At 43.2% G+C, this 72,089-nt stretch overlaps 1 long non-coding RNA gene across 1 annotated transcript; it reads left to right on the top strand.

Annotated features, from left to right (window-relative positions):
- The first annotated feature begins 18,386 nt into the window (after positions 1-18,386).
- On the top strand, positions 18,387-30,101 carry LOC138757059 (uncharacterized). The gene is made up of 2 exons (XR_011353316.1): positions 18,387-18,493; positions 29,592-30,101. It is a non-coding gene; the product is annotated as an uncharacterized lncRNA (long non-coding RNA).
- Positions 30,102-72,089: the final 41,988 nt, after the last annotated feature.

Here is a 72,089-nt window from a genome sequence, read left to right as displayed (position 1 = left end):
GGTTTTTTTCTGGGGATTCCAGTTTCCTCCCACCATTCAAAATGTGTTGGGGATGTAGGTTAATTGGGTTTAAATTGAGTGGCATGGACTCGTGGGCAGAACTGGCCTATTACAATGCTGTATTTATGTCTAAATTTACATTTACAAATTAAAAAAATTGAATTTTAAAAATTTAAATTTATTTGGAGGAGCTGCAGGAAACATAAGGTTATGATAGTAGGAGATTTTAACTTTCCACAGATTGACTGGGATTCCCAAACTGTAAAAGGGCTCGATGGCTTGGAGTTTGTCAAATGTGTTCAGGAAAGTTTTCTAAATCAATATATAGAGGTACTAAGTAGAGAGAGTGCAATACTGGATCTCCTATTAGGGAACAAGATAGGACAGGTGACAAAAGTATGTGCAGGGGAACACTTTGGGTCTCGAGATCATATTGCCTTTAGTTTCAAGTTAATTATGGAGAAGGATAGATCTGGGCTTTGGGTTGAGATTCTAAATTGGAGAAAGGCCAACTTTGAGGAAAAGAGAAAGGATCTAGAATGCATGGACTAGGATAAGTTGTTTCTGGATGAGGATGTGTGAGGTAAGTGAAGGACCTTCAAAGGCGATATTTTGAGAGTACAGAATTTGTACATTTCTGTCAGGATTGAAGGCAAGGTTTGCAGGCATGGGGAACCTTGGTTTTTGAGGGATAGTAGGAAGAAGAGAGAGGTGTTTAACTGGTATTTGTAACATGGAGCAAATGAGGTATTTGAGGAGAATAAAAATTGTAAGGAAAACCTCCAGAAATAAATCAGGAAGGCTAAAAGAAGACGTGACAATATGAAGGAAAATCCTGAGGGTTTCTACAGGTATATTAAGAGCAAAAGGACAGTAAGGTACAAAATAGGTCCCCTTGAAGATCAGAGTGGTCGGCTTTGGTTGGAGCTAAAAGAGATGGGGGAGATCTTAAATTTTTTATCATCAGTATTCACTCAGGAAATGGCAAAGAGTCGTGAGGAGTAAGGGAAACAACTAGTGAGGTCATGGAACCTATAAAGATTGAAGAGGAGGATGTGCTCTCTTGTCTCTTATTTTTCTTTTTCTCAGTTTTGATGAAAGATCTCAGAATTAAAATGTAAACTAGTTTTTCTTCCACAGATACTAACTGGTCTACTGAGTTTTTCAGCACTTTCTTTTGGTCTCATTTGAGATTATTGTATGCTACATACATGTATATATGGGTTTAGAGAAATCACTAAAATGGGCGTGATGTGGTGACAGTCTTTGGAGGTTTATGTTTGTCTTGAACTCAGCCCCCGTGTAGGACACTGTGTACCCTGAACAAGTAAGAGTTACATTTCCTGTTCCTGGGCTGAAACTGCTCTATTTGGGAGGAATGAGCATGAACATCAATGTGAATCCGATGTTACAAGTGAGATAAAATATTGATGCAAGTTCAGGGATGATATTGTAATGTTAGACTATTTGGGAACATTCAAAGGTTACAGGAAATAGCTTCATTGATAATAAAGCAGCTGTGCATATTTGCTGCGTAATCTGCAATGTTATTTTGTTAGCTACTCATTAAAAATGTCAGTAATGCCACACTTGCCCCTGAACTAGATATTGATCAGTGGACTAACAATAAGTTACACATTCTCGTGCAGGATAGTCTGAAGGTAATCTTGCAGATTGAGTCAATGGTGAAGAAGGCAAATGCAAAGGAGTCATTCATTACAAGAGGAATTGATATAAGACCAGGGATGTCGTTGGAGTGGACTGAGTCAGGAATTGGAGCTGGAGTTGGATAAATTCTGGATCATTTGGGAGGCAGAGGGGGTGATAGACAAGAGTTACAGTGAGACCATCCCAACTAGGAGGTAGGAAGAGGGTGGATGGGTGACAGTCAGGAGATGGAAAGGGAACAGATGGGCTTTGACTCAACAGGCTTCAGTGAGAACATGTAAGAGGTGAGGCATGATTGGAGTTGAAGTAAGTAAGGGACATCCTATTCAAAAAAACAAAAATGATTAGTGGGTAGTCACAGGTAAGGGCAGGTTTTAGATATCATTTTCTCTTTCTGATAATTATAAACCATTCCCAGCCAAGGCAGGGAATGTTCCTTTTGCAGAATGAGGGTTGTCGGGGAAGCCAGCAGTATCCTTGACGACTTCATCTGTGAGAAGTGAATCCAGCTGCAGCGCCTGACAAGCCGAGTTAAGGAAATGGAGCTTGAGGTGGATGAACTCTGGATCATTTGGGAAGAAGAGGGGTAGATAGGCAGGAGTTGCAGGGACACTATCACACCTAGGAGGCAGGAGGAGGGTAGATGGATGACAGGAGAGGGAAAGGTAACAGACAGACAGGCAGGCAATGCAGGACACCCCTGTGGCCATACCCTTCAATAACAAGTATACCATTTTAGATACCATTGTGGGGGGAACAACCTTCCAGGGACAAGCCACGGTGATCAGGTCTCTAGCATGGAGTCTGGTTCTGTGGCTAAGAAGGAGAGGAAAAGAGGCAAGCTGTAGTGATAGGGGATTTTATAGTTAAGGGAACAGATAAGAGTCTTTGTGGAAGGCAGTGAGTATCCTGGATGGTATATTGCCACTCTGATGCCAGGGACAGAGATATCTCAGATCATGTTTATGACATTCTCAGGAGGGAGGGTGAGCAGCCAGATATCATGATCCAAGTAGGTACCAATGACATGGGTAGGAAGGGCAAAGAGGTTTTGCAAGGAGAGTTCATGGAGTTAGGTCCAAGGTTGAAGGACAGATCCTCCAAGTTGGTGATCTCAGGATTGCTATCGATGAAACATGCTAGTGAGGTTATAAATAGAAGCTTAAAATGTGGCTAAATATATGGTGCTGGAGGGAGGGCTTCATGTTTCTGGATCTTTGGGCTCTCTTCTAGGGAAGGTGGAGCCTGTTCCAATGGGATAGTTTGCATCTGAACTGGATGTAGCTAATATCCTGGTGGGAAGGTTTTCTGGTGCTGCTCTGGTGGGTTTAAACTAGATTTGTGTGGGGATGGGAATCAGAGTGTCAGAGCAGATGGAGGAGTGGAGGAGGGAAAAGATGATATGAAATTTGCAGGTACCGTTAGAAGTCAGCAGGTTATATGTGGTGGAAATGCTCTCAGATGCATCTTTTTCTTTTTTCATAATTTTTAAAATTTAATACTTCACTGTGAACCATTTCAATAACAATATATGCAAACATTCATCGTTAAAATATACACAGTGACATTTTTCCCCCTCCGCCCCTCACCCTCTCCACCCCCTATAACATAAAGCAAAAATAAAAGAAAGAACTTTTTCAATGCAAGGAGTAGGAAAGCCTGATGAGCTTAGAGTATGGATTGCGTATAAAATTAGAACATTTGGACCATTAGTGAAACTTGGTTTCAGGACTGACAACACAATATTCCAGGTTTCTGTTGCTTTAAACACGATAGAACAGTGGGGAAGGGGAGTGGGGGTGGTGGAATGAAAGGGGGAGGAGTGGCGTTGCTTGTCAGGGAAAATATCACAGCTGTGCTCAGGTTGGACAGACTAGAGGACTTGTTGACCGAGGCTATATGGCTGGAGCTGAGGAATAGGAAAGGTAAGACCACACTCATAGGGTATTATAGACCACCCAATAGCCAATGAGAATTGGAGAAGCAAACATAGAGAGGTAGCAGACAGCTGGAGGAAACATAAGGTCGTGAGAATAGGTGATTTTAATTTTCTACAGATTGACTGGGACTCTCATACTGTAAAAGGGCTAGATGTCTTTGAGTTTGTAAAATTTGATTAGGGAAGTTTTCTATATCAATATATAGAGGTACCAATTAGAGAGGGTGCAATACTGGATCTCCTATTAGGGAGCAAGACAGGACAGGTGACAGAAGTATGTGCAGGGGAACACTTTGGGTCTAGTGATCATATTGCCATTAGTTTTGTTAATTAAGGAGAGGGATAGATTTGGGCCTTGGGTTGAGATTCTAAATTGGAAAAAGATTTGCGTAGATTTGGATAAGTAATTTTCTGGCAAGGATGTATGAGATGAGGGGAGGACCTTCAAAGGTTAAATTTTGAGTACAGAGTTTGTAAGTTCCTGTCAGGGTGAAAGGCAAGGTTAGCAGGTATAGTAAACCTTGTTTTTTGAGGGATATTGGGGATCTGGTTTGGAAGAAGAGAGAGGTGTTTAGCAGGTATAGACAACATGGAGCAAATGGGGTACTTGAGGCATATAAAAAATGCAAAGTCAGGAAGGCTAAAAAACATGAGATGGCTTTGGCAGACAATGTGAAGGAAAATCCTAAGGGTTTCTATAGGTATATTAAGAGCAAAAGGACAGTAAGGGACAAAAAATGGTCCCCTTGTAGATCAGAGTGGTCGGCTTTGTATGGAGCCAAAAGAGATAGGGAGATCTTAATTTTTTTTTCATCAGTACTCAATCAGTAAATGAGCACAAAATCATGAGAAATAAGGAAAACAAGGAATGAGGTCATGGAACATTTTCACATTAAATAGAAGGACTTAAAGCAAATAAGGATGGGAAAAATCTCCAGAGCCTGACAACATATTGCTTTAGACCTAATGAGTGAGGTGAGTGTAGAAATTGCAGGGGCTCTTACAAAAATATTTAAAATATCCTTAGCCATGGGTGTGCTGCTGGAGCATTGAAGGGTGGCTCACGCTGTTCCGTTGCTTAAAAAAGACTTCAAAAATAAGCCTAGAAATTATAGGCCAGTGAACCTGATGTTAGTAGATAAATTATTGGAAGGTGTTCAAAGAGATCAGATATAAAATTATTTGGATAACAAAAAAGTGAATAGGGATAGTCAATATGACATTGTGCATGGTACATCATGTTAAACTAATCTTGTAGAGTTTTTTGAGGTGGTTACCAGGAAGTTTGATGAAGGAAAGGCTGTGGATGTTGTCTAATTGGACTTTAGTAATGTCTTCGACAAAGTCCCACGTGTGATGTTAGTCAGTAAGTATCAGACGTTTGGTATTCATGGTGAAGTAATGAACTGATTTGACAATGGCTGGATGGGAGAAGCCAGATAGTAATGGTGGATGATTGGTTCTCAGACTGGAGGCCTGTGACTAGTGGTGTGTATCGGATCGGTGCTGGGACCATTGTAGTTTGTCATCTATATTTATGATCTGGATGATAATGTGGTGAATTGGATCAGCATGTTTACAGATAACACTAAGATTGGAAGTGTTGTGAACATAGAAGAAGGTTTTCAAAGCTTGCAGAGGGATCTGAACCAGTTGGAAGAATGGGCTGAAAAATATGGCAGATGGAATTTAATGCAGACAAGTGTGAGGTCTTGCATTTTGAAAGTACATGCATGGTAAGTGGAAGGGCACTGAGGAGTGCAGTAGAACAGAGGGGTCTGGGAATACAGATACATAATTCCCTGAAAGTGGTGTCACAGGTGGATAGATTTTGGCATACAGCCTTCAGAAATCAAAGTATTGAGTATAGGAGTTGGGATGTTATAGTGAGGTTGTGAAAGACATTGGTGAAGCCAAATTTGGAGTATTGTGTGCAGTTTTGTTCACTTAACTACAAGAAACATATGAATAAGACAGAAAGTGTGCAGGAAAGAATTATTAGGATGTAGTCTGGACTTCAGGAACTGAGTGACAGAGTGTAGTGAAATGAGATTCACTGGTGATGGGTTGTGCAGATGGCTGGCTCTGCCCACATCTCCCCATATATAACCCAGGTTTCCCGCCTAAACCTAGAGCCCTACTGAAGACCCTTGTAAGACCCTACCCTTTTGTTATAAGCTAATAAAAGCATGTGTTCTCCCTCCAGTCATGAGAGCTTTTATTCATGCTACAATTTTATTAACTTATTAACAAGAGATGGAGGTGCTGCTTAAGCTGAGTTTGCTCTTGATCGACCTTCTGCCCCCAGATGCTGCCGAGGAGTTTGCTTACTGGCTAGACTGCTTCCAGGCCGACCTGAACGTGACCAGGGACATGTTCAACACTGATGAACTCAAGAGGTCGGCCCTTGTTTCCAGGGTATGGACTAAGGGGTATGAAGTCATTCAGGACTGTGCAGCCTATGAAGCTGTCATTGAGGCTTTGAAGGCTCATTTTCTGAAGTCTCAAAACGAGGTCCTAGCAAGGCATCAACTCGCTCTATGTTGGCAGTGGCCTGTAGAGACTACCTACTTGACCTGTGGACTCTTGCCGAGAAGTGCCGGTATGAGACGGCTACCGGCTGGGTTTGTGAGGAAGAGCAGATCCAGGACACCTTAGTCACGGGGGACCGCTCAAGATACGTGAGGCAGTGACTACTTGAGTCGGGTAAGCTATGTTGAACTGGCCAAGTTCCTTGAACAAGCCCAGCTCAAGACCGACAACCTTGAAGCCAGAGACAACGCTCTCCCCGCGAACCCTTCCCAGGACCCCGGCTGTCCCCGCTGCCCCTGCCCTAATGGCAGCTGCCTCCCGTGCTAGAGAGCACTCCCATTTTAGGGAGTGCTTCTTCTACGGTAGAAGCCAGCATCCTCGCGCTCATTGTCCAGCTAAGAACTCTGTCTGCTCCAACTGCGATAAGAGGGGACTCTGGGCAAGGGTCTTCCACCTGGGAAATCCACAGCCTGTACATTTCCTGGCTCCAACTCTAGCCCCAAGCCATCACCTTCAGCCCCGAACTTGCCAGAGCCTACCTGCTGCGCTACTTGCTGAAGGAGGGTGGCAGTGGAAAAACAGCACAAAAAGCCTCGGAGGCCATCTTGCCATGATTAGAGTTTGAATTTAACGCCATCGTCGTCAGAGGAGGAAGAAGGGCGGCCTTCTTGCCGTGCCACAAGGTCGACGCCATGTTGCTTGCTGGTGCATCAGGAAGGAGGGGGCTGCTCGAGCGAGGAGGACTTCAGAGTCTCCAGGGTTCTAGCATCAACCCAGCAACTCTATAAACGGACTCCCATCTAGATCTTTAATTAACACTGGCTATACAGAAAGTTTCATAGACTCTCAGACTGCTTGGGAACACAAACTTAAATGATATCCTTCCAATTACCGTATACTTCTCGTGTCTCATTCGCACTCTACTTGTATCCAAGAACATTATACTGTACATTTGTCTTTTGAAGGAGGGGAATTTTGTAAACTTCAGTTGTATGTGCTTAACGATTTATGTGCTCTAGTACTGTTGGGTCTTGACTTCTTGTGTCACCTTAAAAGTGTGACCTTGGAGTATTCTGGTCCCTTCCCCTCCCATAATGGCTCAGAACACAGGGCCATTAAAATCAGAACCCACATGCAGCCTCTCCCCACACTTAATATCGACACCCCACTCCTCTTCCCAAACCTGTCTCCGGATTGCAAGGTGATCAGGAATTCATAAAATTGGAGACTCAACATTTGTTCAATGAGAAAATCATTGAACCTTGCACTAGCCAGTGGAGAGCGCAAGTGGTGGTAGTAAAATGGGAAAAAGAAGTCCAGGCTAGTCATTGTCTATAGCCAAACAATTAATCATTTCACGGTCCTGGATGCATACCCGCTTCCTCGAATTTCGGACAAGGTGAATGATATTGCGCAGTATCAGGCCTATTTGACCATCAACTGAAGGCTGCATATTACTAGCTGCCAATCCGTTCCGAGGACCTGTCCATATACTGCTTTTGAGGCAAACGGTTGTCTCTATCAATTCTGAAGGGTCCCTTTTGGTATTACCAATGGAATTTCTATCTTACAGAGGCTGATGGTGAATGAGTATGAGTTTTAGGCTATCTTCCCTTACCTTGATAATGTCACCATCTGTGGCCATACCGGGAATTATAATGCCAAGCTTCAGAGCTTTCTCTTTTTTTTTTATTTAATTTTTTATTTTTCACACCATAAATCACGTTAGCCATGATATACACTTTTTCTTTTTCACACATATACAGTGACTTTTTCTCCCCCCCCTCCCTCCTCCCAAGCCACCCCCCCCACCCCCCCCCTCATCCATTTTAGGTATACAATCTAGGTTGCATTAAGCCAGTCAGACAATGTTGTCATTCAACAAAAATACACCAGAAATTCTACTGAGTCCATTCTTTTCTTTTCTCTCCTTCCATCAACTTAGGTAATGTTTGTTCCCGGTAGGTTTTCGCTATTGTATTTAATGTAAGGCTCCCATACTTGTTCGAATATTTCAATATTATTTCTTAAACTATATGTTATTTTTTCTAATGGAATACATTTATTCATTTCTATATACCATTGTTGTATTTTCAAATTATCTTCCAATTTCCAGGTTGACATAATACATTTTTTTGCTACGGCTAGGGCTATCTTAACAAATCTTTTTTGTGCATCCTCCAAGTCAATTCCAAATTCTTTATTTTTTATGTTACTTAGGAGAAAGATCTCTGGATTCTTTGGTATATTGTTTTCTGTTATTTTATTTAATATCTGATTGAGATCATCCCAAAATTTTTCTACTCTCTCACATGTCCAGATTGCATGAATTGTTGTTCCCCTTTCTTTTTTACATCGAAAACATCTATCAGATACTGTTGGGTCCCACTTCAGAGCTTTCTCCATGCGGCGAAAGCCCTGAACCTCACTTATAACTTCAGCAAGTGTGTGTTCAGGACTAAACAACTGGCATTCCTGGGCTACATGGTGGAGAATGGTATTATTGGCCCTGATCCTGATAGGATGCATCCCCTGTTCCAAAGACCATGAAAGCTTTGAGATGCCTGGGGTTTTTCTCATATTATGCCCAGTGGGTCACTCAATACACCAATAAGGTTTGTCCCCTTTTAAAATCCACTACATTTCCCCTCTCGGGTGAAGCCCAAACAGCTTTTACCTATGTCTGAAGCCACATTGCTTTTGGTTTCAGCTTCTGAGGCAATTAAAGCTGTACGAAGTTCAGCTAGGTCTTTTTTGCGACAAACATCTTTGAATTCATCACGAAAAAATTTTAAAAAGTCATTGAAGGTCATCTCACTTAGTTTAACGTCTGGTTGTTTCTTCTCTCGGCCGTCACCTTCTTCTGCCCGGGTTTTAGCTTGTGTAGCTTTTCCTTCAGTCATTTCTTCAAAATTTTCAGACTCAAGTATAAGTAGAGAAATAATAAAGATCTTTCTGACTTCTGTGAAGTTAGCTCAAAGGTGGATACAGGTTAAAAATAGTATATTTTATGGAGCAAAAACCAAAACGTGTTCACTCCATTAGCGCCACCTGGAGACTCCTGAAGCCACATTGCTAAAGCCTCCATTCACACGTTGGATGAGAATGTACCTTTCCAAGTGGAAAGTGAAGATTTGGATGTAGCTCTGGCTGCTAGCCTTAACCAGGCAAGCAGGCCGTTGGCATTTTTCTACTGGACATTGCAAGGTCACGAGCTCCGGATCCCTCTGTGGAGAAAGGCTCAAGCCATTGTGGAGGCCATCAGGCACTGGAGCCACTATCTGGCTGGTAGAAAATTTATGCTCCTTACTGACCAGTTCTCTGTTGCATTTATGCTCAATAATGTCAAGGGGAAAAATTAAAAATGACAAAATTGCTAGGTGGAGGATCAAACTCTCCACCTACAATTATGATATCACCTATCAACCAGGTGCCCTTAATGAGCCTTCAGATACCTCAGCACACACCGGCCAACTGCGGTCTCTACATAATGAGTTCTGTCATCTAGGGCTTACCCACATGACTACTTTGTCAAGGCATGCAATCTGCCCTACTCAATGGCAGATATCAAGGAAATGACCAGGTCCTGCCAGGTCTGTGCGGAGTACAAGCCGCACTTTTACCGCCCCACAAAGGCTCAACTGATTAAGTCTTCCAGGCCCTTTGAATGGCTCAGTGTGGATTTCAAAGGACCTCTCCCTTACATGAATAGGAACATATCATTGAGTACTTTCGTTTCCTGTTTGCTATGTCCAGACACCTCCACCTCCTTTGTTATCAAGGCCCTGGATTCTATTTTTGCCCTGTTCGGGTATCACACCTTTATCATTTATGAGTGAGGAGCTACATCAGTACCCGCTGGCAAGGGGCATTGCATCCAGCAGGACTACTAGCTACATCCCCCGGGAGAACAGGCTGGTTGGAAAAGAAAGCATCACAGTCTGGAAAGCCATCAAATTGGCCCTCAAATCAAGAGCCCTTCGAGGCTCATGCTGGCAGGATGTCCTAACCATGGCACTCCACTTCAATCGGTTGCTACTCTGTACAGCAACCAATGTGACACCTCATGAGCTTTCCCTCAATTTTGAATGGAGATTGGCATCAGGAACTACACTCCCAACCTGGCTCACCACACCAGGCCCGGACCTCCTAACAAAACACGTGAGGACACCCTGGTGGAGAGGGTGAGACTGCTCCATGCCAATCCCAAGAACACCTATGTGGAGTACCTGGATGGCAGGGAAGACACTGTCTCTATCAGGGTCCTGGCACCTGCTGGATCAGAGAGTCCATTGCCTCAGGTGACCTATGAGTTTCAGCACCCTTTCTCACCACCTCCAATTCAGTTCAGGAGGAAGAGACATCCCTCTCTGTCATAGAACCGGAGACCCTATTACCTCCCCTACGAGGGGACCAGGAGACCCAAGGAGCCCAAGACCCCTGGTGCTGAGACACTCCTCCAGGATTTCAAGACCCCTGGATTGTTTAAATCTGTAAATAATTGTATATATTTTGATTTTTTTTTGCTGAGTCTGTGATCTCTATCTTCATCTACAGGCCCTAATTCTGCAGGAAAGGGTGAATGCAGTGAACTGAGATTCATGGTGATGGGTTGTGCAGATGGCTGACTCCTCCGCCAGGATCTGCCTCCATCTACCCATATATAACCCAGATTTCCCGCCTAAACCCAGAGTCCTACTGAAGACCCTTCTAAGACCCTACCCTTTGTTATAAGCTAATAAAAGCGTGTGTTCTCCCTCCGCCGTGAGAGCTTTTTTTTGCGCTACACAAGGAAAGGTTAAACAGGTTATGACTTTATACCCTAGAGCAGTGGTTCCCAACCTTCCCTTCCCACTCACATACCATCTTAAGCAATCACTTACTAATCACAGAGTACTGATGGCACAAGGATTACTTTAAGTAGTCTGTGAATGGAAAGTAAAAGGTTGGGAACCACTGGCCCTAGAGTGTAGAAGAATGAGGGGAGATTTGATAGAGGTATTTAAAATTATGAGGAAGAAATGTAGATAGGCTTTTTTCCACTGAAGGTAGGTGTGATACAAACAAGAGGACATGGGTAAAGGGTGAAAAGGAAAAGTTTAGGGTTAACATGAGAGGAGGAACGTCTTCACACAGAGAGAGGTGGGGGTGTGGAACGGGCTGCCAGCTGAAGTGGTGAATGCAGGTTCAATTTTAACATTTAGGAAGAATTTGGACAGGAACATGAATGGGAGTCATAAGGGTGCATGTCAGTGGGACTAGACAAATAAAAGGTTCAGCACAGACTGGAAGGGCCAAAGGGCCATTTTCTGTGATGTAATGTTCTATGATTCTATGATACTAGGTGATGTTGAGGCTTTATAAGGCATTTTGGAGACCCACATAGTTTTATGAGCAGTTTTGGGCTCCTTATTTAAGAAAGGATGTCATGATGTTGGAGAGGTTTCAGAGAAGCTTCGTAAAGATGATTCTGCAAATGAAAGGTTTATCATATGAGGAACGCTTGACAGCTCTTGGCTTGTACTCATTGGAATTTAGGAGAATGAGGGGAAATTTCGTTAAAACATTTTGAATGTTGAAAGACATGGACAGAGCAGATGTAGAAAGGTTGTTTCCCATGGTGAGAAATTCTAGGACAAGAGGGCATAACTTCAGTCCGCTTAGAACAGAGGTGAAGAGGAATTTCTTTAGCTAGAGAGTGGTAAATCTTCTTGCCACAGGTGGTTGTGAAGGCCAAGGTTTTTGATTAGCCAGGGGATCAAAGGTTATGGGGAAAAGGTCGGGGAGTGGAACTGAGTGGGGAAATTGGATCAGCTCGTGATTGAATGGCAGGACAGACTCGATGAGCTGAATAGTCCATTTCTGCTCCTATGTCAAATGGTCTTTTTTAAAAAAGGCCTGCCATGCTTCTCAAAAATCTTGTTAGTGCTGTAAAACATTTTCTGCAAGCTTCCAAAGTATTGATAAGTGTGTGTATCCATGTGTGGGGTGGCAGGGCAAGGAGATGTATTGGGACTTCCAATGACTCGATGCTTTATCCTGGCATTCTGTCAGGTTGTGCTTGGCTGCTGTTCTTTAATAATATTTTCCCTCTGTTTTTCTTTCCTGGCTGTAAATAGTGATAAAGTTCCAAATACTCCACAGCAGGCCTGTCAGTGAGCTAAATGTAATGTAAGCTCAACATTTGCACTATTTATGGGGCATCAGACTGAAGGAGCACCTGGAAAGAATGACAAGCCAAAATGCCAGGCTAAAAATAAAAGTCCCTTGGAATATAATCTCTGCTTTACTGCTTAAAGTAATGCTCTGTGGCATTGGAACAATACATTAAAGAGGCATTGAAAGAGAAATGATTTAAATCAGAACACACAACTTGTTCTCAGAAACACATTGCAGCCACTTAAATGTATTTTCAGGATAAATATACCACCTTCTGTGCACGGGGAACCTGCTCACTACAATCTTGGATCCATTTTAAACCTAACCTTTGCATTTCCATTCTAATTCTTACCCACTAAAATCTTAGATTTATCCTGCCTTGTCCCCAGGAACCTGACAATAGCTCTTTCCTTCTGACACTCCATTCCTCCCATTATTGCCCTTCAACCCATAACCTCTTAGTTTCTCATAGACACTGGACCATGCTGTAAATGCCAGGATCAGTGCACACTTTAGTTGGAGCTGCCTGACTAACCTTAATCTTTAACAAAATGTTTTCCAGGAATACACTTCTTTGCTAACATGGCAAGTTGGTGTACTGAGGCCAATGAGACATTATCAGGCTGGTGTGGGGAGGACTTTAACTGTCCAGAGTATTGTGGAATCTGTGGGTGGGGAGTTAGGACATTGGGGTCTGTGGGGTATCTCTGGGCCAGGAGTTCTTTTAAATTCCATTCTGACTGAGATCACAGTTTGGCATTCTCTGTCAATATGTCTGCGCAGGACTCCATCATGCAGGCCTTTCCGAACAAGGGTCCAGGTGATGGGCATTCTCTATTAATGGTGCAATTGTGTCATATTCTTGACTGCCCTCCCTGTGACCTTCATCATTGTTGGACATTGTTGTTCATCCACACATGGTTTTTCTGTGATCATCCACACTCTCACTTTTGGGGTTCAAGACATGGCATTCTCTTTCCAAGACAATACGTGAACCTTATTTTCTTTTTAAGGTCATAAGTACATAGCTTTACCACTCCATTGTCCAAATCTATGATTCCATTGTTAGTTTCCCCACTGAGTTATGTTCTGGATGAGCCATGGCTGTACGTAACACCTCCAACACTTTGGCTCCTGCTGGGGCCCCTTGCAGGATGCCTATTCAAACTTGGCATCACACCAACTCTGACTTTCAAAGCCTGTTTCCAGTCCCAAGTTCCTGCCTCACCTTGCCATACACTGAAACTCTGAAATATACCAGGGCAAGGGTCAGGTACAACTTTTTTGGCAGCCTCCTCAGTGGTGCCTCAAACTTCACAAAATAGAAGAAAACTTTGCCACCTGGATCCAGCTTCCAAATTGAGTTAAACAAGAAAGTCGCAGATGCTGGGAGTCTCGTGCTGGGGAAACTCAACAGGACACGCAGCATCCACAGGAAGTAAAGGACAATCAGTATTTAGGGTCTGGGCCTTTTGTCAGGTATAATAAGCAAAAACAGGCAGGTCCCTGAATCAAATTGTGGTGGGTGGGGGAGAGGAAGGAGGAATGGATAGGGAGAAGAGAGCAGGTTCGCAGGTCATTGGGTGTGCTAAAAGGCAGAGATTGATGGGTTCTTGATTAGGCAGGGCATCAAAGGTTAATGGGAAGAAGGCCAGGGAGTGGGGCTGAGTGAGAAAAGGAATCAGCTCATGATTAAATGGCGGGGATGACTCAATGAGCTGAATAGCCTATTTCTGCACCTATGTCTTATGGTGAATACAGGTGTTTCATCTTATATTTGTATGTGTGAGTTCTTAGACAAACACATGGATGAAGGAAAAGGTTTTTACTTTAAAGTTGATGTAAACAGCACCATGAAGCATGCCCTGAGGCTGTAAGTCTCCATTACAGATCTGCCTAATGTGTGTCTCCTTGTCTGTGTCAACCCCTGGTGGCAGCCAAGTATAATCAAACAGTAAGGCATTGCTAGTTGATCTCTATCATTACCACAGGTGAGAGGGCAGAAGAGAAAAAAGGCTGAATAGTGAGTGGGAGAAAGACGCCCTCTGCCCTAGGCTTCATCCTTCCAGCACATTTGGGAATTCTGATGTACATCCTAATGATGGGCCAAGTTTGAAATCCCAATTCTTTTTATCCTTGGACCCCTTAAACCTGCCAGGAGAATGTGCAAACTCCACACAGAATCAGAATTTATAGTCATGAACAAATCATGAAATTTGATGTTTTTGTGGCAGCGTCACAGTGCAAACGTACATATTCTAACTATCTTGCAACATTACTATATATATATATATATATATAAAAATAGAGCACAAAATAGTGCCATTGATTATTCAGGAATCTGATGTCAGTGGGGAGGAAGCTGTCCCTGTGCTGCTGAGTTCTTGTCTTTAGACTCCTGTACCTTTTTCCTGATGGTAACAGAGTGAAGTGGGCATGGCCTGGGTGGTGAGGCTCCTTGAGAATGGAGGCTGCTTTTTAAAGACACCGCCTCATGGCGATGGCCTCAATGCAGTGAAGTCTGGTGCCTGTGATGTCGCAGGCCAAGTTAATAACCCTCTGGGGTTTATTCCTGTCCTTCAAGTTGGCACCTCTATACCAGGCAGTGATGAAACCAGCCAGATCACCTGTAGAAGTTTTCTAGAGACTTAAAGGCCAGCACCTGAGGTCAAGATTAAACCCATGCCTCGAGTGAGGCATCAGTTTTTACAGCATCAAACATCCTTTCCCTTTCAATAATCCACGCTGACATTTTTCTCACACCTCTCTAAAAATGCTTAAACTTCAATTCTCTGTTTGCATTATCTATTGAGTTAAAAAAAAAATCACCTTGGGGTTTGGATTCTTGGTGTTCCCCAATTGCCACTCTTCAGTCCTGTGACACCTTCTACAGTCACTTTAATTCTTGTTTAGTCCCGTGCATAAAAATATGGCTGATTGCAAATTTTAAAGGAGATATATCACTACCTACATGCTCTTCCATTCAAATCAGTTAAATGGATGATGGTATTCCACCTATAAACAAACATGGTAAAAGATGGCTCAGAGTCCAAGGTTAGTTGTGATTCAAATGAAAGGAAGGCCATCTATGTTTCACTCAAGGACAACAAACAAGTGTTGGGTAATCATAGCCTCTTCACAGCACATCATCAGGCGCCAGTGGATCTCGTCTGATTAAAGCGGGTTCTGTTTTATGTGGAGTTGCTGCGTTGAAACATACAGAGCAGAGTGAAAGGCTGCAGAGTTCAGAACAAACTTTAAAACTGAAAGGCTGGAATTGTTTCAGAGTCAACACATTAAAGTTACACCAATAAAGTCTGTTTTGCCAATCACAGACCGAATTCTGGAAATACCTGCTTTCCAGACACTCATTATCTGGAATCCTGATATGCCATTAAGTTATGTAACTTATATTAAACAATTTTTTTTGCAGGCTAACGATGCAGGAAATAATTTACCTTTTAAGCTTCGTGAAAATATAATTATTCTCGCTGAAAACTTGTTTATAAGCTGTGGGAGGTTATGTGACTGAGTAAATCTCTTCACCGAATGGACTCTAATATTGAAATACAGGTCATCAGTGGATGTACCAGTCAACAATGATTAACTATTATTATCAAAGAATGTAGATGATTGATCATGTGGCCTGGGCACTGACATGGACTTGGAAGACTAATAATTATTTCAACAGCTAACCAATCAGTTATCTGTTAACAATCAGGTGATCTATCATTCTCGAGTCTGTTACGTCAAATGCAAACGAGAAATTTGGCAATAAAACAATGATGTACCACAAGCTGCTGAGTGGTTTTGTACAAAATTTTACAAACAATTCTACCCAGTTTCAGATGGAATGTGGGAGGGAATAATATTTTTTTTAGAAATTGGGTTCTTTGCTGTGTTAGCAGATTTCTTGCAGGAATTCAATGGGCATGTTGAAACTTACTCCTGAGTTATGGGTAAGGGGCAAATCAGTCAAGATTTTAATTTCTGAATGATATTCAGAAACATATGAGGAGGTGCCCAGCTCATCTCCTTTCTCATTGTATCATTAACATGGAGCTTCACTCTTTCCTCTGCCTTTTGACACACGTCCCTGCCGATATTATCTCCAGTCGTCAGCATGTACACCAATCAACAATTAGCTTTGTTTATGTTCCACCTCTCCTGTGGTGCTGAGCCCTTGTCCAATACAAAACATTGCATTAACAAAGTTCCTCAACAGGTTCTGATCCCATGTCATTGATATTCCTCTCTTTTCTGCCAGCTGCTTCAAGCCCAACTGTGGAATTGATGTCCATTTGATTCTGGTTTAGTTTCTGACCACAGCAACTGGGTCTGGAACTCCACACTATTGCCAGATTAGTTTACCTTGCATTTCTGCTACTGAAATGTGTACCTTAATCATTGGATAGAGAATCTTTCCATCCTTCTAGCTAGATATTAAGTCGAAAGGCAGCACCAGCCCCATGTCCTTTATCACCACCTTGTTCCAACCCAACATGGTCAAATTCCTCCACACCCTGTATTACACCCAATGACCTCCTTCCCACCCCCTCCTTTCCCACATGTCTAGCTCCCAGACTTGCTTGGTTTCCTTTGTTTTATTAGAATAATGCAGGAAGCAATTAGAAACGGTCAGTTGACATTTCTTATGAGAAAATGTAAGTACTTGAGCAAAATTATCCTGACATTCTGTGCACAGATTTGCTCTCTTTCCTTCAGAAAGGATTTTCCTGGCACAGCGGGGGTGCAAAGAAAGTGAACTGGCTGATTTGCTGTTGGATAAGTTGGGAAGATGAGACCAGTTCTCATATGGATAAAGAAGGTGTGGTGTCGGAAGTTGGAGAATTTGACAGCAAGTCCAGAAGGACGCAACATGTCCAGATGTTCAGGGTGGCCCGGTTGGCGTAGCAGTTGGCGCAATGCCTTTACAGCACCAGTGATCGGGACCGGGGTTCAAATCCCACACTGCTTATAAAGAATTAGTATGTTCTCCCTGAGTGTGTGTGGGTTTTCCTTCAGGTCTCCGGTTTCCTCCCACCATTTGAAATGTACCGGGGGTGTAGGCTAATTGGGTGGCACAGACTCATGGGCTGAAATGGACTGAAGGTCCAAATTAAGAAAAAAAATGCGGGGTACACTTCCTTAAAGATGGATCAGGCCTTCTTATAATGGGGCAGGAGACACCGGCTGAGAGATCAGAATGGGACCACCTCACTTCTGACTCTCATATTCAATTGTTGTAAAAGTCCATCTGACTTGCTAATATTACCAAGGGAGGAAACATGCCATTTCTATCTGGACTGGCCTATATGTCAGACCAGAGTCACTCAATGTGTTTGGCTCCTTAATGTCGTCTGAAATAGTCTTACACACCATAGCTGCATTGGATGACACAATGGCACAGGCAGTAGAATCACTGTCAAACAGCTCCAGTGACATGAGTTCAATCCTAACCATTGCCACTGATATGTGTGGAGTTTACGTGACCTGGGGTTTCTGGCTTCCTCCCACTTTACAAAGATGTGTAGGTTAGGAGGTTAATTGGTCACTGCAACTTACTCCTGGGGTGCAGGTGAGGATCTAGGCCGATGGCAGTGGTAGGGTTAGGAAAATAGGATTCTGAGAAGGGTAGGATTAGTGTAAAAATGATTGCTTCTGGGTTGGTATTGACTCAATGGGCCGAAGGGCCTGTTTCCATGTTGAATCTCTCCATGACTCTATGAAGCAGAAGTGAATACATGCAGAGGTTTAACTAGAGAATAAATATTGATAAAGGCCACTCTAAAATCAATATAGCTCAGACACTCTTGTCAGAGATCTGTGCAGGAATGTATTCTTTAGGCAAACTGCCAAGGAGGGCTAAATCTATGTTCCTTTTGGAAGAACTACAGAGCACTGGAGCTACGAACAATAAACAATGGTGCTCTGAACAGCTTTTCTCAGGAGCCATCCAATGGCAATTCCAGTCACCTTGACCCTGCTTAGTTCCAAAAGTAATTACCAAGCTACCAAACAAAGTGGAACAAAGGTTGCAAGGTTGACAGAGCTAAGGCTTTTCTCTTTTGAGAGACAAAGGGTGAGAGGTGATTTAACAGAGGTTTATAAGATTGAGGGGCATGGAGAGGGTGGACAGCCAGCAGCTTTTTTCCTGGGGCAACAGTAGCAAGTACCAGAGGACATTGGTTTAAGGTGAGTGGAGATAAGTTTTGGGGAGGATGACAGACGTAAGTTTTTTAATCAGAGAGTCGTCATTGTGGTGGCTATTCCTCGAGGATGATGGCATTTATTCTGTTGATCTATTTATGGGCTCTCAGGTGGCTTATGAGCCTAATGATGGCTTTGAAGATTCTTTTGCATTCAGGATAGGTCATTGCAGATGGCAGATTGGGCTTTGGCTGTGGCTGCCTCTCTTTTCTTCTAGTTCTGCACATCTATTGGCTTTGAAAGTAGCTGCTCCTTCTTGGATGATAGTTTGCCAGTTTTCTGTCAAATGTTGATCTTGACATTACATTTCTTGATGTTGGTTTTTAAGACTTCTTTAAATCTTTTCTGTTGTCAACCTCTTTTACATTTGCCGTCTTTAAGTTGGGACTAGAGGATTTGTTTTGGCAGACGTTCGTTTTTCATCTGAAAGACGAACGACTGTCGAAACAAATCAGAGAGTGGTGGGTACCTGGAATGCATTGCTGGAGGCTGATGCAATATTCTTAATATAAAATATTCTTAGATGTACACGTGGATGTACTTAAAATAGAGGGTTGTTGGTGTGAGGTAGGGAGGGATTAGATTGTTGTGGATTAGGTTTGGATGGGGTAATGCTGCAGTCAATCTCACTCGAGAAAGTTAGCAACCTGGTCTGCTCAGTGCAATGTACTCTCGTTTTCTCCCTCCTAGTGCTTGTTTGGTCTCGACAAAAGTATTCCAAGATTCAGGATTAATTTACTGACATGCAATAAAACAGATTGGACCCCGTGAGGGAGTGCTGTGTCTCCACTCCCCGTCCTCCGTGGGTCTGCATCAGTGGCAGCGCTGCCATTGCAGCAGCTCCGGCAGACCCACAGTTTGTGGGGGATATTGACATTCAGTTCAGGACTGGAAAGAAAACCTACTCATCCTGTGATGGCTCTGTTCCCTCACAGCCTTTCTCTCTTGCACAGCCACAAACTCGCATTAATGTTTAACAAGTATCATTAACAAGCTGAAAGCTGGCAATTTTGATGGTGATTTTAAATGGCTTCTTGGAGAAACCCTGCAGTGATTGATTGTTAAAACTTCCAACATATATATATATATAAAAAATGTTCAGAGTGGATCACTCAAATGGAAACTTGAGCACAAAAGCGGGGGAAGATCAAACATTCGGAATTGAAATGTCTGTGGAAATAAGAGAAAAAGGATGACTGGTGCCCAGTTTTTTTTACATGCACATTGCTCATGCCTAGCTGCAATTCCGATTTATTGTCCGAGTACATACATGATCCTTTTATCTGCGTGCAAAGTGGAATCAGCACTTACATGCAGTGCAAAAAATTGACTCAACGTACACATGTAAACAAATAAAGAAATGTAAGCAATCTGACTGTGCAATACAGATTTAAAAAAATCAATAGAGTGAAAAGGTAAGAGACCTTAAATGAGTCCATGATTAAGTTCGTTTTTGAGCAGTCTGATGGTGGACTCCTAGTTCCTGAACCTGGTGGTGCGAGTGGAACCTATACCTCTTTCCTGGTGGTAGCAGCGAGAACAATCTTTAACGGCAGCATTCCCTGTAGATGTTCTTGATGGTGGGGAGGGTTTTACCTGTGATGTCTTGGGCTGTGTCCACTACCTTTTGCAGGGTTTATGCTAGGGGGGCATTGGTGTCTCCATACTAGACCATGGTGCAGCCAGTCAGCATGCTTTCCACCACACATCTGTAGGAATTTGCCAGGGTTTCTGATGTCATGCCAAACCTCTGCAAGCTCTTGAGGAAGTAGAGGCGCTGATGTGCTTTCTTCATGATGCCATGAGTGTGTTGAATCCAGTAAATATACACTCAAGAACTTAAAATTGCTCCCTCTCTCCAGCTCTGATTCCCCCAGTGGTCACTGGATTGTATACCTCTAGTTTTTCCTTCCTGGAGTCAACAATCAGATCCTTGTTTTTGGTGAGATTAAGTGCTGGATTGTTATTGGTGCACCACTCAGCCCAGTTTTCAATCTCCCTCTTGTGTGCTGACTCATCACCCCTTCTTATATAACCACTACCATGGTATCATCTGTGAACCTGTAGGTGGTGTTGCTGTCGGACCGAGCCACACAGTCATAGGTGTAAAGTGAGTAGAAAAGGGGGCTAAGAACACAGCCCTGTGGTGCTCTGGTACTGATGGAGATTGTGGAGATATTCTTATCAATCCTCAGGTTAGGATAGGTGAGGAAATCCATGATCCAATTGCATGGTGGGCTGTTGAGTCCCAGGTTTTGGAGTTTGCTGATCAATTTTGAGGGGATGATGGTGTTAAATCCTAAATTGTAGTTGATAAACAGCATCCTGATGAATGCATGTTTGCTCCGCAGGTATTCCAAGGCTTTGTGTAGAGACAGTGAGATGGCATCTTCTGTAGACTTGGTACTACAATAGGTGAATTAAAACGGATCCATGTTGCTGATCAAACGGGAACTGATATGATTCAACACCAGTCTTTCAAAACACTTCACCACTGTTGATGTGAGTGCCTCTGGCCATTTAGGCAGGTTACCACACTCATTGGTTTGATAGACACCTGTTTGAAACAGGTGGGTACCATGCCCTTCTGGACTGAGATGGTGAAGATATCCATGAATAGATTTAGATTTATTGTCAGAGTACATACATGACATACAACCTTGAGATTCTTTTTCTGCAGGCGAGGCAGAATTATCACTGTAGTGTTTTTAAAAAAAACTGTACCCGAATAAAGAACTGTAAACAGATAATAGATGTAAACAAATTGTCTGTGCAATACATAGAGAATAAAAAAAATCAATAAAGTGCAAAATAAGAGTCCTTAAATGAGTCCCTGATTGAGTTTGTTGTTGAGGGGTCTGATGGTGGAGGGGTAGCAGCTGTTCCTGAACCTGGTAGTGCGAGTCCTGTGGCCCCTATCCCTCTTTCCTGATGGCAGCAGTGAGAACAGAGTGTGTGCTGGGTGGTGTGGATCCTTGATGATTGCTGCTGTTCTCCGATGGCAGCATTCTCTATAGATGTTCTCGATAGTGAAGGGTTTTGCCTGGGCTATATTCATTACTTTTTGCAGGGCTTTACACTCAAGGGTCTAAGTGTCCTCATACATTGCAAGTTGGTCAGCATAGATTTTACAAGGATAAGGGAAGAGATCTCATTGAAACATAGATAAAATTCTGATAGGACCAGACAGGTTAGATGAAGGAAGAATGTTCGTGATGTTGGGCAAGTCCAGAACATGAGTTCACAGTCCAATAATAAGGGGGAGCATTTTAGGACTGAGAGAGTTGAGAGAGTTATGAACTTGTGGAACTCCCCTCTAAAGAAAATAGTTGAGGCCAGTTCATTAGATCTATTCAGAAGGGAGTTGGATATGGGCCTATTGGCCCTGGGGATCAAGGGATAAGAAGAGAAAGCAGTGTGATCAGACATGGTGACTGGTGATGCAGGCACATGGCCTTGAATGGCCCACTCCTGGACCTATTTTCTATGATCTTGCTTAATGTGATAGCAACCATTTTTAGTGAAGGTCCCACGCCTTAGGAAATTGGAATGGGCGCTTCCCAAGGGATTTCCCTAATTTGCAGCTGTTGCTTTCACGCCACTATTTGTGCATGTGAAGAGATCATCACCATTCACCCCTGCCTTACCAACATAAATGAGAGCAATGGTAAGTGTCTGAAACCTTTGTTTTTTTTAAATTTACAGTTAAAGAAAGGAACAAACCGCAGAGCACATGAACGAAGAATCATCAATAGACAGGTCCTCCATGTTTCCATCAATGGGTTTCCCTCTACATCCCACAGCCTCAGTTCACATTTTTTCTGGGTGTCCCATTCCTTCTTTCTGACTTTTTATAGTGTTCACTAGTCTGGCTTTGCCTTGGGGCAGTCTGCCGATGGTGAATTAGATCAGCATTCACAATGGAAGGAGGGTGATCAGTCATGTAGTTTCCCTCTCTGCCAGACCAGAAGACAGCAAATATCATGGCACAATTCAAAAAAGGATGTAGGCAAAAGGTAGGGAACTATAGGCCAGTTGGTTTGACTTCTAGTTGGGGAAAATGCTTAAAATTATAATTAAAGAAGAAATAGTGAGGCATCTGGAACCAAATGGATCCATCAGACACTTGCAGCATGGATTCAGCAAAATAAGGCCCTGTTTGACAAATTTACTGGAGTCCTTTGAGGATATAATGAGCACAGTAGATAGAAGGGAGCAGATGGATGCTATTTTCTTGGATTTCCACAAGGCATTTGATAAGGTACCACATAAAAGACTTGTACATAAGGATTCATAGAGTTGGCATGGATAGAGGATTAGTTGACCAATAGAAAGCAGAGTTGGGATACAGGGGTGTGTTTCTGGTTGGCAATCAGTGGTGAGTGGTGTGCCACAGGGGTCGGTGCTGGGCCTGTAATTGTTCACAATATACATCTTCCAGAGTGTAGTGTACAGGTGGTCTCCAACATGCATCCGAGGTCTGTTCTGACCGATCAGCCGGATCTCAAAATTGACATATTTTAATCTGGGCCTGCACTCACCATGAAGACTGGGTCTGCCACTGCTTTCATGTCCTGAAAATAGAACATGTTCAGCGGCAGATGCATTCATCAGGATGCTGTTCAGCAGAGTCTCAGTGCCCTTCCGGCCTGTGGCCGTCGCCATGTTGGTCCATCTAAATAAACAGCCCCTGGATCCCCGGGACCTGATGCATAATTTTTATATTCACATGTATTTTTTATTTATTTAAAAAAAAATTATACAGTACTTTGTTTTGGTCGTATGTATGAATGGTCGTATATTGCATAGGTTGTAAGTAGGGGACCACCTGTATTTAACTTTGCTGATGACACTAAATTGAGTGGAAAAGCAATTTGTGCAGAGGATATGGAGAGTCTGCAGAGAGATATAGATAGGTTCAGTGCGTGGGCAAGGGTTTGGCAGATGGAGTACAATGTTAGCAAATGTGAGGTTATCCACTTTGGAAAGAGGAATGGAAGATCAGATTATTATTTAAATCGCAAGCGATTTCAGCATGTTGCCATGTAGAAGGACATGGGAGTACTTGTGCATGAATTACAGAAGTTTGGTTTGCAGGTGCAGCAGGCTAAGGAGAAGGCAAATGGAAAGTTGTCCTTCATTGCTAGAGGGATTGAATTGAAGAGCAGGAGATTATGCTGCAACTGAACAAGGTACTGGTGAGGCTGCATCTGGAGTACTGTGCGCAGTTCTGGCCTCCTGTCTGAGGAAGGATGTACTGGCTTTGGAAATGGTCCAGAAGAGGTTCAGCAGGTTGATTTTGGAGATGAGGGGTTTAGTCTATGAGAAGAGATTGAGTCTTCAGGGACTGTACTCACTGGAATTTAGAAGAATAGGAGGGCATCTGATAGAAATGTATAAAATTATGAAGGCATAGATATGATGGACGTAGGTAAGTTGTTCCCATTGGTGGGTGAGGGAACATAGTCTTAAGATTCAGGTTAGTAGGTTAAGGATGGAGATGAGGAGGAACTGCTTTTTACTGAGGGTAATAAATCTATGGAATTTGCTGCTCATTGAAGTAGTGGAAGCTACCTCAGTAAATATTTTAAGACAAGGTTGGATCAATTTTAACATAGTCGGGGAATTAAGGGATATGGGGAAAAGTTAGGTAGGCGAAGATAAGCCTCTCGTCAAATCAGCCATGATTTCATTAAATCTCATTGGGTCAGATGGCCTACTTCTGCTCCTATTTCTTGTATTCTTTTGATCAAATAAAGTCAAATCCAGTTTCTAGCCAAAAACAAACTCATGGAGTAATGAAGCTGTACAGCACAAAAACAGCCCCATGGCCCACCATGTATTGACCTCTGTGTTTATCTGTACCAATCCCATTTACCTGCATTAGGTCCATAACTGTGCATGATGGCTGAAAAGAGTAGGTGAGGTGACCCAGGCACTCCATCATATTGTTCAACTGTTCATTGAAGCAGTGTAGAAATATCTACCTTCCCAGCCAGGTCTTCAGGCATTGAAGGCCCTGCTCAGGAGGGAGGGTTGGGAAGGGACGCATTCTCTAACAAAATCAGACAATTCTTTACTCCAGACAATAGGGTATAATTTATAATTTATATTGGTGATCATTGATGCCACTGTAGGCATTGCACCATTAACTGTTCTATGGAGGCTAACAGGGGCTTGGCTACTAATCACCTTATCCACTGAGCCTAATAGTCAAATTAGTTATTTGCCATGGAAGCTTAACTAAAGGAGTTCAGGCATTTAGTAGTGGAAGAATTACCTGGGTGGGGCAGGCGGCTCAACTCATTTCTTCCTGTTTTGCAATGTTAATGAGTTTGAACTACAGATGGTCCCCTACTTATCACATATGCGACTTATGACCAACTTATCTGTACATATGTCCAAAAAAAAGTGTATAAATTAAAAAAAATAAAAATTGCATGTAAATTAAAAAAAATTATGTGTCAGGTCCAAGGGATCCAGGGGCTGTTTATTTTGACAGACCAACATGGTGACGACGGCAGTGGCACACCCAGTGTTTGAGGTGGGGGAGGTGAGCGCAGGCCCGAAGAAACATGTGACCAACTTGCATCCATTTCAAGATCCGACCGACCGGTCAGAATGGAACACAGACATAAGTCAGTGACCACCCGTACTTCATGCCTACTACAAGAGTTTGAATGTGGGAGTTGACTATTGGATCTCAGGATCAATCAGGATGTGAGAGCTGTCACTTGTAACATGTGTATCCAAACCCACCCTGTCGCTAGACACACAGCGTTCAAAGTAAACAAAACAACTAAAACAGGGATTGTGTATTTATGCCACAGGGCAAAGCAACTCTCTCCTGACCATGGAGAGGGAAACCCCAAGTGAAGAGCAGAGGGCAAGAAGGTAAGTAAATAAACCACTGAGGTCAGCTGTACAAGAATGTAAAGGGTTAGATGCTGCCCCTGCTCAGACCCTGGCCCCTGGGAGGTTTCAGTTACAGACAGACTGTAATGCACTGTGGCTTGAAACATGCTGACATCAGTGGTGAGGATCAGGGTCTTAGTGGAAAAAGAAAGCAAGTTTGTATCCAGAGGTCCCTTTTATTGAATGGCACTCATAATCTAACCAGCCGGTCATTACTCCTAGTGTCTTCTGTCGTCAGAAACCTCATGGCCAGAATCTGGTTGTTAACCACCCTTGAAAATTTTTAAGTACCTGTATGTTTTTCAACCATGTAATGATTTTTTTTGGGTTCCCCCAATCTGGCATTGGTAATACATGGAGCGCATGCTTATTTCACCAAATCAAGGTCAGATCCAATTGCAAAGCAAAAGGAGAAATCAAAATTGGAAGCAGAGTCCAATTTAATTGGTGAAGAAATAAAAAAAAAAGAACATTCTGGAAACACTCAGATGATCAGATGAAATTTGTAGGAAGAAAAATAGATACAGTCAGTTTCGGGTTATTGTTTCTGTTCTTATTTTACATTTTCAAAACTTCATTTAAAAAAAGGTCTCGATGTGATAAGGACCAATTACAGGTCGAGTTCCCCCTTATCTGAAATGCATTAAAAAAAAATTATAATTTGAGTATAACAAGGTCTCGATGCGATACGGACCAATTACAGGTCGAGTGCCCCCTTATCCGAAATACATGGGACCAGAAGTGTTTCAGGATTTAGATTTTTTGGGGATTTTGGAATAACAGATTCACTAAGCAGTGAAGTATCATCAGTAAAATCCCTGTATCAGCTATTAAACAATGACAATAAACAACAGCAGGCTTTCAGTCTCCGCCTACGATGCTGTGTTTCGATCAAAAGGTTACAGTACATGGCATTTTATTTCAACACAATAATGTTCCTGGTCATATTACCCCCAAACATGGCATTTTAGGCAGAGATGACTTTCAGATTTCACATGAAAATAATATTTTGTACTTAACTTGATTCAAAACCATTCCGGCTAATTCACCATCGGTTATTAACAACAATATCTTTGTAGCACAGAGCCGAGAATAAGCAAAGAGCACAGTGAATAATGCACATAGGTCTGGCACGGATAAAGGTTGGTAACTAGTGCCAACAGAGGGTCATAGCTCCTCATGGGCAAATTAGGTCTGGTGTGGAATTTTCAAATTGTGGTGTCTTGTAAGCGCTCAAAAAGCTTTGGATTTTGGATTTTCGGATAAGAGGTACTCAACCTGTAATTGGTTTTTGTAATGTTGGTTAATGTGTGAATGGTGACCAGGAGTCTGAGCATAAGGCCCAACTCACACTCATGTCACCCATGTGAGAGTACAGACAAATTTGGTTGAAGATCTCATCTGCATCTAACTTGTTGAGTTAATCCAGCAGCCTTTTTTTCTTGATCAGGGATCCAGCAGCTGCCGTTGTTATGTTTCTGGGAAATGTGTACCTGTTGGTTGCAGCAAGCCAAAAACATGATATTTTCAGTGCCAGAAAACATCTCCATCAGGTCCAAAGTCATGTTTCACTTGCTTCTGTCTATTTTAAAATAAAAACATTTTCCAGTGTTTCCAGGAACAAAATATTGAATGTACCATAATTTACTTCAGTCAGGAAGGAAACACATTAAATTATGAGGTAGTGAAGGTGTGTTTTGACACCCGATCTAATAGATTGTGGCCAGGTATGGAAAAAAAATAGTCAACTAAATAATAAAAATTTGAGAATATTGCATTATCAAAGAAAAGCCACTGGATCTCTGAAAGCCTCACTGATACACTTAGTTACATCTCCTGCCCTTTCCCACACCTTAATATTTGGTTTTACACATTTAGGTCGTTGTGCATTTTAATGCTGATTTTGGTAAGGCATTCAAGGCTTCTATCCTACCATTTAGCTCTATTGGTGATGATGACAGACTGGGATTTCCATGGATCCTGACCAGATAATTAGTTCAAGATTTCCAACTGCAATGACCAGAAGATTTGATAGAGGTATTTAAAATTATGATGGGGAGAGACAGAGTAAATGTGGATAGGCTTTTTCCACTGAGGGTAGGTGAGATACAAATCGGAGGACATTGGTTAAGGATTAAAGGGGAAAAGTTTAGGGGGAACATTTGGGAGAACTTCATGCAAAGTGTGGTAGGAGTGTGGAACGAGTTGCCAGCTGAAGTAGTGAATGCGGGCTCAATTTTCACATTTAAAAAGAATTTGGATAGGTACATGGTTGCAGGCCTAGATTAACCATTAAGCAAAATAAGCACGTGATTAGGTCACCAAGGGAAGGGGAACCACAGAGTTTTTTCCAGTGCTGGATTTACCATGGTGCAGCTGAACTAGGGCCACACAAAAAGGGCCTCCCACAATAAACGAAAAAGAAACCTGTATGTATATATATAAATAGAGAGATAAATAGAGAGATATTTTCCATTCTCCTTTGAGGAAGTCTGGACTATGACTAAAAACTCTCAGGTTTGTGGCGAATGCAAACTCCAATTCTACCAACTGGACAAAACGCATTTGAACAAGTTTACCTGCCCCTTTGAGTGCCTCAGCATTGATTTCGAGGGACCCCTCCCTTCCCCCACCTGGGTTCATCCACAGTGACCATAGTATATCATTCATGAGGGATGAGCTGCAGCAGTGCATGCTGGCCAGGGGCAGCATCATGAGCAAGACCACCAGCTACAATCCAAGGGGAAATGGGCAAGTGGAAAGGGAGAATGCCACAGAATGGCACGTGAGGTCACAGGGTCTCCCTGTCTCCCAATGGCAAGAGGTCCTCCCAGCGCACTCCGCTCCACTGTTATGTACGGCCACCACCAACACTCCTTAAGAACGAATGTTTGCATTCCCTACGAAGTCTGCATCAGGGACTATGCTGCCCACCTGACTTACCTCCCCGGACTAATCCTGCTCCAGGAGCACGTCAGGGAATCTAAGACTGATCCACTGGTCAAGATGGTCCGTCTTTTCTATGCAAACTCCCAGTATCCCTACATTGCCTTCCCTGATGGGCGCCAAGTCTTGGTCTCTATCCAGGATCGTGCTCCATCGGGGGCCTCCCCAACCACCACTGACTTTCAGCAGACACTTGCTCCCACTTCAGCCTTAGAGGTCCCGGAACCTGCAGTTGAAAATTCCCTACCCCTGGCCACAGTTATTGCCAATGATGTACCAGCTCCACACTCCCCCATCCCCCCCACCTGTTTCCACCCCTTGATAAACTGTTAACAGGCCAACCTCACAAGTTGCTCAGGATGCTACTGCAGTGCCCCAACCATTGCCATGTTGTTTTCTATGCAGAGGAAATCCCCTGATAGACTTAACCTGTAAATTATGTATATGTACAGTTGTTTCACCTTTTTTTTCTCGCCCCCACAGGACTCTTCTTAGAAATAAAGGGCGAATGTGGTAAACCACTCTTGTGCCATGGTTGGCTGCTGCCGGCTGGACACAACTCCAAAAACCAATCCTACCTATAGCTCCTTGCACATTCCCCTTTCTCTTTGTTTCATTTAGTCAATGAGGTTGATGGTCGTTCCAGTCTTTAGTTAATAAAAGCCTGACAGATTTTTGTGATTATTGATGGGACATCAGACATCAATTGGCCTTAATCCGGCCTTGCATGGATGGGAGGGGTATGAAGGGCTATGGAATGGTTGTAAGTCAATAGACTAGGCAGAAAAATAGTTTGGCATAGACTAGAAGGGCCAAGGACCTGTTTCTGTGCTGTAATGTTCTATGGTTCTGTGAAGCTAGGACTTAGATATGACTTTACTGCTTTCCATTAAGCCTGCATTCCCCTTTCTCCTTTTCCTGTCCTTCCAGTTCTTTCACCCATCCAGGTCTACAATCCCCCCACCTCCCCCTCTTTGGTGCTGACCCCTCCCTCCTTTCTCCACCTATCATCTCCTGCCTTTGCCACTCCCCCTTCCTCCCTCCTACTCTTTTGTTCAGACGCTTGCCGGCATTTTCTCATACTTCGATGAAAGGCTCAAGCCCGAAATGTCAGTTCTGTATCTTTATCTTTGCTACATAAAGGACTGTTTGACCTGCTGAGCTTCTCCAGCATTTTGTGTTTTAACTTCTACAGAATTTTGCGATTTACTTCTACCCACAGGACGGTGACCTCGGTGGTGGACCAGTGAGGGGGCTCTGCAGCTGAAAGACCTACGTATGCGGTGGGCTGCTGACAACTTGAGGCAAGGAACCCATGGATGCTGTGGGCTGCTGGAGACTCCTTTCGGGAGACTTGTGCCAGGCTGCGGAGTGTTGGAGATTGGCTCAAAACTGGTTGGAGGGGTACCAGATATCGGAACCGGGATGCAAGGAGGTAACGAAGGTGAAAACACTGAAGATTTCCTGACCACATCGGAGGTTTGGATCTGGAGCTTGCGTCACCAATGGTTTGCCTGGACTCTGTGAGGTTGTGGGGGTTGCAGAAGCATTGGAGGAGAATCTACGGACTCTGGGGGGGACTTTCTTTTGCTTCTCTTTCTCTGACTGTAAGAAGGCACTTCAGGCAGTTTGTGCCGATGGCAAATCTGTTGGCGAAACGGAAGACTAAAGCAAATTCTTTGCGATAGTGCATTATTTTTATTACATGACAATAAAGGAACCTAGAACTTGATGCTTTGCTCCTTATCGATGGACTGTATCTTCTTTAGTTCCTCTGTGCCCCTGTGCGCCTGTGTCTGAGTGCCTCTGCGTACCAGTGTGCCTCTGTGGCTGTGCCTATGTGCCTCTGCACCTGTGCCTGTGCACCTCTGGCCTGTCCCTGTGCGCCCCTGGCCTGTTCCTGTGCACCTCTGGCCTGTGCCTGTGCGCCTCTGGCCTCTGCCTGTGTGCCTCTGGCCTGCGCCTGTGTACCTCTGCGCCTGTGCACCTCCGGCCTGTGCCTGTGTGCCTCTGGCTTGTGCCTGTGCACCTCTGGCCTGTGCCTGTGCGCCTCTGGCCTGTGCCTGTGTGCCTCTGCGCCTGTGCACCTCCGGCCTGTGCCTGTGCACCTCTGGCCTGTGCCTGTGCACCTCTGGCCTGTGCCTGTGCGCCTCTGGCCTGTGCCTGTGTGCCTCTGCGCCTGTGCACCTCCGGCCTGTGCCTGTGCACCTCTGGCCTGTGCCTGTGCACCTCTGGCCTGTGCCTGTGCGCCTCTGGCCTGTGCCTGTGTGCCTCTGACCTGTGCCTGTGCGCCTCTGGCCTGTGCCTGTGTGCCTCTGCGCCTGTGCACCTCCGGCCTGTGCCTGTGCGCCTCTGGCCTGTGCCTGTGCACCTCTGGCCTGTGCCTGTGTGGCTCTGCACCTGTGCACCTCTGACCTGTGCCTGTGCGCCTCTGGCCTGTGCCTGTGTACCTCTGTGCCTATGCACATCTGGCCTGTGCCTGTGCACCTCTGGCCTGTGCCTGTGCACCTCTGGCCTGTGCCTGTGCACCTCTGGCCTGTGCCTGTGTGCCTTTGCACCTGCGCACCTCTGCCCTGTGCCTGTGCACCTCTGGCCTGTGCCTCTGCACCTCTGGCCTGTGCCTCTGCACCTCTGGCCTGTGCCTGTGCGCCTCTGGCCTGTGCCTGTGCCTTAGGGGCATGTGGTATAGTGTTTCAAGCATCACCAATGTGATTCTGACTATTATGTTGAATGATTAAATCAAAACAGGCTACTGTTAATGCTTGGAAACTAAAACAGGGTGATTCTGAACTTCATGGCAAGATCTATCTTTGCAGCCATAGTTCCCTGATCTTCCAATAAGTTGGTCCGATTTTTAGTGGGAACTGACATCAGCACCTCAGGCTGCATTGCCTCATTCTGTACACAACATGAGTCATATTATAACCTTCACATACTTATGGCAATTCCTTGATGCAGAAGGAATTGAGATTCATGGCTGCTCTGTTGGTTGGCGAGATGTGGCTAGTGCAGGAGTTGGTGTGTGGACCTCAACTGTTCACAGTTCACTTCAACAACATGGCAGAGGGATTAAGCAGCATACTGCCAAGTGTAGTAATGTCCAGTACTAGGGTGGCATGTTTAGCATAGTGAGTGACATGGTCAGTGCAGTAGATAGTGCAAAGCTATTATAGCACTAGTGACCCAAGTATGAATCAGGCATTGACTTATAAGGAGTTCTCCCCATGCCCCTTTGGATTTCCTCTGGGTGCTCTGGTTTCCTCACACCCTTCAAAACTGTATAGGGTTTGTAGGAGGTTGTTAGCTAATTGGTGTTTTGGGGTAGCACGGACTCATGTGCTGAAGGATCTGTTACTGTGCTCTTTGTCTAAATTAAAAAGTACAAAATTTGGAGGTATTTTCAGGGGAAAATAACTTATGAAATTACAGAGGAACGATTGAGAAAGCCGATGGAAAGCAATGAGAGAACACCGAACAGAAAAGCACAGAACTTTTAAATGGTGAAAGTTTCGGAAATGTTGAAATTCAAAGGGACCTCTGTGTCCTTCCAAAGTCATTAAAAGTTCACATCGAGGTAGGTGTGTCAAGTAATTTAGAAGGCAAATGGTATGTTGACTTTTTTTTTCAAAGGAAATTAAAGGTCTGTTTGAATTAAAAAAGGGTCTTGGTAGTCTCTGACTCTATCTTGGGAGACAAACGCGACAGACATCTTCTGCAAACCCATCAACTCCCACAGTTCCCTCGACTACACTTCTTCCCACTCTGTCCCCTGTAAGGATTCCATTCTCTCATTTTCTCTGTCTCTGTGGCATCTGCACCCAGGATGAGGACTTGCTCTTCAAACAATGTGGCTTCTTCTCTACCTCCATCTATTCACCACTCACCCACATATCCTTCATTAGCCGCACATCTGCCCTGGTCCCCTCCCCACTTATGAGCAACAAGGAGAGGATTCGTCTTGTCCTCACCTACCACACCAGCCTCTGCATGCAACACATCCTCCTACGTCATTTCCACCACCAACCACGTGATCCTACCACTATTCATATATTCCCCTCTCTACCTTCTGCAGGGACCACTCCCTCCTTGTCCTCTCCTCCCTCCCCACCAATTGTCCCCTTGGTACCTAACCCTGTGACCACAGGAGATGCTCCACTTGTACCCACACTTCATCCCTCACCACCACTGAGGTCCCAAACAGTCCTTGCAAGTGAAGCAACATTTCACTCGTGAATCTGCAGGGGTCATCTACTACATCAAGTGCTCCCAGTGTTGTCTCCTCTACATTGAAGAGACTGGATGCAGACTGGGGTATTGCTTCGTTGAGCACCTCGGCTCTGCCACAATTGCGTGAATCTCCCAGGGACCACCCATTTCAATTCCCCATCCCATTCCCTTGCTGACATGTCTGTCCATGGTCTCATCCACTGCCAGACTGACACTACCCACAACTTGGAGGAACAACACCTCTTCTTCCGACTGGGCACCCTCCAACTGGATGCCATTAATATCGACTTCTATGGGTTTCTTTAAACCATCCCCCTTCACTTCTTTTTCCCTTCTCCTTCCCCAGCTTCATCCTCTCTTCCCTATCTCCTTTCACACATACATAATAAATTTTTACCGCTCCTCTTATCATATCCAATGAGCACATTTTGTGGGCTGGGTTCCTCCCAAAGCCGGCCTTGTCCAAATTCTGAGATTTCCTGCTTCGGGCTCATTCTACTTTATCCCTTCAAGGGGGTCAGGCCCTTTTTAATGGATGCAGAAAAGACCAGCTGAGTTCCTCCAGCATTTTGGTCTGTTTTTACTAGAATCACAGGTTCTGCAGACTTTTGTGTTTCAGGTAATACATTGAATATTTTGTCTCACAATCTAATGAAAGATAGGTTTTTGATATGAGGGAGTGCAAAGATTGATGAGACTGGTTCCAGGCATGGCAAGTTTGCAGTATGAGGAGAGATTGAGTAAAATTATCTTCTAATTTTAATAATACAGCACAGAAAAAAACTGGAGCGCGGAATAAATCTCTCACGACTGGAGGGAGAACCAACGCTTTTATTAGCTTGTAACTATGGGTAGGGTCTCACAGTGGCCTTCCGAAGGGTTCTGGGTTTAGGCTGGAAACCAGGGTTATATGTGAGCAAATGGGGTGGAGCTGGGAGTCGGGGCCAGCCATCAGCACAACACACTACCAGTGAATCCCAGTTCACTGCATTCACCCTTCCTGCAGAATTTAGGGTCTATGAATGAAGACCGAGAATGTGGGTTCAGAAAAAAAGTAAAAAAAACCAGTTACTTACAATACAGATTTAAGTGGTCCAGGGGTCTGGAGATCCTGGTGGAGTGCCTTGGACTCCTTGGGTCTCCTGGTCCCCTTGTGAGGGCAGAGAAGCGGGCTGGGTTTCTGGCTCAACGATGGAGGAGGATGGACTTTTCTCCTGAACCAGCTTGTGATGCGCTATCGAGCAGAAAGCAGACACAAAACATAACGTCTGTTCTACAGCCTTTATTCGACATAAGTTTCCACAGAGCTGGCTGTGAGAAATGCTGAGCTGGCTTTGAGACTGATCTCAAGGGGCTGGATCTAGCTTATATGCAGGAGGGTGATTGACAGCTGACTGGGTGGTGCTTGGTCCATTCAGGTTGGCTGATTGACAGCCAGCCAGGTGTTGCCTTGTCCTCCAGTGCTCTTCTGCAGGTACACAGGTTTCCCACTGCAGTAGGCTAGTGGTGTATCACCACACAGATCCCCTGAGGCCCTGACTGGGGGCTGGCAAGAATGATCTCCGTGGCTTTCAGGGCACTTGAGGCAATTAACCCTCTGTTCTGGCAGATGCCAGATCCTTGATGGATATGGTGTCCTCTCTGTCATCCGGGTACTCCACATAGTTGTATGTGGGATTGGTGTGGAGCAGTTTCACCCTTTCCACCAGGGGGTTGGTCTTGCTTCTCCTCACGTGCTTCCTGAGAACGACTGGACCAGGAGTGGTGGGCCAGATTGGGGATGTATTTCCTGATGCCAACCTTCTTTCAAAATTGAATAGGAGCTCATGAAGAGTAGCATTGATCACAGTACACAGTAGCGACTGGAGCGCCATAGGAAGGATTTCCTGCCAGCATGAGTCTGGAAGGCCTTTTGACTTCAGGGCCATTTTGACAGCCTTCCAGATTGTGGCGTTCTCCTTTTCAACCTGCCTGTTTCCCCGAGGGTTGTAGCTAGTAGTCCTGCTTGATGCGATGCCCCTTGCCAGCAGGTACTGACGTAGCTCGTCACTCATAAAGGATGAGCCCCAGTCACTCTGAATATAGCTAAGATACCCGAACAGGGCGAAAATGGAATCTAGAACCTTTATGACTGACGAAGTGGACGTGTCTGGACATGGAATAGAAGTGGGTGTTCTAGTCAGTAATAGAGAGGAAGAAAATATTCCCGTTCGTGGAAGGGAGAGGTCCCTTAAAATTGACACTGTGCCATTTGAAGGGCCTGGATGACTTGATCAGGTGCACCTGATATCTTCCATGGAGTAGGGCAGATTGCATGCCTTGACAAAATGAGCCATGAGGCTAACCCATTGATGGCAGAGGTCATTATGCAGAGACCGCAGTTGGCTGGTGTGTACAGAGGCACAGCTTCCTCTGGATAAGGGATCTGGAGGGTCATTAAGGGCTCCTGGCCGATAGGCAATGTCATAATTGTAGGAGGAGAGCTCGATCCTCCACCTAGCATCTTGTCATTCTTGATTTTGCCCCTCTTGATATTATTAATCATGAATGCGACTGAACACTGGTCAGTGAGGAGGGTAAATTTCCTAACAGCCAGGTTGTGTCTCCAGGGCCTCATGGCTTGAACGTACTTTTTCACAGATGGGTTCCAGAGCTCGTGGCCTTGCAATGTCCGAGAAAAAAATACAACAGACCTGCCTGCCTGGTTGAGGGTAGTGGCCAAGACTATATCCGTAGTATCACTTTCCACTTGGAAAGCTACATTCTCATCCACCTCATGCATGGAAGCTTTCACAATGTGATTCCGGAGGTAGTTAAAAGTCATTTGGACTTCAGCCAAGAGGGGGAAATTAGTAGCTTTTAAGAGAGGGCGAACCTTATCAGCGTATTGAGGGATCCACTGGGCGTAATATGAGAAAAACCCCAGGAATCTCCTCAAAGCTTTTGTGGTCCTGGGAATGGGGAGCTCTAATAGCGGGCACATCCTATCGGGATTGGGGCCAGTGATGCCATTCTCCACTATGTAGCCAAGGATAGCCAGGCGCACTTGTCAGAGTGAGGTTCAGGGCTTTCGCTGCGTTGAGAAAACTCTGGAGGTTGGTGTCATGGTCTTCCAAGGTATGGCCACATATGGTGACGTTATCGAGGTAGGGAAAGGTAGCATTCAAACCATACTCATTCACCATTCTGTCCATCTACCTCTGGAAGATATAAACCACGTTAATGATACCGAAATGGACCCTCTGGAATTGATAGAGACGATGGTTAGCCTCAAATACCATACATGGATGGTCCTTGGAATGGATTGGCACTTGGTGATAAGCGGGTCGAATAGACCCGATACTGAGCAATATCCGAAATTCAATGTCCGAAATTCGAAGGAAGGGTTGTGTCCAGGAGTGTGTACCGATTAATAGTTTGGCTAAAGTCAGTTACTAGCCTGGACTTGTTTTCCCCTTTTACCACTTCCACTTGCGCTCTCCACGGGCTGGTGCTAGGTTCAATGATACCTTCATCGAACAGATGTTGTGTCTCAGGCTTTATGAAATCTCGGTCTGCTGTGCTGGACCTCCTGCTCTTGGTAGCAATAGGTTTGCAGACTGAGGACAGATTCAGGAAGAGAGGTGGGGGGTGGGGGGGGGGGCTGATATTCAGTGTGGAGAGGCTACATGTGGGTTCTGATTTTAGGGGCCCTCCGATCCGAACCGTTATGGGAGGGAGGGGACCAGAATACTTAAGATAACACAGGAAGTCCAGTCCCATCAACACCAGAGCACACAATTCATCAAGTATATACAGGCGAATCTTACAGAATTCCCCCTTCAAACGACAGATGTACTATACAATATTAGTGAATACACATAGAATGTGAATGAGACGCAAGGAAAATGCGATAATTTGAAGGATGCATCTAAAGAAAGTTGTACTTTTGCACAGTCCGTGAGGCTATGAAGCTTGCAGTAGAGCCTGTGTCGATTAGGCATTTAGTGGAATGTCCGTTTACCTTCACAGTCACTATGGAGTTGCTGAGCTGATTGGGTCTGTCCTGGTCTAGGACCATTGAGGCTAGGACCAGGAAACTCCATACTCCTCACTCAAGTGGTCCCCACAGTCCTGGGTAAGATGACATCAACCTCGTGGTGCAGCAAGATGGCCGCCCTCCTTCGTCCTCTGATGAAAATGGCACCGAGTTTGAATTTGGGTCTTGGCAAGATGGCCACTGAGCCTTTTTGCGCCTTTCCTCACTGCCACCCTCTATTGGCGTGCAGCCCAGTGTAGGGTCGGGTGAATTCAGAGCCAATGGCTTGGGGCTGGAATCAGATCCAGGACTTGCCCGGGCTTCCCCTTGCATGGCAAACCCTCGCCCAATGCCCTTTCTCGCCACAGCTGGAACATACTGAGTCTTTAGCCGGGCAACAAGATCAGGGATGCTGGCTCTTGCCGCAGAAAAAACACTTCCTAGCACGGGATGCAGCATCCGTTAGGGCTGGAGCTGCGGGCACACTGGTCCTTGGAAGGGGTCACCTGGGTAAGCGAGCTTGCTGGCTTCAAGGTCATCGTTCTCGAACTTGGCCTGTTCCAACGATTCGGCCAGTTCAACGTGGCTAGCCAGGTCCTTCTTTCCCGACTCGAAGAGTCACTGCCTCATTTACCTTGAGCAGACCCCCGCAACAAGAGTGTCCTGGATCTGTTGTTCATGAACACGTCCTGTAGCCGCTTCATACCTGCACTTTTTGGCAAGTGTCCACAGATCCAGCAGGTAGTCATTGATGGTCTCTCCTGTCTGTTGGCGACATAGATCTTGTCGGTGCCTCACTAGGACCTTGTTTTGTGACTTCAGGTACCATGCCTCTAACACCTTGATGGCAGTATTGTATGTAGTGCAGTCCCTGATAACTGTATACCCTTTCATTTCTATCCTCAAAACAAGTGCAGACATCCTGAGTTCATAGGTGTGGAAGACGTCTCTGGTCGCGTTCAGGTAGGCCTGGAAGCAATCTAGCCAGTATGTGAAATCCTCAGCCATTTCGGGGGACAGAGGGTCTATCAGAGGTATACCTGGCTTGAGTAGCGCTTTCATCGTTTAGGAAATAAGCTAATAAAATTGTAGCGCAAATAAAAGCTCTCACAACTGGAGGGAAAAAAAAATGCTTTTATTAACTTATAACCAAGGGTAGAGTTTTGCAGTAGTCTTTGGAAGGGTTCTGGGTTTAGGCAGGAAACCAGAGTTATATGTAAGCAGATGGGGGCGGAGCTGGGAGGCGGAGCCAACCATCAGCCAACGCACTACCAGTGAATCATAGTTCACTGCAAAAGCCCTTCCGGGCCTTGAAACGATCCTGCTGAACAGCACCCAATTAACCAACCAACCCCTTTTGGAGAATGGTAGGAAATGACCACCCGGAGAAAACCCTTTGCAGTTCATGGGGAGGTTGTAGAAACAGGCAGCACTAGATTTCAACCCAGTTCGCTGGCACTGCGGTAACTGTACTCTGGAGCACTGGAAGAATCCGAAGAGATCTCATTGAAAATTGCAATGTCCTTACAGAGTATAATGGACTTGATGCAGGGGAGATGTTTCTCCTGAAGCATGCGACCATAAGACATAAAGAGCAGAAATAAGCTATTCTTATTTTCTGTGCTAAACTGAACACTGAACACTGACACCAACCTTTACCCTTACCATCCTCATTCCCAAACCTGTTTAAGGATTTACACAACTGCATGGTCCTCCTGTCTAAGTTAGCCAAAATCTCTTCATCAATAATGCTGGATAACAAATGTTTTCAAAACGTTTGCTTCCTGAAAAAAAAATTGGGGATTATGATTGACAACTTCAAGCTGAACACAAAGGTAATTTCAGTTTTTCTGCATCACGAAGGAAGTCGGAGAAACATTAACTGAACTTTTATTGAATTTACCATGTTTAATTGCATAATTAAGGTGGCTCATTGCGTTAGTTCAACTGATCTAAAAATGTTTTGCTGCTGATTTTCATTTGTTCTCAGCATCTGATGCCTCTCTTGTCATTTTCCCCTGTGGCCACAAGAAGTCCAACACTTCTGCCCACACCTCCTCCCTCACCACAGTCCAGGGACCCAAACAGGCCTTTTAAATAAAGCCACACTTCACTTGTGTGTCTGCGGGAGTGATCTGCTTCTCCCTTTGTGGCCTTCTTGACATTGGAGTGACTGGGTGTAGACTCGGAGATCACTTTTCTGAGCACCTTTGCTCTGTCTGCATCAGTGATAGGGATTACCTAACCATTTCAATTCTGCATCTCACTCCCATACTCACATGGCTGTCAGTGGCCTCATGTGCTATCCCACCAAGACCTCTCATAAATTGAGGGAACAACACTTGATTTTCCATCCGGGAAACTCTCCATTCTTCCCTTCCCCTTGTCTTCTTTCCCTTAGCTCTCCATTCCCTTTCCTCTCTATTCACCAAGCCATCCCTCCTCCCCCTACTTGTTGCTTTGTCCTCTCTCCCCCTAACCACCTATTTCCTCCTGCCTTTGGGACCATGCTCCTCCCTCCTTCCCCCTCCCCCTACATTTTTGTTTGGACGCCCATCAACATTTTTCCATTCCTTGATGAAGGGTTCAAGTTCTAATGTTGGTTATGTATCTTTATCTTTGCTATATAAAGTACACTGCTTGACCTCCTGAGTTTCTCCAGCATTGTGTTTTTACCTCTTTTGTCCAAAAATATTCAGCCAGCATGGATCGATTCCAATTGTCCTGATGTCACTTTTCCATGGTCACAAGCTCCTGGTGAAACCCTTTCTGCACCAAGATCATCAGGGAAGAAATCCAAGTGCAAATGCAGAAAGTGAATTTTCAATAGCAGGTTGCAATTCATGGTTTTGTATGTTTGAAGTAGACTCAAAATATGACAGGAAATCACAAAAAAAGGTTATATCTAAAAATGGTATGTGATGAGAAAATTTTAAGGTGATTTTCGTGATCAGCAGCCCGAAATCCATAAAGTACACCCAAAAGTGTTCAGGAAGCAATATCTTCATTGTCCAGTGTAATCTGCCAGATGCCATTGAAAGTTTCTATTTGATGGACAAGCAGAGACCAAAATCAATGAAGTTAACACGACAGAGAATTTCATAGAATTTCATCGTGAGCAGACCAAGTCAGTCTAGCTAATGAGAAAAGCCCCCCCCCACTCTACCACCCACTCCCACTTTTCAAAGGGACACAAGTCTTCTTCAGTTTCAAACATTCTTCTTCTTTAGGACTGTCAAATTTAATTGTTGCTAGATCAAATAGTGACAGTACCAGGAAGAGAATGAAACATTTTAGCAAACAAGAGAAAAAATATTGGAGCTCGACATGTAACCATAGGCAACTTGAGAGCCTAACAAAGCCCACTTCTGGCCGGTGATGGAATGTTATAGTCCTGCTTGGCAGACAGTGAAGAACACCCATCTTGAGTCTCAGACAGATTCCCAAACTAACACAGAGCAGATGTTGAGAATATATAACCACTAGATTATAAAGTAAACTGAGTACTGCTTAATATAGGTTTTAGTATGTTGCAAAGACATAATTCTCAAAAAATGTGACTCAACTTTGATGAAATTATGTTCAATCATATTGTGAATGGGAAGCTACACTTTGCTATGCATATGTGTTCGAATCAGATTCAGGACAAGAAGGCGGAAGCTGCCACACAGGATCTGAAGAGGTTTAATACAGTATAAGAAGGTGATTTTGAATTTTGGATGGAAAGTAGATTGCTGGCAAATAAGCTCTTTGGGACACATAAAGGGAAGGGTTACGTGCCTTGTCAAAATTTATTAAAGTTCCACTGAAATGTATTGGCACAAGTGTGGGAAGTCAATAACCAGTTGTCATTTTATAAAACATTCTTTGGAATGGACTATGGGATACATCCAGTCTTGATTTACAAAAGGTGGTATTACACCTAAGATCAGGGCTCCATCTGCAGCAAGCATCTCATCCATCATCACAAATTGCTCTGAGATTTTCCTCTGGAGAAAAATTAAAATCTTTATTTTCTAAAATCCACTCCCCAAAGCTCAAATCTTCTGCAAACAAAACTTTGGAAATTGCAAATAATAATAAAAACGTGATTTGTGATGTGGAGTGACATCTCCTTCACTCTCACCGTTGTTTGACAAATTTGCCTTTCCTGAAAGGCAATTTTCAATTTTTCTGGAATAGATTCAATGTAACATGATGACCTAGAAAGGGCAGGGGTGAGGGTTGGGGGGGGGGAGTGGAATTTTTGGCACAGGTGTCCTCTAACCTGAAATAGATAATTTGAATTATTTAAAGGGATTGGACCACACAACATCTGTGTTCCTGGATGGATATTTGGCCCAACTTGAAATCTGGTGAAGAGGAGTATCTATTCAACATTGATCGGTATCATTTGGCCCTCAAGGTTTTCCTTTCTGGTGATATCACAGATTCGCAGCATGGAACAGGGTCTTCAGCCCAACTCATCCACGCCAACCAATTTGGCATTCCGGGCAAGTCCCACTTGCCTGCATTTGGTCCATATCTTTCTCAACCCTTCCTATCCATTGACTTGTTCAAATATCTTTTGAATGATACAATCTGTCATTCAGTCTTTTGAATGTTTCCTCTGTCAGCTCATTCCTCATATGGACCACATTCTGAGTTGCTCCTCAAATCCCTCTGAAAAACTTCCCCTCTCACCTAAAACCTGTACCCTAATTCAAGAATCATCTATCCTTGGAAATAGATTGTGAGGGTTCATCTGATCCATATCCCTCTTAATTTTATATACCTCGACATAGTCACCTCTTGGCCTCCTTTGCTCCAAGAAACAGAGACACAGCCTATCCAACCTCTCCTGGCCCCTAAACTTTCTGGTGAATCTCCTCTGCACCTTCCCAACTTAGAGACATGATTCCTAAAGCTGGATGACTTGGCCATCTTTTAAGGATTCTAGCTAACCCTCCTTTTCCTTGGCTTCATTGAACCATAGGACATTACAGCACAGAAAGAGGACCTTTGGGCCTTCTCGTCTTTACCAAACTATTATTCTGCTTAGATCCTCTAATTTTCACCTATTCTATATCCCTCCATACCCCTCCCATCCATGTACCAGTCCAAATTTTTCTTAAATGTTAAAATTGAGCTCGCAATCACCACTTCAGCTGGCAACTTGTTCCACACCCCCACCACTCTCTGCGTGGAAAGATTTCTCCTAATGTTTCCCTAAACTTCTCCCTTTTCACCCTTATCCCATGTCTTCTGGTTGGTATCTCTCCTAATCTCAGTGTAAAAAAAAACCTACTTGCATTTACTTTATCTATGCCCATCTTCAAATCTATCAAATCTCCCCTCATTCTTCTACGCTCCAAGGGATAAAGTCCTAACCTGCTTAACCTTTCCCTGTAACTCAGCTCCTCAAATTCCAGCAACATCCTAATAAACTATCTGGCGTAAACTAATTCCAAAATGGCTAGCAACTACTGGACAAGCAGCCAATATGAACAGTCTATAATCCCACATGGAGTTGGGGAAATTACATTCAAATTATTGATCAAACCTGGAATTTAAATAAAAAGTTGATATCAGTCACAGAAACGATGAATTTAATAGATTTGTATAAATATTAATCTGGTTCATTAATGTCTTTCAGGAAAGGAAATCTGTCATTCTTACCTGATCTAGTCCACATGTGACTGGATTACCAATGTGGTCCATTTTTAAAAACCTCCACAATTTGAGGACAATGCGGGATGGACTGAGATATTGTGGTGAAATGTTTCCTCCATTGTACATAGATATCATTGTTGGTTGTATGTATGGAGCTGGCCTGCCCACGGATGACTCAAACTCTATGACTCCTCCGACGAGGTCCTGGGCCATAAAGGTTGAGCCACCTTTCCTTTGCCGCCATTCCTATCCTGGGATCCGGGCCAGCAAGGTTCTTCTGTGCATTCAAGCCTATTGTTCCTTCAGCTTGTCTTTGTTGTTACTGGTAGTGTCCTACACATATCCTGTGAATTACTGGTGGATATGCCCAGGACTATTTTCTTTTCAATCACATGGAAAAGTGGTTGGGAATATCTATTCAACAGCAAATAGCATTGTACTTCCTGCAGCCCACTGTAAATGTTTGCCCTTCAATCAGTTTACAGTTACATCTGTGAAGGTGAACAATATATTTCCAAGTCAGGATGATGTGCAAATTGAAGGGGAATCTGGAGGAGTTTTTGCTCCCATGCAATTGTCACCCTTGCCTTCCTTGGATGAAGAGGCTGTTCATTTGGAAATGCTGCCAGAGTCACTGCAATGCATTTTGTGAATGGCACAAGTGATAGCCACTGGGTGCTGGTAGTAGATGGAATGAATGTTGAGGGTTATGAGCGGGCTGCTAGTTCAATGAGCACCTTTCTCCTGGGTGAGATGAGCTTCTTGAGAGTTGATGGTTCTGCCCTCATCTCAGGGTAAGTGCAGAAGGTTGGGACTGGAAGAGTGGATCATGGATTTGTGGAGGGGAAAAGTCTCTGCGAATGTACCACAAGAGAAAAGAGGGAGGATTCAATTCGGTGGGGCAAGAGCAGGTTGAAACAATGCATCTGCCAGGGCTGTCCTGTTTGTGGATATTGGGCAGGAGACAGAAATGGAATGAATAATCAGCCCATCTCTTCATCGTTTCTTATAAAATTCCCAGTTCTCTGGTTAAGTTTAGCAGGTTTGTGGTTATCAGTTTTTGCCTTCCTTCCTTCTTGAGGAACGGGGTCACATTTACAGTTTTCAATCTGTTGGTTTGTATCTGGAACTCAGTGGCTTTTGAAAAACTTCAACCAGTGGCTCCACTACCTCTCTACCTCTGCCTCTTGCAGAACCCTCAGAGGCTGCTGGGACCTGGTGAATTGTCTGTCTTTGGTCCCATTAGAATCTATTGTCATGAACAAGTGCAAAACTTGTGTCGTTTTTCTATTATCTTGTCCCTTGTCTCTCATGGTAGTGACAAGTTCTTCCATAATGTTTGAAATGAGCCTCTCAGACATCTTTGTCATCTTTTCAATGCCCTTTATTGTGAAGACTGATAATTAATATTGATCTAATTTACCTGCCATTTTACTTCGGATTATTAATTTCCCCAGCCTTGTTTTCTCGAAGTACCACACTTACCCACTTTGTTTTTATCCATTGAAGTCCTTGATATTTGTTTTGATGTTACTTGGCAGTTTTTTTAAATTGTAATTTTTCACCTTCTTTATAAACATTTTTTTGTCTTCCTGCTGGTTCTTGTTGAGTTCCTGGTCCCTCTGGGCTGGGCTACCAGAAGACATTGCCATTTTACATGATCTCATGTTTAATTTAATATTTTCCTTCACTTCCTTTGTTAACCATGGGTGGTTCACCTTTGACCTGATCCCTCTATCTAATTAGCATAAATTTCTGCTGAAGACAATGAATTAACCTTTAAATATCTGTCACCATTCCCTTCACTGACCAAACCTCAGTCTATTTACCCACATGAAAATAGACATCTCTACCATCAATGTGGTCATGCTTGGCCTGCCTGAGGCCTCCACTCTTCTTCTGTGTCACTTCCCAGTGAACCTCAATTCTTTCAACATTTAAAAATCTTTAAATTAAATTAAATTCAGACATACAGCACAATAACAGGCCATTTTGGCCTGCGAGTCCATTCAGCCCATTACACATTTTGAAGGGTAGGAGGAAACTGGAGCCCCGGGGGAAACCCCACGCAGATACGGGAAGAACATACAAACTCCTGTAGACAGCACAGGATTTGACCCTATCCCTGATTGCTGGCACTGTAACAGTGTTGCATTAACCGCTATGCTAACTGAGCCACCCTAAGGTAATTTTAAATACCTCCAGTGATGTAGCCCCACACCGCTCAGGGAACAGACAACTCAAGGCAGGAACTAAAAATGGAAGTGCTGCCGGAGCCGCTGTTACGCAGTGCTGCCGCTGTTGCGGCCCAACGAGGAGCGAGGAGTGGAGATACCGCGCACACACAGGGTCCAACCGCCCAGTCATGTGCCATCAGGCTTTGAACAGCCCATTGAAGGACCCCCGCCCTGCTGCCTGCTGCCTTACAGCCCTGCCCCCCTGCTGCCTGACAGTCCCTTGCCCTGAACCCTGACAGATCCCCCGCCCTGCTGCCTGACAGATCCCCCGCCCTGCTGCCTGACAACCCCACAGCCCCATTGCCTGACAGCCCTCCCATCCTGCTGCCTGATAACCCCACAGCCCCTCTGCCTGACAGCCCCCCGCCCCGCTGCCAGAATACCCCGTTGCCTGACAGAATTTCAGCCCTGCTACCTGACAAGCCGCCACCCCGCTGCCTGACAGAACCCCGCCCCGCTTCCTGACAAAACTCCCTGCCCCACTACTTGACAGACCCCTCCCCCCCCACCGCCCTGCTGCCTGACAGCCTTGCAAAGTGAGGACCTGACTGTTATGGGCCAGTGAGTATGTTGCATCCATCTCTTCTGCTTCCACCTCAAATCTAGCGAAGAAACGATTGAGATCCTCGGCCAGCCGAACATCATCATGTACAGTCATGCTGTTGTTGGGTATATAATTGGTGAAATGCTGGATGTCCTGCCACATTTACACCAGATTTCAGCATCTGCAGCCTCTTGTAAAGGAAGGATCTGCCAAGTTGTCTGCATTGTGTTTAGAACTATGACAAGCTGTGGATTCATGGTGGGGCAGCTCCTACGTCGGTTGTTTGCTGTTCAGGTGGATGCTTGGTGACTCGTCTATTTTTTTTTCAATTTCCACAAAATGGTGTTGGAAAAACTTTGGGTTTGACAGAATCTGGCTGGCCCATTTCAGAATCAACTGCAATATCTGTTCTGGAGTTACATGGGTCGCTGACAGATTTCCTCTCAGACTTAACCAGGTGAGTTTATCATCAATGTTTCTAATGAATAGTTTATTTGATTTTTTAAAAATTCTGGTTCACACCATTAATTTCCTTTTAATTTTTTAGATAGACATAGCATTGGATAATTTGATGACTATTATTCTATGCACTACTAAATTAAGAACTCATGGACCATTTTTCACTATTTCAGAATATTCCTTACAAACAACTAGGTGTTTCTGAAAAGTGGTACTCTCATATAATCAATCATCTGCATTAAGATCGTACATATTTCTGACACCGCGAAAACTGTTAAAGCTCATCTTGCTCATTTTTTAAAAAATTGCATGTGCCTTACAGATTTTAAATCTATTCTGTGTAGTATAGTTTAAGATAAACAATCCAGTTAAAACTACTATCAATCTCGTTGAGACCAGCTAAGTCAGCATTGACTAAGAATGGAACTCGAAACTTCCTTGGACTCTATTCATTTCTGTTTGGCATTATAGCTGAGCATAGGGAAAAAAATAATAATCTATCATCAGAAAGAAAATTCCACTGGGCCATTCCTTCACCAGCCATGGGGCCTCCAAACAAAATTAAAAATAAACCAAGTCAACTAAGCCCTTGGGAACCAAGGTTCATATTTTTGTCTTCATGCTACACAGGCTCCAAGATGGTTTGATAATTAGGGCAAGTGATTTGGAATGGCATTAAACCTGCCCACAGATGTTGGAAAGTTCGGATTCATAATATGCAATTTTCTCTTTAAATATTGCTGAGACCCAGAGGCAGGAAACATGCTGGTTTTGGTGCAGATTGTGGGTGATAACAACTCAGTAGCTGAAACATTTCAACACAAAAGTGCTGGAGACTCTCCACAGGTCACACAGCCTGTTGATGTTGACCTTTCTCAACATCAGACCCAATCAGTCCCCCTCCACCCTCTCTGCCTGGCGGAGCTAGTTCTCACCTTCAATAACTTTTCCTTTGACTCATCCCATTTTCTCCACATAAAAGGGGTAGCCATGGGTACCTACTACGCCTGCCTTTTTGTTGGCGATGTGGAGCAATCCATGATACAAGCTCCTCAGCCCTTCCTCTGCTACACTGACAACTACATTGGTGTTGCCTCCTGCATCCATGATGAACTTGTCATCTTTATCCACTTTTCTGCCAATTTCCTACCTGACCTCAAATTCACTTGGCCCATCTCTGGCTACACTCTCCCCTTTCTTGATCTCTCTGTTTCCATCTTGGCAGACAAACTCATTACAGACATATTCTGAAAACCCATTGACTCCCCTGGTCACCTCGACTACACCTCTTCACACCATGTCCCCTGTAAGGATTCTATTCCTTTCACTCAATTCTTCCGAGTCTGTCGCATCTGTTCTGAGGATGAGTTCCTCCATTCCAGATCATCTGAGATGTCCTTTGAAAAAGATGGCTTTCTCTCTATTGCCATCAATTCAGCCCCTATCTGCGTCTCTTTTATTTCCTGCACATCTGCCCTGGACTCCTCTGCCTCTACATGCATTTGGGTTAGGTTAGGATTAGGACAGGATTTCTGTTGTTCTCACCTACTATCGCACCAGCTTCCACATCCAACATCTGTAATTTCTGGCCCTACAACATGATTGCACCACTCCTCCCCTCTCTGTCTTCTGCAGGGACCACTCCCTCGGTTATCCCCTTGAGCATTAATCCCTTCAGAGTAATCACCCCCTTGTGACCACAGGAAATGCTATACTTGTGTCCACACCACCTCCTCCTTCACCACCGTTCAGGGGACCAAACAGTCTTTCTGACTGAAACGACAGATCAGGTGAATCTGTAGGGGTTATCCACTGCATCTGCGGGTACTCAAATTGTGGACCTCTACATCAGAGAGACTGGACACGGACCAGGAGATCACTTCACTGAGCACCTTTGCTCTGTCCACTGCAATGATGGAGCCTTCCAAATAACGAACTATTTCAATTTCACTCCCCATTCCCATGCCGACTCGTCTTCTCATGGCCTCCTGCACTGCCAAACCAAGACCACCTGCCAATTGGAGGAACAACAGCTGATAACCCATTGGGGCACTCCACAATGAGATAGCATTAACATGAACTTATCTGAGTTCTGTTAAACCCAGCTCCGTTCTCTCTCTCTCTCTCTCTTTCCCTGTTCCTCTTTCTCCCTTCCTTCTGATCTCCATTCTCTGCCCTCTGCATTCAGAGAGCTACCCTCTTCTTCTCTCCCACCTATATCCTCCTGTGGTCTCTGGCTCCTCCCCCTGCCCCCCTCCATTTTATTCAGGTGCCTGCCTGATTTTTGCCGAAGGGCTCAGGCCCGAAACATTGCAATGTTAAGGAAACATAAGGAATGCTGTGAGACTTGCTGAGTTTTCCCAGCACGTTCTTGTTTAGCTGAAACATTTCATTTGTTTGATGGATAGAACTGCACGTTGAAACACAGATCAGAAAATTAAATGAAGGCAGGGCTTGATTATGATATCTGCAGTGTTACTGCTTCCATATGTAAATTCGTAATCAAAGATTATGTCACACGACACTGTCAGATATTCGTGAATTTGGCATTGATGCTGTTAAGTGGCAGCAGTGGCTACAACGTACAACCTCAACTCTTGTTATATGGGTCATGACTGAAATGGATACTGGAGTTCGGGAAAATGAAATAAGCAACTGCTACAAGTCGAGCTTCAAACTCCTCACAAGGTCTTCTGTATTTCTGGCAGTCTAGCAGACGACAGGTACAAAGGTAATTCATGATATTTATAGACCAAGTCATAAAAACTGGCAATGGAACCAGTCATTAAAACCTGGTGCTAAGATTTGCTCACAAAATTTACTCTGGTACAACACACAAATTAGATTTCTCACGGCAAATTTTTAGTAGAAAGTAATTTCATTTATTTAGATTTTAACAGTTTTGAGGACGGGCAGCTCAGATCAAATGAAGGAGGTGCAGAATCTATCCATCATGTTGGGAACTGATCACTCCCTCCCAGCACTGCAGAATTGAAAAGGAAGGCTGAAAGGAAGGAACCGCACTGTGTATCCAGAACATCAGAAACCTGGACAATTTGGTGCCATATTAAATTTGGCTAAAAATATCTAAGAATGAAAAATAATCAATCATAAATCTAACACTAAACCCAAGTCTATTCATGTGGTTACGGAAATATTTATGTGAGATTTACTTCAGGAGTGTTTCATTGCACAGAGAAAGGAGGGAGGAGAGTTTCCATGTCATTTCGGCCTAGGCCTTATGGTGGAAGTGAAAACAGACCCAAGAACAATGAGGAGAAATAGATCAATCCAATGAGATCACAGTTGATCTAAAATCATTGTCCTGCAGTCTAACTGCTTAGGTTTGGGTTAAGGTGCCAATCCTGGTGCTGAATATAACTGGTACACCAATCCCACCTTTCCTCTTTTTTAACAAGCAAAGTCTTCAACATTTATCATTTTATAAACACTTCACGAAAATTCTGCGGGCGCCGGTCTCCCTTCTCCTGTAATGTCTTCTCAACAATTTTTTTTTGGCCGGTATGGCTATTGATTTTTTTTTAAACTTTATTTAATATTTTCAAAACAAAAACTTTCACAAAGACCGTAATATAAAAATGAAAACTACAACTAGCCCACCCCCCTTCCACCCACCCTCAGCAAACTCCGCAAGGGAAGCATTAAGAAAATAAAAGAAACACATACAGCAGTTTAAGATATTACTAAATTCGTACATTTCAAATAAGGTGACCACATCTAAACAAAAAATTCATAATCATGATGCAAGCTACAGGACCTCAACTCATTGTGCCAACGATTTACATTTATCTCAACTTCGTCTTTCCATGAAATCGCAACACATTTACGTGCTACAGCCAATGCGAAACGAAAAAATGCTGTCTGAAACTTATCTAACTCCAAATCCATAAATGGATTTTTTTTTGGATCTAACAAAAATTGGATCTTAAACAAATTTTGAAGAAATTCCCTAATTTTATGCCAAAATGATTGAACCTTATCACAAAGCCAAACTGAATGTAAAAATGTTCCTACACATAAGCCATATCTAAAACACAACTCTGAATTACTAAATCCATATTTTTTCAATGTCTCAGGGGTTAGCTATAACTGGTGCAAAAAAATTATAATTAATCATACTATATCTTACATTAAGCAATTTAGTCACACATCAAAACACATTGTCTCCCAATCAGCCTGATTAATATCACAAATTAAATCATTTTCCCATTTAATCCTAGATTTATCTAAATTTATTTTATCCATAGTGTCTTGTGGCAACGCATATATCTCAGAAATAAAACCCTTATTTAAATAATGAGAAATCATTAACTCAAATTTCGTTAACTTAGGAATTTTCACTTCTCTTCTAATTTGACAATAGGCAAACAAAGAATTCACTGAAATTCCAAATTTCTCTCTAAGTTGATTAAATGATAAAAATTTACCCTCTTCAAAACAATCCTGCAACGACTTTATTCCTTTAATCTGCCATTGTCTTAAAAATCTATTATTCAATGAAAAAGGAATCAATTTATTTTGATATATTGGGACTTGACTGATATTTTACTTTTTGAACCTATCAATAAATTTCTTTTAGTCCAAATTTCTAACAAATTTTTAAAAATTAGTACATTCTTCTTTGGCTTGGCTTCGCGGACGAAGATTTATGGAGGGAGTAAATGTCCACGTCAGCTGCAGGCTCGTTTGTGGCTGACAAGTCCAATGCGGGACAGGCAGACACGGTTGCAGCGGTTGCAGGGGAAAATTGGTTGGTTGGGGTTGGGTGTTGGGTTTTTCCTCCTTTGCCTTTTGTCAGTGAGGTGGGCTTTGCGGTCTTCTTCAAAGGAGGTTGCTGCCCGCCGAACTGTGAGGCGCCAAGATGCACGGTTGGAGGTGATTTCAGCCCACTGGCGGTGGTCAATGTGGCAGGCACCAAGAGATTTCTTTAGGCAGTCCTTGTACCTTTTCTTTGGTGCACCTCTGTCACGGTGGCCAGTGGAGAGCTTGCCATAGAACACGATATATTTGTAATAAAACAGAATTCCATTTAAATGTAAATTGATGTGAATAAGGTTCAAAGATACCAGCCAATTCTACCCTGGCCCAGCCCAGCTGGGGGGGGGGGGGGGTCATGAAACATCCAGCATATGATTAATAAATCTTAATTGAGCTGCTTCATAATAATTTTGAAAATGAGGTAATTGTAAACCTCCCAAAGCGTATTTCTAAGTCAATTTATGTATCGCTACTCTGGCTAATTTACCCTTCCATAAAACATTCTTGTACTGCTTTATTTAAATCCTGAAAAAAAGATTTTGAAAATAAACATGGAATCAACTGGAAAGGATACTGAATTCGCAGAAAAATATTCATCTTAATACAACTTACTCAGACTATTAATGACAGAGGTAAATCCTTCCACTTAATCAGATCTGCTTTAATCTTTCTCATTAATGGTACATAATTTAAATTGTACAATGATTGAGTATTTACATCAATCATTATCCCTAAATACTTGATTTTATCAGTCCAAGGAATTTAGTAATTTGTCTACACTAATCATTTACCTCAGAAATTGGTAATATTTCACTTTTATTCCAATTCACTTTATATCCTGATAATTTACCATATTGTTCTAGACATTCTTGCAAGTAAATTAAAGATCGTTCCGGATTAGTTAAATATATCAAAACGTCATCAGCAAATAAATTAATCTTATATTCATCGTCTGCTATCCTTATACCTCTAATATTCTCATTCTGCCTAATAGCTTGAGCTAATGGTTCAATGACTAATGCTAGCAACAAAGGACAACCTTGATGAATTGAATGCGATAATTAAAAAAAAAAGAGGTTTGACCATTTGTCGCCACCCTAGCAACTGGATTATTATATAATGCCTTCACCCAACCAATAAAAAAGGATCCAAACTTATATTTCTCCAAAATTTTAAATAAAAAATTCCATTTGACCTCATCAAAAGCTTTTTCAGCATCTAGAGCAACTACCATTGGTAGGTTGGGTTGCTGACGTGAAGCGTTGATCAGAAAAATCACTCTAAGAATATTGTCAGAGGCATACCTATTTTTAATGAAACCAGTCTCATCAGCATGTACCAATTGTGGTAAATACTTAGCAAGTCTATTTGCCACTAATTTCACTATTGTTTTATAATCTGCATTTAATAAAGAAATTGGCCGATATGAAGCTACATTCAAGGGATCTCTATCTTTTTTTGGTATAACCATTATTATTGCACTCAAACATGAATCTGGTAAAGCTTGTTCTTGCATTACTTGCTGAAGAACATCTATAAATAGAGAAGACAAATCATCATAAAACATTTTATAAAATTCAACAGTAAACCCATTATCTCCTGAAGACTTCCCGTTAGGCATTTGTTGAATAACATCCTTTATTTCTAAATCCATAAAAGGAGAGTCCAGTTTCCTCACATCATCTTCCCCTAATATTAGCAAGTTTAACTCTGACATAAAAGATTCAATGGAACCATCATCTCGAACTCTCTCAGAAACATATAATTTCTGGTAAAATGATAAAAATTGCTCATTGATTTCCTGAGGTTTAAAAGTAACTGAGTTATCTTTCCTCACAGCATTAATAGTTCTCAATGCTTGTTCTGCTTTCAGTTGCCACACTAAAACTTTATGGGCTCTATCCCCTAACTCATAATAGCATTGCTTAGATCTTTGAATCAAACATTCATATTGATATGTTTGTAATGTATTACATTGTAACTTCAATTTAGTTAAAACTGCCTTATTATTATCCATACAATACCTCTGAAATTATTTGTCCAAATTAGCTATCTGTTTTTCTAATAACTGACTCTCCGCCAAAAATTTCTTCTTTTCCTTTGATGCATAGCTAATAATTTGACCATGTAAAAACACCTTCAAAGCATCCCATAAAGAAAAATTACTCTGAACTGTATTCCTATTCAAAACCAGAAAAGAAGCAATTTGATCCTTAATGAATTTTACAATTTCTGTTTTTTTTCAATAACATTGCATTGAACCTCCACCGAAAAGTTGATTGAGTAATTTCCGACCCAACACAAGAAATAAATAACAATGAATGGTCAGAAATTATTCTACTCCTGTATTCAGCTTGAGTAAAGTGAGATTGCAAATGTGCTGATACCAAAAACAAATCAATCCTTGAAAATCAATCATGACATGGAGAATAAAATGAAAAATCTTTCTCAGTAGGATTTAACTTTCTCCAAACCTCTATCAAATTTAAGTCTTTCATCAAGGAAACAAATTAGACCGCTGCTTTTGATTTTTTCAAGTTTTTCAGAGATTTATCCAAAAATGGATTTAATACACAATTGAAATCTCCCCCAATCAAAATATTTTCTTTAGCTTGACTCAGAGTTAAAAACGCTTCAGACACAAATTGTTCATTGTCAACATTAGGTGCATACACATTCAACAGGGACCATGACTCAGCAAACAATTTACAATTAATCATTAAAATTCGACCAGCTGTTTCCACCAAAGATTTAAGTTCAAATGGTATTTTCTTGTGAATCAAAATTGCCACTCATTGTGCTTTCGAGTTAAAAGATGAAATTACATGACCAACCCATTCTCTCTTCAATTGTAAATGTTCTTTTTCAGTTAAATGAGTTTCCTGCAAAAACTCAATATCCACTTTCATCTTTTTTATATAAGCTAAAACATGTTTACGCTTAATCGGATTGTTTAAGCCCTGAACATTAAACGTTGCAAAATTCAAACTAGACATTGTTATCAGAATAAAAAAATACCTTCTATTCCTTCAATCCACAAAAACCCCTCTCCTTAATAAAAAAATGATGCTCCTCTTGCTGAATAGCCCCTAAATTAAACAACCACTAAACCTTCCCCAAACAAAATAAAGATTACACAAAAATAATTTTTTTAAAAAGTAGAGACTACAAAAGTAGTAACTCCCCACTTAACTGGGTGTGGAAAGAAATAAAATCTGTCCCACATGTGGCGGATGACTTCCAAAAGCTTCAGTGACATCTATCCCCCCCCAACCGGACTTACAAAATTATAAGTCTAAATAAAACAATTCACAGCCCCAATGAATTCAATTCCAAGGCTTGTTCCGGATCATCAGTATCGATCAAAGTCTTTGACATATTTTCTTTCCTGTTCTCATTTCCATTCTTCTTATCAGATGTCTTCCTCCTAGGTGAAGAATGCCTTTCAGTAGTCCTGTCTGGCAAAGAAATGGCGAAAATTAAAGCATCGCGATCACTCTCAAAAAACTGTGATTGGAAATTACCATAAAAAATCTTCAAAACTGCAGGGTATCTAAAAGAAAATTTATGACTCTTCCTCCAAAGTACCTCATTAGCAGAATTGAATTCTTTACACCTTTTAACAATTTCTTGACTTAAATCCGGGAAAAGAAAACCTTATTTCCCTGTACCATCAATGGGGACTGATATCTACATGCATTTTGGACTGCAACTCGCAAAATGGTTTCCCTATCTTGATACTATAGACAACAAATCAAAACAGCTTGTGGAGGTTGGTCCGGATATGGTTTACTTCTCAAAGCTCTGTGTGCCTTATCTAATTCCAAACCTTTTGGAAAAAATTCCAATCCCAATGCTTCAGGGATCCATTTTTAAGTTTTTTTTTATTGGATCTGAACCCTCAATTCATTCCGGAATTCCCACTACTTTGAGATTATTCTGGTGGTTTTGGTTTTCCAGAGAGTCTATCTTCTTCAATAAGTCCTTCTTCTGAATTTCCCATCCAACAAATGAATCTTCCACTTTTTCTCTAGGGACTTGAAAGGCACCTTCCATTTTCTTAAAATTGTCTTGAACTGTATCCACCATGTTCAAGCATCTATTGGCATCAGCTTTAACAACAGAAATATCTTAACAGAAGAGACTTCCTCACAAATATTATTCATTTTTTCAGTCATGTTCATAAATCCATGATCAATCTGAGCAGACATTTGTGTTGACATATCACCCATTTGATGAGCTATAGATTCCAAAATTGTAAAAACAGCATCAAAAGTAGTTTCACGAGTCTCTCCTTGAGGCCGACCTTCTCTCACTTCAGTAACAGTCAATGATTCTTCTTCCTTAGCTTCAGTTTGCAAAGAGGCTTTCCCTTGTTGTTCTTTTAATTCCACCAGCGATTTTGTCTCCTTACTTCTGGTCTGCATACCTACAGACCCAGTCATGACATGATCAGCCCATTGCCGACCAACTTCACTGACAGCCCAGACCCTATCAAGAAGGTCACGGAGCCGGGACGCATTGTGCACGTCCAGCAATCCCACCTTTCCTGATGCTTTTGCTGCTTCTCCCTGCCAGTCTCGTGCCATTTCTTGTTCTGACCAATTGATGATGGGGTATAGGAGTTGGCAAGCTCCTCCAATTCCACCCTATAGCTTGTATACCTGATAGGTGATCAGATCAGTCTCGATTTTCACATCAGAGTTAGTACCAGCCCAACCGACATTAGGATTGGAGAGGGAAAGAAGGAAGGGGGGATTAACAAACATTTCTGGACTGTCTGGTGATGAGTTACTGGAACATGTGCACATATGGGTGTGGCATGAGGATAACAGAGGGTTTGCTTAGATGTGATTTTTATAAAAAACTCACCCACCCTCTCTCCATCTTGGCAAGGAGAGGGGAAAATGTTGCCTGGACAACGTACTGAAGAACAGTTGGGAGCTCCAATGAGGAGGTGGCAGGTAATAACAGAAAGAAACAATTGCACTCAAGTATTGCTGGTTGTTACCGATGCAAATAATTGGCTTGATTGCTGAGGAAGATAGGTTTTCTCTGGGGTCTAGCTCAAGGTCTGGGGGGTGGACTTTTGTTGCTCTTGGAGAGTTATGCGATGTTAGTTGATTTCTGGGGCTTGGGATAACTGCTCAATTACAGGGATTTCACACCCTAGATTTTGAGGATTTGAGAGAGAATCAACTGCAAGATATCAGGTCCTCAGGGCTTGATCTCAGGGGTTGAGAAGGGAAACATCATTGGATTTCAGTGGTTTCAGAGGAGAAAATAATGGATGTCAGGTGCTTTGAGGTCACACCTGGATCTGGGGTCTGGGAGAGGATCTTTGTTGTATCTCAGGAATTTGGTGAGGGGTCACACTCTGGATCTCAGGGTTTGGGGAGGGTTCACTCAATGTTAGATGATGGGGTAATTGCATTGCATGTCATTGGATATTGTGGCCTAATAGATCTCCCCATTTCACTGTCATTCTTTTTATAGATGAAATGCCTTTGGAGCCCAATGATTCTCAATGCAAGTTCCTGGCATTTGTTGTTGAAGTGGGTGGCATGGTCAACGTAGCGGATAGCGCAACGCTGTTACATTGATAGCAACATGGTTAGAATACAGTGCTGTCTTTAAGGAGTTTGTACATTCTCCCCATGTCTGTGTGGGCTTTTCCCAGGTGTTACTATTTCCTTCCACCTTCCAAAATGTGGGGATTGTAGTTTAATTTGTCTGTAATTGGGTGGCACAGGTTTAAATGGCCGGAATCGGCTTCTACCATGCTGTAAATAATTTTTAAAAAATTTAAATTTAAAGTGCAAAATCCCACATCACAAGCCAGGTTGACAAGACACATTCAGTAGTGTAGGTTTGAAGCTTTCATCTTTCACTTCATCAGTCCCTACATCAGCTTAGTTTTTAAAATACTGAACTCCAGTTCGAATCTCATCATGACACCATCATCCCCAATCTCCAAAACATTCTCCTTACCCTGTGAGAGATCTGCCAGCATCTAATTCTTTTCAATTAATTATCTCTAAGTTTTAAGGTGCTACCTTCAGATCCCCCACAGGAGAGAGTCATAGAATACAGAACATAAACAGGCTACCACATCCATGCTGGTCATCAAGTACCCATTTTCAGCAATCCCTTTCACCAACACTTGATCCCATTGCCTTCTATGTCTTGGTGATACAATCTTGTTTAAATACAGTAAAACCGCTGGTATCCGACACCTATGAGGCTTGGTAGAAGCTGGATATGTGTCTTTTCTGGTTTCTTGAGACTTAAGCTTACAACGCCTAATTAATACACCTGCATAAAAAATAAAGTGATTTTGTACGTTATCCCATGTCTCTGTGGGTTTTCTTCAGGGCTTTCATTTTCTCCCACCCTCTAAAATGTATGGGATTATAGGTTAATTTGGGTGTAATTGAGCAGCATGGGTTTAAATGGCCAGAATTGACTTCTACTGGCCTGAAAATAAATTTACAATTAATTTTAACTGAATATTTATCCATCCTTTGATATTTATTGTCTTCTTTACTCTCAAGTGGTAATTTAATTTATACTTAATGTCTGTTAGTGTATTTTATGTACAGCGCAGCCAAAGCATGCAAACATTTCAGTGCTCCTCTACGTTGTGCACTCATTCATCCATTCATTTATTTATTCCCACTGCTCAAATGACAACCAGCAAAGACATATATTTTATCTATTATGCAAATCCTTATGGAAGGAAGGTGAAAAACACTGGGAACAGGCAGTGGAAATGAAGGTAGGGAAGAAGGTGGAAAGCAGGAGTAATTTTATTATTGATTCCTGCACATATGGTTCCTGCATATATTTCTAGGGCCATTTTTAAATCGCTTTAAAACAGCTGAAGTGAGGGTATTTTGGTTAGCCTTACAAGTTAATCAAAGTTCATTGATGCGAGGTTTTGGTTGACTATCTTAATCAGTGTATGGCTCAGTGTCAATTTCTGCTTTTAATGCTTCAGTAAAGTAAACACCCAACCCCAACCAACCAATTTTCCCTTGCAACCGCTGCAACCATGTCTGCCTGTCCCGCATAAATCTTCGTCCGTGAAGCCAAGCCAAAGAAAAAAAAGTGCTTGGAAACATCTCCAGAACGGAGGACCATTGCCTTCCCAAGATCGTGTTATATGGCGAGCTCTCCACTGGCCACCGAGACAGAGGTGCACCAAAGAAGAGGTACAAGGACTGCTTAAAGAAATCTCTTGGTTCTTGCCACATTGACCACCGCCAGTGGGGTGATATCACCTCCAACCGTGCATCTTGGCGCCTCACAGTTTGGCGGACAGCAACCTCTTTTGAAGAAGACCGCAGAGCCCACCTCACTGACAAAAGACAAAGGAGGAAAAACCCAACACCCAACCTCAACCCACCAATTTTCCCTTGCAACCGCTGCAACCATGTCTGCCTGTCCCGCATTGGACTTGTCAGTCACCAACGAGCCTGCAGCAGACGTGGACATACCGTTCCATAAATCTTCGTCCGCGAAGCCAAGCCAAAGAAAGTGCTTGGAAAGGTGCTATCAAAATGCAAGCTATTTTTCAGCATAATTAACGTGATTAACTAAAGAATTTTCCTGCACAAAATAAATTCAAAATGGAAGTGGCATTCAGATCTATTATTTCTCCAAGTCGTTTTCTCAGTGTGCCTTGGTAATGTGAGTCTCCACCAGTGCAATATCAAATGCACCAGAGTTCTTTTATTGAATTTAGATCGCCGCTGATGCTATTTTAAGGGCCTATATTCAAATATGTACATTGAGGTGATACATTATTAGAACCGATCTACTCCAAGTCAAGCAATCCCACGTGCTGTGGAAATTTGAATTTGAACTTGGATGGGTTAATCAGATTCAGAATTGGCTTGACTGCAGAAAGCAGAGGGTAGAAATAGATGGGCTTCTGCAGGGACACCTACCCTTCATGATTACTATAAATGAGCTGGATGAAGAAGTCGCGGGATGACTCAGTAAGTTAACAGATGACACCAAATTTGGAGGCTGGTTCAATAGGAACATTTAAAAGACTCTTAGATAGACACATGGATGCAAGAAAAATAGAGTAATGAGAATTCTTTTATTGAATTTAGATCGCCGCTGATGCTATTTTAAGGGCTTACATTCAAGTATGCAAATTGAGATGATACATTATTAGAATTGATGTACTCCAAGTCAAGCAATCCCACTTGCTGAGGAGATTTATAGGGAAGGTAGGGAAGGTTTTGTTTTTTGAATAGGTTTTTATCATTTGGGACAACATAGTGGGCCAAAGGACCTGTACTGAGCTGTAATGTTCTATATTCTATGTTCTAATCAGCATGGGTACCACCATCATGTCAGTTCCAAATCATCCAACCACCATGAGTCTGAATGACTTCCATCCAGTTGCACTCAACCCCATCATTGCAAAGCTCTTTGAGACACTGTTTTTTAAAAATCATATTTGAAAATCCTGTTTGCCCATCAACCTGGACTCTCATCAATTTGCCTATTACACCAACAGGTCGAATGAGGATGCCATTTCCATGGCACTTCAGTCTGCCTTGACCCACTTGGACAGCTCCTACTCTTATGTCAGAATGCTGTTCATTGACTTTAGTTCACCATTCAATACTACTATTCCCTCCAAACTAATCGCCAAACTTCGCCAACTTGGTATCAGTTCATCCCTCTGCAATTGGATCTTGAACTTTCTGACTAATAGACCCCAGTCCATTAAATTAGACAATCTCTTCTCTTCCATTCTTACCTTGAGCACCGGCGTGCTCCAGGGCTGTGTGCCCTGCCCTCTCCTGCATTCCCTTTTCACCTATAACTACATTTCTGTATATGGTTCTAATTCCATAATCAAGTTCGCAGATGTCACCATGGTAATTGTTTTGATTGGAGAGAATGATGAGATGGCGTCTAAGGATGAGCTGCAGCACCTGGCCGCATTGTGTGCTGACAACAACTTCACTTAACACTCAGAAGACCAAGGAGATCATTGTAGACATAATGGAAGCCACACGCATGCCCTACTTACATCAATGGAATTGTGGTGGAATGTGTATCAAGCTTCAAATTCCTTGGTGTCCACATTTCCGATGATCTCACCTGCTTCCTGAACTCATCCATCCTGATCAAAAAGGTGCAACAGTGACTTTATTTTCTATGGAGCATAAATAAAGTACACCTCTGTCCCAGGATATTAATGGATTTTTACCGCTGTACCATTGAGAGCATACTTACTTCTGGCATCTCAGTGTGGTATGGGAATTGTCTCGTATTGGACCATAAAGCACTTCAGCGTGTGGTGAAAATTGCCTAGCTGATTATTGGCATTCAATTGCACACCATTGACAACATCTATCAGGAACACTGTCTGGACAGGGCGAAGAGCATCAAGGATGCATCTCACCCTAACTATGGAATTTTTACCCTTCTTCCATCTGGTAAGCACTTCACGAGCCTTTGCTCTCGAACAAGCAGGCTCAAGAAAAGCCTGCTGAACCTTAAATCACAGCACTGAGTGGTCCTGTCCTCACACTGTACTGTCAGTACTTTAATAATTGTTTGTTTGCTGAATGTACTTGCTTTTATTTGCATATAGTTATTTGTATACAGCACTATTTTTTTATCTTCTGGTTGGATGTTAATTGTATTTAATTGGCTTTGTATTTTACTTGGCGCAATGACAATAAAGTTGCATCTATTCTAATCTAATCCAGTGAGATGCAAATTTAGAGGCTCAATCTTTAAATGAAAAATGGGCGAGAATGCATCTGTTCTGGAGCTGATGATGTGTATAAAATTAAGTAGCACATTTCACTGTGAGTTTTAAAATATTTCACTTGTGGAGCCAGAAACCAAATAAATTAGTTAGCACAGATAATGAATTTTTATGGACACTGCATTCACCGTGGAAGTCCTGCCATGTTTTAACCTACCAAAGTGAAACACTTCACCTATGTTCAAGTTAAAATCTGTCTGCCATTCTTTGGCTCACCTTCCCAGTTCATCCAAATCCTGTTGTAATCTTAGATGACCTTCTTCTTTGTTCACTCCACCACCAATCATCTGCCAACTTACTGACCATGCCGATGACATTGTCAGGGATGTCAAAGAATGGTAGACCCAGCACCAATCCCTGCAAGCACTTCCAGACATGATCCTCCAATGCGAGTAATGAGTTTCCACTTCCAACCTCTGTCTCCTACTATCGAGCTAATTCTGCTTCCAATTAACCAATTGACCAGCTGCTGGTGGATCCTATGTGTCCCGACTTTCCAGAACTTCCCACCATGCGGAGCCTTGTCAAATTTAGTACTTTCATTGATTATTCCTTGGCCTGATAACTCGTGCACACTACTGACAATCGTTTGGGAGTCTGCTTGATAAGCCACCAGGGCCATCCTGTGGAAAAGGGAGAGGGGAAGGAGATGATGGAATTGATACCATGGCTGGCTGCATCCACCCCATATCCTCTAGATAAATGGGGGGGTGGGGTGGGGGAGGAGAAATAAGCCAAAATAGGTGAGACAGGATCATTGCCATGTGTTCCTGCTATGTCCAGCGGAAACCTTTTCATTTTGTAGCTCTCTGTTAAAGTTATTACTTGTAGAACTTTCAAAATTCTCTCCAAAAGGGGAAAAAACCATTCATGTAACATTCCTTGATCATCAAAAAACAGTGGACAATTTGCAAATCTGTGTCATCATGAGAAAGAAAAGCTGGCAATGTTGTTTCTATTCTTGGATATAAATAAGACCTGGCAAGGATCACAAATGACCACACACATACATGCAGACAGACAGACAGACAGACAGACACACACACACACACACACACACACACACACACACACACACACATATACACACACACGTGCAAAAACACATGTGTGAATGTGCATGCACACACATGATTGTGAACCTGTGACTTTTTATGTCATGAATGGTTATTTGTAAAGTTAAAGCCTGCTTGATGCTTGTCAGGTTAAGCCATGATGCTAAGTCCTTTGGTAAACATGTGTTAATATTAGTTCTGGCTGCTGCCTAAGACTGTTTTGTGAAGGAATAGTAGCTCAATTCATAACTGTACACTGCAGGGACCTGGAAAGGTAAAAGACTGATCTTCTTATACCAGACTTCATGAACTTCGAGGGCAGCAATTTGTATTACCAGTGTACTATCATTAATGAATGCATGTGTGTTTTGGCAGTTTGCTGTAACTCGGGAAGGGTGGAGGAGGTGGGCGGGGGAGGGGCTGAGGGTTAGAGAAGGAGAAACAAGTTGGATGGAAAATGTCTGAGACCATTTTTCATAGCCCACTTCCTACATCTCTAATTTACGTGCAGTTGGAACGTTTACTAGATTAAATGATGCTGTTGTTCTAAGGGCGACAGTCTTGACCATTTGTGTTTCTAACAGCACTTTATAAACTGCACACAATGAGTTTCTTGCAAGTTTGTAAATCACAAAGTTTCACACAGTAACTGGATAATCTCACCCACATTTATTGACGGACAGACAGAGCTATAAACCTCTGGGCATTTTTCTCTTTTTTAACTTCCTCTAATCTTTCCACCACCCACTATCCACAATCCTGAGGCATGTAAATGCTCTTTGGGATATGATTCTGAGCGATTGCATTCTCAGATATCTTGATCAAGGATATATCACTCTAAGGTGAGTTTTATAAGCATGCTGTTGCAGGGTAGTAACCTATTCTCAATTTTAAACACACATTTCTATAGTGTCTTTCATGACCTTTGGATTTTCTTACAGTACATTGTAACTAATATCCTGATGAAGGGCCCAGGCCTGAAACATTGGCTACCCTTTACTTCCTATGGATGTCGACCTGCTGAATTTCTCCAGCATCCAGTGGAAGCCCTAAAATCTGGATCACTTGGGGATTGAGTCGGTCCGGATTTTTGGTTTTCGGATTCTCGGGCAGTACTTTTAAAATTCAAATTTAAGGTGGAATAAAGAAGAGACAAACAGGTAAATTTTGATAGTTTATTAACAAAACATTTTTGCTATAAAATATAAGGTACAAAAAAAATTATTCATTCTTTTCTGCATCTGTGGTGCTTATGTTCATGCATACAAAAGCTCGGTAATTTTAAAAAAATTTCTGGCATCTGCATTTTTGGACTTTTACTGGATTTGTGTATTACATTCAACCCCAGTATCTACAGACTTATTTAACTTTTAACTAATGAAGTAATTTTGAAGTGTAAACATTGATGTAACGTGGGAAAAGTCACACTCAATGTTGCATAGTATGTACTCACAACCTCCAATGTGGCAGTAAGATAAAATGTAGAAATTTGTTCCATGTTGTTGAAGTCAGTGGAAATGAATTTTAGAAACAGAGCATACTTACATATAGCAGAGACACCATATGGTGAATTTCTAACATACTGGGCTGGGAAATACACTACTCCCTTTAAAGCATTGTGGGCCACCTTATTACAGAACATGAATATTGCCAAAAAAAAATCAAGATTTTTGATCCTAAAGTTCACAGGAAAAATCAAAAAACTGCAATACTGAAAATTTGAAGAAGCAGCAGAAAATGCTGGAACTACTCGACAGGTCAGGCAGTATCTGATGACCATTCCATAAAACAGAATTGTTTGGTTTCCCAACTCAACGATATGTTGATACTAAAATTGTCAGGCCCAGTGCATTGTTGTCTACAGTTACATTGCGATTGTTTGCTACTGCCACTGTTCACCACAGCAAATGCAATCTTTTGAAAACCAGCTCTAAATGGTACAGACTATGCGCATAAAACACTCTTCCAGCAAATGGATAAATTATCAGAGACTGTTGTGCATAAGTTTATATATTGCATTTGCTTGCTGAGTTTTTTCAGCATATTTGTGCATTGTACTTGATGGACCCAGCATCTGCAGATTTTCTTGTTTCACTGTATCTGCCTTGTTGTTGCCCACTTCATTCGAAGCCAGTTGGCTTGGTGTATGTGGAGGAAATGTGGCCTCCCTGTCTATCTGGAATGTGTGTATTGTGGGTGGATGTGTGTCCTTCCTGTCTGAAACTTATTTGGAAGTTACATCACCTGTCAATAAAGGTTGGACTCCAGCCACCCATTAGTGTACACCTTGCCATTGGCTAATTTAAATCATCTAAGGTTATTATTGGCTAGAAGCACAAATTAGCACTGTATATAACACCAATGCACGATGCATTCTTTTTCTCTGCCTTGTTGTCCAAGCCCCAGATATCACCTCACGCCAGGTTGCTACTGTGGTCATTGCTGGAATGATCACGGGTAAGATGTGCACAACACTGAAACTGCCATAGAATTATGATGGATCAATACTTGCAGAGAGCTGCACCCACATTGGTACAGGGAACTGAGTGTGTTGTGTAAAATTCCCAGTTTGTTGTGTGTGCATTCAAGTGTGTGAACGTTTCAAGTATAGGTTCACTATTGTTGAAGTCCAATCTAGGTCCGAGGTGAATGTGTATATCGTTGCTTAAGTGAAATAATAATTGAGTACCGTTCAATGTTCTCCCCTGTTTGTCTCCCGCGTGTTAATTAAAGTTACGTGTGATCGGAACACTTGTGTCCAGACTCGTTCTGTGAACCCTCTGAACCTGATACTCTTCCAAACACAACAATTGGTGCTGTGAGCAGAGTTCATAGACTTTCGGCTGGACACAGGCGAAGTCTTAACCACGTGGGAATGGAAGACCGTACTAATAATGTGAGAGATTGTATTAACAAGTAAGTGTGTGTGTGTGTGTGTGTGTGTGTGTGTGTGTGTGTGTGTGTGTGTGTGTGTGTGTGTGTGTGTCTTCATCAACAGGGGCAGCAGGAGGCAACCCATAGATAGGGAAGTGACCCTGGGGTTGGATTATAAAATCCCTGGGTGGACCAATAACCGTCAGGAGTTCAGCCATTTGGTGGCATGATTGGCAAGGCCTGCCATGCCAGTTGATTGCATTGACAGGTTGGACCCCCACAGAGAGAAGATAGGGCACATTATGGTCTCCCACCTGTTGTTACTGGGGTTAACTGAGGCAGGGGAAGTTGTGGGGGAGCTCTATGGTTACTGATATCTCTACGAAGGTGCCATTAGGGTATCACATCTGAGTTAAGTAATCAGCGTGCACAGAAAGATAGGGAGATAGAATCCCAGCAGCATCCCTGTTGTGCCCTGCAAGAGGCAGTGCAGATTGCTCAAGGGGAAGTGACCAACCTAGAAATTAAAGTCATGAAGGCAGCTTCCAAGCTGATTGAAACACAGCAGCAACAAGCAGCTCATTGGTCTGACTCGCCACTTGACCTATGAAAAGTCTGAACCATTGTCCATTGGAGGGAAGGGATTGACATGTGGTTGGGGGATGGGTATGTGTAGATGGATGGTGACAATCATGAGGAAATTGTGTCCCATGACACACTTCCTCTTCCCTGCATGCCTAAGTCTTTGCAAGTCCTTCCAGTGACTATGTTGTCCCAGACCTGCCATGAGGACACCCCACCGACCCTCCAGAAGATGGGGGGAATCTTGGGTGGGCACATATATGGTCACTGTGAGATAATGGAATCCCAGGACAACTCTACTAAAGGGCTAACTTGGTGAGGGGACTGATATCACTAGGGGCCAAGTAAATACCTAGCCATGCTACTACTTCAGCTGGGAGTCAAGGGAGTCAAAATTTCCTTTTTCCTCATTGGGAAGCGAGCACCTGGGCAGTCTGTCTGACCAAGACAATTGGAAATGCCTTGTGGTTACTGCCAGAAAGAGTTGATGATGACACCACCCTATGGGAATGGGTGGTGACTGGAGTCTGGGCCAAGTTCACTGCCATCCTTGAATGGAGTCTGCAATGCACACCATTGAATTGGGGACATGGATTTTTAAGGAGTGGGCAATGATTGTGGGTACCTACAGGGGTGCCAGCGAACACTACTTCCCAGGGAACATGAAGGAGACTGGTGGCTTGGTGGGCTATTTTGTCACCTCTACATGCCCAAGGGGAAGTGAACGTTTAGAGAGGTGGTCTTGTCCCTCATGGGGCTGGTGAACATGAAAAACATCTAGTAAGCCACTACCCCCTCTGGAAGGATTGGAGTACATGGAGCAGGGAGAACCCACTCAAGTTTACAGGGCTGAGGTGAAATTCAGCGATGGCCCCCTGCTGGTGACTCACAGAAACATGAGAGAGCATTGTGGGTGTAAGCCCTGTGGGGATGGAGCTTCCCTTGAGCCACCCAGTCTCCCTTCTAGTGCTCTCCCACCAGAGGTGGGCCCTGACTAATCTATCTTTTGACCTCTCCCAACTCCCCCCCCCCACCCCCATCCCCCCCAAACAGAAGAAGACTACCCTTCAAGCTGTTCTTCTTCTCGATATGGGTCTACGAAATGCTCATCCAAACAAACTGCTGCGATCCCATCACTGATTTCAGCCACTACACAGCAACCAGCAAGAAACACGTCACTTATTATTCAAAGAACTCTCAGCAAGATGGCCAAAAGCTGTTGCCATGGAAGCTTGAACCTCAACATTGGACAATCGATCACATCTTTTGTTTCTGGGTACAGATGTTGTAATGGACCTTTTGTGTTGTTTTTCTCATTGTTAATCACCCTAAGCTGTAGTAATAATGTCTTTAAGTAAACTCAGGGAATTGGAGTTACAGTTCACTGTTTCAAAATTTATAAGTAGTGCCACAGATCAAACACTAGAAAGATATTTTGTTACACTTGACAATGACTGTGTCGCCCCAGCCTTCTGTTTAATGGAAACAAACACCTTATGGGGTGGCTGCATCAGGAGGTTTTAATTAAAATCATATATTGGCTAACTTTCAGTCCCAACTCCTCCTGGCTATCATTACAGGGATCCAACACTGGAACTTGTGGCACCCGTTTAAAGAGAAAGCGAGCAGAATCGACATCCTGGTGTCAAAAGACAGCCCAGGAAAATGGGATGCCCCGGGTACCCCTGGATATACGTCTTCGAGCCAGTCCCTTGCTTTACCACGGGGAGGCACAGGGTGCTGTGCATAGGGAGTGCCCAAGCATGAGGCCAAGGCATGGGACAAGCAAGCTAAGAGAGGGCTCTGGCACCTGGTGGATGACCTTGCACTTCCTGTGGCAGACATTGGTGATAAGGGTGCTCACATTTGCCAGCCAAGCCAGAGAAGTCAGGCATGTGAGTTGGTGGCCAGACACATTACTTTCTCTACCCTCCCCTTTGACACTGGGGAGCAGCTCCCACAGAACTCTGCTCCATCAGAAACACAGCAACCCTGGTCAGGATGAGGACGGGTGGTGGGTGGGTGGGGCGGGGGGGGGGGGGGGGGGTAGCTGATGAGGCATTGTCATTGAATTTGATTATGTTCCTTGTCCAGCATACAAAAGGCACTTGTGCATATATTGATCTCCTTGATTGGCACGTTTTCTTTAACATGTCCTTTGTTCTTTTTTATTTTCTTTTTTTATAGTTATTACATAGAGTTATTGATAGTCTTTGTAGTGATTGTAGAGTAATGTGGCTCCTGAGGGGTGGAATGTTTGTGTGTGGAGGAAACATGGGGTCTCTGCCTTTCTGGAATATGTGTATTGCTGATGGACACATGTCCTTCCTGTATGAAACTTATTCAGAAATCACATCACCTGTTAATAAAGGTTGGACTCCAGCCCCCCCCCCCCCCCCCTTTTAGTACACACCTTGCCATTGGCTGATTTAAATCAGAGGGTCATTATTGGCTAGAAGCACAGACAAAATTTACAGAATTTCATGTATGTTACATTCTAAACGTGACAATAATGAAGCCTTTACCTTTACCTTTTACCTTTATAACAGCAACGCACAGCACATTCTTTCTCTCTGCCTTCTGGTCCAAGCCCTGGACATTGCTCTATGCCAGGTCACCACTGTAGACATCACTGGAAGTGTCGTGGGTAAGGTGGGCACTACACTGAAGCTGAGTCATAGTATTGCGATAGCTCGGTACTTGCAGAGAGCCATATCTCTGTCGGTAAGGGAACTAGGTGTTTGTAAGGGTCCCTTTTGGTAGTGTGTGTTCTCTCTTGTATGTTTCCCATGTGTTAATTAAAGTCACGTGTGATTATAACATGTGTGTCCAGATTCGTCTTTCTGTGAACCCACTGAGCCTGAATTGTCAGGACCATTGTGTTGTTGTCTACAGTTACATTGCAATTGTTTGCCACTGCCACATTTGAGCACAGCAAATGCAATCTTTTGAAAACCAGCTCTAAAATGTACAGGCTTTGTGTATAAAATACTCTTCCAGCAAATTGATAAATGAACAGAGACTGCTCTGGATAACTTTATATACTGCATTGGCCTGCTGAGCTTGATATTTGTGTATTGTACTTGATGGACCCAGCATCTGCAGATTTTCTTGTTTAACTGTATCTGCTATGCTGTGGTCCACTTCATTTGTAGCCAGTCGGCATTCACCATAAGCTTGTTGTAATCTTGAAATCATGTACTGTAAGTACATCCTTTTCCCAAGAAAGTTAGTGCCTATCTGAAAGAGAACATTCTACATCCTGTGAAATGAAGCATGTGTGGCGGCTCACCACTAGACAGGCGAACCGACCCTACTTGTAAGCCACGTGGCAAGGCAGCCAGCCAAAATGATGCTGTCGGGGGTGTTCCCTTCCTCCCAGCATGGGGCTCAGAAGCCCGCACTGGGGGAGTACGTGACGCCCGGGTGACGTCAGCACCCTCCAGCACGGTTTTCAGCCAGGTTCAGGCTGGGAGTATAAGTACAGTCTAGCAGCCTGCAATAAACTAGTCTGCTCACTGAGCTCAACCCATCTGGTTGTGTGTGTTATTGCAGGAGCAGAGTAGCTGCCGCTACACATGCAGGATTAGCACCTATGGGTCATGTCAGCTTCCTGAGTTTCGGCATTCCACTTTTGATAGACACAGCAGTCTCGCTTTTCTTAGCTAGTCCCTCAGGGTTGAGAAAGACCAGTTTAGTGCAGCTGATGAGGTCAGCATAGAACCCTCAACCTCTACCCAAAGTATGAGAAAATTATGGTTGAGTGGGCAGGTGGGTAGCCTGGGAGGCGGTGTATTCCCACAATTTATGCTGAGTTTTTGTATGCTTTCATCAAGGAGACTTCAGCCTTAACAATTCAGCTAAAGTTCCCTTCTCCCTCTCATTTCTCACCTTTCCTCTCTCCTGTATTCCAATCCATCTCCAATTAACACCTTTTGTCTGTGTTCCTCCCCACTCCCTTTGTTTCCATCTTCCCAGCTGTTTAATGCAGGTGTCTGCCTGTATTTTATTCATAGTTCAAGCCCAAATCGTCGGTTATATATCTTCACCTACTATAGATGCTGTGAGGCCTTCTTTCCTCTAGCATTTTTGTTTTTACTACAATTCAGACTCATCCGGGATCAGACATCTGTTCAAACTACCCATCTCTTTGTTGTTCACTGGTTTCTCTTTCTACAGGATGCTGAGATTGGAAGAATTTGTTCAGCATTTATTTTTCTCGTAAAATATGGTTTTTCCACATAAAGAACATAATTTTTGTATAGTCAGTTTTCACACATACCTTCTGGAGTGGACGTTCACACAGAATGTCCTGTGTACGGATAACTATATAACCATATAACCATATAACCATAAACAGCACAGAACAGCCCAGTTTGGCCCTACTAGTCCATGCCGGAACAAATCCCCACCCTCCTAGTCCCACTGACCAGCACCTGGTCCATACCCCTCCAATCTTCTCCCCTCCATGTAATTATCCAGTCTTTCCTTAAATGTAAATAACATCCCTGCTTCAACCACCTCCGCCAGTAGCTTATTCCACATCCCAACCCCTTTGCGTGAAGAAATTTCCCCTCATGTTCCCCTTATAATTTTCCCCCTTCAATCTCAAACCATGGCCTCTGGTTTGATTATCCCCCACTCTTAATTGAAAAAGCCTATCCACGTTGACTCTCTCTGTCCCTTTTAAAATCTTGAACACCTCCATCAAATCCCCCCTCAATCTTCTACGCTCCAGAGAAAAATGCCCCAGGCTGCTCAACCTTTCCCTGTAACTCAAACCCTGACATCCTGTCAACATTCTCGTAAACCTTCTCTGCACTCTCTCTATTTTGTTTATATCATTCCTATAATTTGGTGACCAAAACTGCACACAGTATTCCAAATTTGGCCTCACCAATGCTTTGTACAATTTCATCATAACCTCCCTACTCTTGAATTCAATACTCCGATTTATGAAGGCCAACATTCCAAATGCCTTCTTCACCACTCTATCTACCTGAGTATCAACTTTGAGGGTTCTATTTACCATAATTCCTAAATCCCTTTGTTGCTCTGCACTCCTCAATTGTCTGCCATTCAATGTATATGACCTATTTAGATTTGCCTTTCCAAAATGCAACACTTCACATTTATCCATATTAAATTCCATCAGCCATTTCTCAGCCCACTCCTCTAGCTTTCCTATATCTCTTTTTAAGCTACCGTAATCTTCCTCACTGTCCACAATACCACCAATCTTTGTATCATCTGCAAACTTACTTATCCAATTCACCACCCCTTCTTCCAGATCGTTAATATATATATATATAACAAACAATAGTGGACCCAGGACCGATCCCTGAGGAACTACACTAGTCACCGGCCTCCAATTTGACAAACAATTTCTACCACTACTCTCTGACACCTCCCATCCAACCATTGCTGAATCCATTTCACTACCTCCTTATTTATACCTAATGCCTCCTCTTTTTTTCCTAACCTCCTGTGGGGAACTTTGTCAAAAGCTTTACTAAAGTCCAAATAGACAACATCCACAATCTTCTCTTCATCAGTCTTTTTTGTAACCCCCTCGAAAAACTCTATAAGGTTTGTTAAGCATGATCTACCCCTAGCAAAACCATGCTGACTACTCCCTATCAATCCCTGTTCTTCCAAATATTTGTAAATCCCATCCCTCAGAACACTTTCCATCAACTTACCCATCACAGACGTCAGACTCACGAGCCTATAATTCCCAGGTTTACATTTGGACCCTTTCTTAAACAGCGGAACCACATGCGCCACCCTCCAATCCTCTGGCACTACCCCTGTGACCAGTAACATCCTAAATATCTCTGTTAATGGCCCCACTATCTGTACACTAGTCTCCCTGAGTGTCCTTGGGAATACTTTGTCCGGATCCGGAGATTTGTCCACCTTTATCTTTTTTAACACTGCCATCACTACCTCATCGGTGATTCATGACCTCCCCACTATTTTTCTTTACTTCAACTGATACAATATATTTTTCCCTAGTGAATACCGAGGAAAATAAATCATTTAAAATATCCCCCATCTCCTCTGACTTTTCACATAGCCTACCCTCGCTATCTACAAGGGGTCCAATTTTATCCCTCACTAATCTTTTACTTTTAATGTACCTATAGAAACAGTTTGGCATGCAGTTTGGCATGCCAAACTGCATGAGTTTTTCAAGCTTTGTTGGGACCAAGGTAAACTGCCTCAGGATCTTCGTGATGCCACCATCATCACCCTGTACAAAAACAAAGGCGAGAAATCAGACTGCTCAAACTACAGGGGAATCACGTTGCTCTCCATTGCAGGCAAAATCTTCGCTAGGATTCTACTAAATAGAATAATACCTAGTGTCGCTGAGAATATTCTCCCAGAATCACAGTGCGGCTTTCGCGCAAACAGAGGAACCACTGACATGGTCTTTGCCCTCAGACAGCTCCAAGAAAAGTGCAGAGAACAAAACAAAGGACTCTACATCACCTTTGTTGACCTCACCAAAGCCTTCGACACCGTGAGCAGGAAAGGGCTTTGGCAAATACTAGAGCGCATCGGATGTCCCCCAAAGTTCCTCAACATGATTATCCAACTGCACGAAAACCAACAAGGTCGGGTCAGATACAGCAATGAGCTCTCTGAACCCTTCTCCATTAACAATGGCGTGAAGCAAGGCTGTGTTCTCGCACCAACCCTCTTTTCAATCTTCTTCAGCATGATGCTGAACCAAGCCATGAAAGACCCCAACAATGAAGACGCTGTTTACATCCGGTACCGCACGGATGGCAGTCTCTTCAATCTGAGGCGCCTGCAAGCTCACACCAAGACACAAGAGAATCTTGTCCGTGAACTACTCTTTGCAGATGATGCCGCTTTAGTTGCCCATTCAGAGCCAGCTCTTCAGCGTTTGACGTCCTGCTTTGCGGAAACTGCCAAAATGTTTGGCCTGGAAGTCAGCCTGAAGAAAACTGAGGTCCTCCATCAGCCAGCTCCCCACCATGACTACCAGCCCCCCCACATCTCCATCGGGCACACAAAACTCAAAACGGTCAACCAGTTTACCTATCTCGGCTGCACCATTTCATCAGATGCAAGGATCGACAATGAGATAGACAACAGACTCGCCAAGGCAAATAGCGCCTTTGGAAGACTACACAAAAGAGTCTGGAAAAACAACCAACTGAAAAACCTCACAAAGATAAGCGTATACAGAGCCGTTGTCATACCCACACTCCTGTTCGGCTCCGAATCATGGGTCCTCTACCGGCACCACCTACGGCTCCTAGAACGCTTCCACCAGCGTTGTCTCCGCTCCATCCTCAACATCCATTGGAGCGCTCACACCCCTAACGTCGAGGTACTCGAGATGGCAGAGGTCGACAGCATCGAGTCCACGCTGCTGAAGATCCAGCTGCGCTGGATGGGTCACGTCTCCAGAATGGAGGACCATCGCCTTCCCAAGATCGTATTATATGG

Source organism: Narcine bancroftii, chromosome 3, assembly GCF_036971445.1.
Source record: "Narcine bancroftii isolate sNarBan1 chromosome 3, sNarBan1.hap1, whole genome shotgun sequence".
Classification (NCBI taxonomy): domain Eukaryota; kingdom Metazoa; phylum Chordata; class Chondrichthyes; order Torpediniformes; family Narcinidae; genus Narcine; species Narcine bancroftii.
This window is presented reverse-complemented; position numbering and strand designations above follow the sequence as displayed.